The 72,089-nt window shown below is 35.5% G+C and overlaps 1 protein-coding gene, 2 non-coding genes and 1 pseudogene across 3 annotated transcripts; 2 read left to right on the top strand and 2 right to left on the bottom strand.

The window, feature by feature from the left end:
* The first annotated feature begins 27,382 nt into the window (after positions 1-27,382).
* On the top strand, positions 27,383-44,273 carry LOC141673400 (pelargonidin 3-O-(6-caffeoylglucoside) 5-O-(6-O-malonylglucoside) 4'''-malonyltransferase-like). The gene is made up of 5 exons (XM_074480145.1): positions 27,383-27,447; positions 28,144-28,373; positions 40,723-41,021; positions 41,202-41,391; positions 43,888-44,273. The coding sequence occupies exons 1-5, from the start codon at positions 27,383-27,385 to the stop codon at positions 44,271-44,273; spliced, it is 1,170 nt and encodes a 389-aa protein (XP_074336246.1).
* LOC141676159 (small nucleolar RNA R71) lies at positions 30,398-30,504 on the bottom strand. The gene has a single exon (XR_012556764.1). It is a non-coding gene; the product is annotated as a small nucleolar RNA R71 (small nucleolar RNA).
* LOC141676160 (small nucleolar RNA R71) lies at positions 35,798-35,904 on the bottom strand. The gene has a single exon (XR_012556765.1). It is a non-coding gene; the product is annotated as a small nucleolar RNA R71 (small nucleolar RNA).
* A 748-nt stretch (positions 44,274-45,021) lies between the features above and the next one.
* LOC141672975 (vinorine synthase-like) lies at positions 45,022-46,667 on the top strand (annotated as a pseudogene).
* Positions 46,668-72,089: the final 25,422 nt, after the last annotated feature.

Below are 72,089 nucleotides of genomic sequence, written 5' to 3' on the forward strand. Positions count from 1 at the left end.
TAGAACTCGGTTTAGGGAGGGACTCGGGTTTGAGCCCTTTCACTCCATTTATTTAATTTGAATATTTGTTATTGGTATTGAATGCATTTGTTGTTGTCAATCATAGCGAAAAGTATCATACGGTTGAGGTGGAGTGTTAAAAAGTATAATGTTAGATATATTTGATAATGTCATGACTAATATGATTTGTGTTTAGTTTTCAGATCTTACTTAACAGGATAAATCAATACTTAACTGGAAATCAGTACTTATACTGAAGTCAGAACTTAAGATATCAGAACTTAAGTTGTCAGAACTTAAGTTATCAGGAGATATTTATCAGGAGATAATATCAGGACTTAAGGAGACTTTCAGATAAGGAAGGCGGCTGATTGAAAGGAAGGAAGATAAAGACAAATGCAAGAAGAAGAGATATGCATGAAGAATAGAATACTTGGATGAAAAGATAACTAGTTGATATATTTTAGAAAGCAGAATTATATTCCATATCAATTAGAATTTATCTTGTAACTGTGTAGTATATAAACACAGACATAGGGTTTACACTATATGTGTTATTATAATCGAAGTTATTATTTATTGTAACCCTAGCAGCTCTCGTGATAAGTTGTTCATCACTGAGAGAGGACAATTCCATATTGTAACAGAGTTTATTGTGTTAAATAAAATCTGTTTTCTATGTTCTTATATTCGATTTGATTGTGACACATACTGTATTCAACCCCCTTCTACAGTGTGTGAGACCTAACAAGTGGTATCAAAGCAGATCTGTTAACACATAAACAGTTTAAGATCCAAAAACAATCATGTCTGAAGAAGAACAAACTCCAACCAAGCCCACCAAAACTGAAGAACCTCCAAAGACTCAAATCCATAATCGATATGAGACTATTAGAGTTCCCATACTGAAACCATCTGAATATCCCATATGGAAGGTGAGGATGTCTATGTTTCTGGAAGCTACAGATCCATAATACCTTGACAGAATCAATGAAGGACCATACAAGCCAACCAAACTCTCGGTTGTACTTGCAGGTGAACCAGCAAAGTTTGTACCAAAGGAGAAGAGTGATTACACTGCTGAAGATATCTCATTGATTGCTAAGGATGCTAAGGTAAGACACTTGCTGCATAGTGCCATTAATAATGTCATGTCAAACAGGGTAATTAACTGTAAGACTGCAAAAGAGATATGGGATGCATTAGAGACAAGATGCCAGGGAACTGATTCAATTAAGAAGAACAAGAAGACTATACTCACTTAAGAGTATGTGCACTTTGACTCAAAACCTGATGAGTCCTTGACTTGTTTATATGACAGATTTGTCAAACTCTTGAATGATTTGTCACTAGTTGACAAGGAATATGATCTTGAAGATTCAAAACTTAAATTCCTGTTAGCTCTTCCTGAAAGTTGAGATTTGAAGGCCACCACTATAAGAGACAACTATAATCTTGAAGAAACAACTCTTGATGAAATTTATGGGATGCTCAAGACTCATGAACTTGAGATGGAACAAAGAAGCAAGAGGAATGGAAGAAAGTCAAGGACAGTTGCTCTAAAGGCTGAGGAGGAATCCCGCAACGCAGCTGCCTCAAGAAAAGGCAAAGGAAAAGCTCTCATCACAAAGTCTGATACTAAGTCATCAAGTTCTGATAGTGATGATGACTCAGAAACTGAAAGCTTACCTGAAATAGATGCTGATGAAGAGATGATGAAGCTGTGTGCTCTTATGGTGAAAGGAATCAGAAGGATTGCATACAGGAAATTCAGAAAGGGAAAGAAATTTTCTAGGAAAGGTGCAAATTTTGATAAGAAGGGTTTCAGAAAATCTGAAGGCAAAGGAGGAAATTCTGACAGAGGAGATTACTCAAATGTCAAGTGCTACAACTGTGGTGAGAAAGGCCACATATCTCCTGATTGCAAGAAAGTGAAGTGTAACAAAGGCAAGGCTCTTGTCACAAAGAAGAAAAGCTGGACAGACACTTCAGATTCTGAAAGTGAGGTGAACTATGCCTTGATGGAAAATGCTGATAGCAGTTCTGATAATGCTGAGTTAAAAGTACCTCAAACTACTTATGCCTTTCATACTGATGATATTACTGAGTTGAGAAGGTATCTTAAAACCATTTCATTAGTTATAGAGATCAAACTTTAACATGTGAAAGATTAACTTCTGAAAATCTTGCTTATAAAAAGAGGAATGCTTATTTAGAAAAAGAGTTAGTCATGTTCCATCAAACTCAGAAAGATAGAGATGATGCCTTTTATGTTAGGGATGAAGTACTTAAAATAAATGAATCTCTAAAAACTGAGTTAGAAAAGGAAAGAGAGATTATCAGGACTTGGACTAACTCTGGCAGAACAACTCAAAATTTGTTAAGTAGTGGAAACTGAAAAGAAGGCTTAGGTTATGGAGATGATAAGAATGATAAGGGAACTGTATAAATTGAGCCTATAGTTGTTAAAAAAAGCCAAAGGTAAATCCTGTTAAGTTTGTAGCTGTAAAGTCTGATATTGTTAAATCAGAAGTTAAAGAGATATTAACTTCTGACAAACCAAAACAAGATAAGCCGACTGAAGTTAACATAGGCTTAATGACAAAGAAGCAGCTTAAGCATAAGCTGAAAGATGTTAAGAATGTAAACACGGTAAAGCTCCCTAGGAAAAATAGGAATGGAAAGGAAGGTGTGAATAAAAGTAATGATTATAAGCCTGTTCCTAATGCTCCTAGAAAGAAATGTTATAACTGTGTAAATTCTAACCATCTGGCTTCTATTTGCAGGAAAAATAAGAACATAAACTCCTTACCTTTAAAGTCATGACTTAAGAGTCAATCTGTTAGATATAGGCCATAAAATCCTTATTTTCATTGTGGTAGTTTATGGCATTCCATTTATACTTGTAAGGAATATCATAGTTTGTACTATGATTATTATCAAATAAAACCTTCTTTAAAGAAAGTTAGCATTATTCCTTCTAGTGTAAGTTCTGATGCAAAGTCTGATAGTATAAATGTTGATAAGAAAAATGTTAACATAAAATCTAATGCTAAATCCGCTGCAAATGTTAACAAACTTAATAAGGCCAAAGGATCCAAGCAAGTCTGGGTCCTTAAAACTAATCATTAGTGGTCTTTGTGATTGCAGGGCAACAGGAAAAACATCCTAGTTCTGGACAGTGGATGTTCAGGATATATGACTGGAAATAAAGCCCTACTATCAGACTTTATGGAGAAAGCTGGGCCAAGTATTTCTAATGGAGATGGCAACATGGGAAAAACTTTGGGATATGACAATATCAATCAAGGGAATGCCATCATTGAAAAAGTAGCTTTAGTCTCAGGACTTAAACACAATTTGCTGAGTGTTAGTCAAATCTGTGAAAGAGGTTATCATGTGGATTTTTTTGAAGAACACTGTGAAGTTGTAAGCAAATCTACAGGCAAAGTTGTTCTGAAAGGATACAGGCATGGTAATATTTATGAAGCCAAGCTTTCAACAAGTACTGATGATTCTGCAATCTGTCTGTTAAGTAGAGCATCAATTGAAGAAAGCTGGAATTGGAACAAGAAACTCTCTCATTTAAATTTCAACAATATAAATGAACTAGTCAAGAAAGATCTTGTGAGAAGTTTGCCAAAATCAGTATTTGCTCCTTATGGCCTTTGTGATTCCTGTCAAAAGGCAAAACAAAGAAAATCTTCATTCAAGAGCAAGACTGAATCTTCAATTCTTGAGCCTTATCACCTACTACATGTTGACCTATTTGGTCCAGTGAATGTCATATCTATTGCAAAGAAGAAATATGCTATGGTAATAGTGGATGGGTTCACCAGATACACATGGGTGTATTTCTTGCACACAAAAAGTGAAACTGCATCTATCTTGATTGATCGTGTCAAACAACTGGATAAAGTGGTTAAAGACTCTGTGAAAATCATAAGAAGTGATAATGGCACTGAGTTCAAGAATTTGATTATGGAAGAGTTCTGCAAAGACCAAGGAATCAAGCAGGAATTCTCTGCTCCTGGAACTCCACAGCAAAATGGAGTTTTTGAAAGAAAGATTAGAACTCTCATTGAAGCTGCACGAACTATGCTTGATGAGGCAAAGTTACCAACCTATTTTTGGGCTGAAGCTGTGCAGACTTCTTGTTTTACTCAAAATGCAAAACTCATTAACAAGCATGGAAAGACACCATATGAGATAGTGAAGAAAAAGAAGCCAAATATGAAGTATTTTCATGTATTTGGATGCAAGTGTTTTGTTCTTAAGATTCATCCTGAACAGCTATCCAAATTTGATCTAAAAGCTGATGAAGGAATTTTTGTTGGATATCCACTTTCCACAAAATCCTTCAGAGTCTACAATTTAAGAACAAGGGTTGTCATGGAATCTATCAATGTCTCTTTTGATGATAAGAAGATTACAGGACTTGAAGATTTTAATGATCATGATCCGCTGAGATTTGAGAATGAAGTTTTAAATTCTGATACTATAAATCCTGACAGTCTAAATCCTGATACTGCATACTCAGATGGATTAAACTCTGATGTTAATGAAACTATGGTGACTATGCCAAAGGAAGATGCACCTGTGCAGGGGGAGCATACTGAAGATACAACCACATCTCAAGAAACATCAGAACCTATAACTGGTTCTTCAAGTTCTGATTTATCAAGTTCTGATGGGCTAAGTTCTGATAATTCTGCGAACTCCAATTTTGAAGGATCCAACTCAGAGAGCATAATTCAGGGGGAGCATCAGAAAAGGTTGATGAAGACATCATGGATCATGGGGGAGCATCCAGTTCTAGAGAAAACCTTCCATCTGCAAAGAAGTGGACTAAAGCACATATACCTGACTTAACTATTGGAAATCCTGATGCAGGTGTCAGAACTAGAACACCTACATCAAATGAATGTCTCTATCATTCTTTTCTTTCTCAGACTGAACCAAAAAAAGTGGAAGAAGCTCTTCAAGATGCTGATTGGGTGCAAGCAATACAGGAAGAGTTAAATGAATTTGAAAGAAATAAAGTCTGGACCCTAGTACAGAGACCAAAGAACAGATCTGTTGTTGGTACAAAGTGGGTGTTCAGAAACAAAACTGATAGTGATGGCATAATTACAAGGAATAAAGCAAGGCTGGTTGCAAAAGAATATTCTCAACATGAGGGAATTGATTATGATGAAACATTTGCACCAGTTGCTAGATTGGAAGCTATAAGGATATTTTTGGCTTATGTTGCTCACAAAAGGTTTACAATCTTTCAAATGGATGTAAAAAGTATTTTTCTTAATGGAGAATTGGAAGAAGAAGTATATGTTGAACAACCTCCAGATTTTGTAGATTCAAAATTTCCTAATCATGTATATAGACTTGACAAAGCACTTTATGGCCTTAAGTAAGCTCCAAGAGCATGGTATGAGACATTAGCTCAGTTTCTTCTGGAAAGTAAATTTAACAGAGGGACTATTGACAAAACACTGTTTTATCTCAACCATGGAAAGGACTTACTTTTGGTGCAGATATATGTTGATGATATCATTTTTGGTTCTACAAATGACAGACTTTGTAAAAGGTTTGCCAAGCTAATGCAGTCAAGATATCAAATGAGTATGATGGGAGAACTTAGCTATTTTCTGGGCCTTCAAGTCAAGCAGAATGAAGAAGGAACTTTTATTTGTCAATCTAAGTACACCAGAAATTTGTTGAAAAAATTTAGAATGCAAGATTGTTCAAGTGCATTCACTCCTATGGCCACTGCAACAAAATTGGATAATAATACTGGTACATCAGTAGATATTACTGATTACAGAGGTATGATTGGCTCACTACTCTATCTAACTGCAAGTAGACCTGATATCATGTATGCTACCTGTCTTTGTGCAAGATTTCAAGCAGATCCAAGAGAACCTCACTTAACAGCTGTGGAAAGAATTTACAAGTACCTTAAGGGTACAGCTGATCTGGGATTATGGTATCCTTGAGAATCAGACTTTAAGCTAATAGGTTACTCAGATGCAGATTTTGTAGGTTGCAAAATTGACAGGAAAAGCACAAGTGGAAGCTGCCAATTTCTAGGAGGCGGATTAGTTTCTTGGTTTAGCAAGAAACAGAAGTCAATTTCCACATCAATTGCAGAAGCAGAGTACATTGCTGCAGGAAGCTGTTGTGCACAGATTCTTTGGATGAAGAATCAGTTACTGGATTATGGGTTAACATATTCTAAAATCCCTATTTACTGTGATAATCAAAGTGCTATTGCTATGACAGGTAATCCAGTTCAACACTCAATGACAAAGCACATCAACATTAGGTACCACTTCATAAGGGAACATGTGGATGAAGGTACAATAGAATTACATTTTGTTCCCACAGATCAACAACTAGCAGATTTCTTCACAAAACCACTATGTGAAGCTACTTTTACAAGATTGGTAAATGAACTTGGAATGGTTTCAGGTTCTTTCTCTAAATCTTCTTAGTTTATGTTCTGATACATCAGATTTTATGATCAGTATTTACAGATATTACTATCTTTGTGTATTCTTTACTTAAATTGAAAATTGCTTAAGTGCTGATTGTTGTCTGATGTGAATTTCTAAACTCTAATAGTGATATGAATGTTTCTGTGACTATTCAATCCAATGAGGATAACTGTGCTAGATGCCGACCTATTAGTCTTTAATATACTAAGGATCCCATGTTTGAAGTAATTGTTTATGTGGAAATCTTTTAACACAAGCAAATTCTGATATTGAGCTTAGTTGAAGTTTACTTTGTGTATCTTATTACTAAGTCAAAAACTAGAATAGTGCTTCTTATCTGTTAAGTTCTGATGTTAGTAAATCTGGTGAATGTACTAAGTGCTGATAAGCCTCACTTATCAAAAGAAAAAGAAAAAAAAAGTAATAAAAATTAGGTACTCCTTTGAGATCTAGAGTAAAAAATGTGGAAGGGAAGACCCAAATGCATTGATGGTATCAAGTAATATGCATTAGAAAAGCAAAATAAAGTTTTCTTAGTGACTTTTCACATTCTCTGATTACTGGAGAAATACTCTGATAATAGCATAAATTCTGATAAGCAGTTGTGACTCACTTACACTGAGAAGCCACTATAAAAAGGAATTTCAAAAGATGCATATAATGAGCACAAAACAGTTGAGGTGGACTCATGCATGAACTCATACTATAGTAGACTCCAGAATAATGACAGACTTTAAGCAAAGTTCTTAGTTGTGCCTTATTTCTAAGATGTACTGAAGTGAATCAGACTTTACTCTTTGTCTGATATTTAGCTTAATGCACACACATACACTCCATATGAATGATGAAAATTACTGTGGTGATAAATGTTATTTTGAATGAACAGTTTAAGTGTTAGTTGCATAAATTCTGAGGACAAGTTCTGATGAAAGTTCTGATGATTAAGTTCTGATGTACCCATATCAGTATTTGTGTAAAGAATTACAGAAATAAACATTCACTTTTCGAGTTAAGAAGCCATATTCCGATGACTTTTAAATTCTGATAATAATCAAGTTCTGATGCTGACGTGGCAGTATTTATTTACTTGGTTTATTTTTGGTCATTACCTCAACGGTCACATTTTTTTTGGAATATTGGTTTATGTGAGATAAAGCAGTAATAATCATTTGTTTAGTGGGAACCATTTTTTTTAAAACTGAATGTGCAAAGTCATAATTGCTTATTTACCGTGCCCATTAACTTTTGCCTTAACTGCTACATGTTTGACAGGTGTAAAGGTCTGTTCCACTCCTCATTAACTGCTGTAACGTGGGTTGTCTAAGTAAAAGAGATAAAATATTTTCAAATCTTTTATTCAGATTTTTATTCTATTTCACCCTCTCTCTTTTCTTATTTTCTCACATTTTTTGACGGTTCAATATACAGACATTTCAACAAACACCTTTCAGGCAAACAAGTTTCTCACTTATTTCTGATGGCGCCCAAGGATTTAATTGTTGATGGAGTCAAGTTTGTATCAAATAACTATGATGTAATCTTGAACAAGGCTGAAGCTCCATCAGATTTGCACTTTGTCCAAGATTTCTTAGCAAATAGTGAGATTGAGTATGCTTTGACCCAACCTCAAACCATTTCAAACCAACAAGTACTGACGTTTTGGCGGACTGGGATTTTTGATGATAGTGGTGCTACTGGTACTCCAAGCATCGTATTTGAAGTAAATGATGTTGAACATGTAGTTACTCCTGGGGCAGTTCGCAAAGCTCTCCACTTACCAGAAGGCTATACATTCTCAACAGTGGAGGACCCTGTTCTACAGCAGCTTACGACCAGTTTGGGTTATGAGAAAAGTTTGGGAAAGCTTGGACAACTGAAAAGAGCAAATATCAGGAAAGAATGGAGCTTTTTCTTTGATTGCATCATTAAGGCATTCGCCAATAAATGCTCCAACTTTGATGCTATTCCAATCATGAGTCAGCAAATCGGGTATGCTCTTATTCATCAAACTCACTTTGATTTTGCAAGTGTTGTGCTAGGTTTCATAGGGGATAGGATGACAGAGGATAGGAATGTAGTATACTTTGCTAGATTCTGTCAGCTTATATATACTTTTTGTTGTGCTGATGAACCCCAACCTACCACTAATTTAATTCCACCCTTTAAGCTTGGAAAAAGGGATTTTAATGATTTGTTAAATGCTGACATTAAGAAAAAAGTGGTTAGACCCTTACAAATACCTCAGTTAGTGAAATAGATACTGGTAAATGCTGATTCTCAAACTTACACATCTGTTTACCCTGATATTCAACCCACATTCCAGCCACCACAACAGCCATCATAACATACCACATCTACACAAACACCTCAAACTTCTCAACCTCAACCTACTCAACCTTCAATCAGGACATATTTCAAACCATCACAGTCATCTCAATCTCAACCTTCAGCACATCCGGTGAAGCCTTCATCTTCCAAACCCAAGAGGACTAAGACAGTACCTCAGACTCAATAGAAGAGAAGGAAACTTGTTCTGAGAGATGAGTCAGACAATGAGGAACAGGTTCCCATGTCTGGACCTGTTGTAGTAGAAGCTGAGAAGATCTCTTCTCATAAAGACACTGTAACTGGGAGTTCTAGGCCTCTCAAAAGGCTTGGAAAGCTAAATCCTGATGATAAAGCTCCTACAGTGTCTCCACCCTTGAAGAAAATGAAAAAGCAAAGAGCTCACAGGGACACAGTTGAGTCAGAATCAGAAGATGAGGAAGCAGCTAAGAAAGGGGGTCAGGAATCTCTGATCCCAACAAAACCAATTGTTATTGAATCACTTCCTTCAGCACAACCAGAAACTGCTCAAGACAGAGTGCCTACTCCTCCTGTGTCACCTATAATTGAACAAGTACATACTGATGACCCAGGTACAAGTGCTGAGATTGATATTCATAACTTGATTGTGCCTGAAGTTTTGTACTTAGAAGCTCCACCAACTCAAATCACTCCATGAACAACACCAATTCTAGATGCTGATTTTAATGAAGATATTCCTACTACACCAATTCTGAATCTGGATGATGAGAATCAGATTTTAGGTGGGCATCAAGGTTTGGCTGTTGATTGAACTTAGTTGGAGATCAACACTTAGAGGATGATATTGAAGCCTCAATAGCCTCTCATACTATTCTTTTATCAGAGGATGCTGATTCTATAAGTTCTGATGCTGCTAATGCTGGACTTACTGGTGAAGCTGCTGCCAATGTAGATGCTGATGCAGCTGGTCCATCAGGACATGCACCTCAACAAGCTCTAAACAAAGCTGAATTAATCAAGAAGTTTGTTAGAGAAGATGCACCAATACCTTGAAGTGAAACTCCTAGAGGAAGGGAGTGGACTAAGGAATGGAACAAAGTTGATTTTGTTCCTTCTTCAACCATACTTGCTGAGCACTTGACCAAAGCTGATGAGATGCTAGTCAATGATGATTTCAAGACACAGCTCAGAGTTACTGCACTAAGTACAAGGCACCTTCAAGGTCAACAATCTGTAACTCAGGCCAAGGTAGACAAGATTCAAGAATCCATAAATCAGCAAGATATGCTTGTCAAGCTAGACAAGAAAAGGTTTTTCAAACCTACCTTTGACAGAATTGAGTACATTGAGAAAACTCAGGAGAAGCAACAAGCTTAGATTGATGAAATTTTGAAGAATCAAGCTTCTCATCAAAATCAACTCAATGAGATCCAATCCTCAGTGGAATTGCTTGTCTCTCTTCTTTTACCTGCTGATGCCAAAAAGGGGGAGAAAGTAATTAAGTCAAATGCAAAACTGTTAAGACACTAAAGGGAAATGATGATGAAAAAGATGACCAGGGAAACTCTGGAATGGGTGGAGGTCATGGTCAAGGTAAAGGTTTTTCATCAACCAAAGCTGGAACTACAAGTCAAAGAACAAGTTCTGATACTGGGAGAAGAATAAGTTCTTATACTGGTAAAAGGATAAGTTCTGATGAACATCTGGAACTTGATGAGGAAATTTCAAGACAGTTATTTCTGAAAGAAAATCCAGGAATGGACTTTGAGAGTCTAAAGGAAGTAGAAGCTAGACTTAAGTTAGAAAAAGTCAACTCCAATAAAGCTTCTGTTGTTGAAAAGAAACTTCCTAAGGCTAAAGGCATTATGATAAAAGAAAGGACAAATCATGAGGCAACTAAAGCCAAATCACAAGTGGAGATAGATCCAAGGTCCAAGGGCAAAGAAAAAGTTGATGAACCTGTAAAGGTTTATGTGCCATTCATGGATGAAGAAATATCTGATGAAGATGCTAGTCTTACTCTAATAAAAAAGGAATATTTCTCAAACAACCTCTGACATGGCTCATGTTGTTTAGAGTCAAGATATAGTAAGTTCTGACATGACAGTGAAGCAAGCAACCTCTGACATAGCTCAAGTTGGCTTGATATCAGAAGATAAGGAAAAGGAAACCTCTGACATTGCTCATGTTAAACCTTCAAAGTTACTCCTACCAGGATTCACCAAATCTAAACAGACTCAATCTTTGAAGACTGCAACAAGTGGTTTTGAAGCTAGTGTTGTTACAGGAAAAGAAGCCAGAGATAAATCTGGATTAGGTAGTGTTGATGAAAGAAGAATACAGAACACAACCAATGATCCAACTTCTTTAAGTGAACCAGGTGTTGGAGCAATTCCTGAAAGATTGAATCAGCTTGAATCTGTACAGATGGTTTACCATACATTTTTGAAAGAACACATCTTGTTATATTTTATGACAGATGGAAGGGTATACCATATTAGGCAGAATGCTATACCACTAAAGTATTTTGAGGAACTGGAACATGTTCTATTCTTACTTCAAGTGAAGAACATATTAACAGATAGTGCTGTAAATTATTTGAAGACTCAAATTCAAAGACAGAAGAAGCTTTACTCTGTAAAGTCTGACAGCACATATTGTCCCAAGTACAGAGATCACAAAGGTGATATTGTCGAGATGAAGCCTAACTCTGCTAAGATTATAACTACTTTTCTGGGTTATATGGCTGTGGAATTCAATCTTGAGTCTGACAAGGCATATTTAATTAGACTAGATCAGGATATAAGGAAAGCTAGAATAAATGATCTCAGGGCTGCTATCTTTCAAATTGGTGAAGATACAGTTGAATTGAAGAATGCTAAAAGGAGGATGGTTAATGAACTTGAATATGCTGAGAGATGTTTGTTAAATAACTATCTCAGAACAACTCCTGATATCAAAGAGATCAGTAATTGAAGCCAAGTCAAAGATCTACAACTGCTTAAATTCTGATGTGTATACAGACTGAAGTTGTTATCAGACCTTGAGGATGGTAAATCTTTTGTACTTAATGTTTTTGACATCATCAAATATTTGTTAAACTTGTATATTATGCTAATTTACAAGTTGGGGGAGATTGTTAGATATATTGATAATGTCATGACTAATATGATTTGTGTTTAGTTTTCAGATCTTACTGAACAGGAGAAATCAATACTTAACTGGAAATCAGTACTTATACTGAAGTCATAACTTAAGATATCAGAACTTAAGTTGTCAGAACTTAAGTTATCAGGAGATATTTATTAGGAGATAATATCATGACTTAAGGAGACTTTCAGATAAGCAAGACGGCTGATTGAAAGGAAAGAAGATCAAGACAAACGCAAGAAGAGATATGCATGAATAAGGAATTCTATGAAGAATAGAATACTTGGAAGAAAAGATAACTAGTTGATATATTTTAGGAAGCAGAATTATATTTGATATCAATTAGAATTTATCTTGTAACTGTGTAGTATATAAACACAGACATAGGGTTTACACTATATGTGTTATTATAATCGAAGTTATTATTTATTTTAACCCTAGCAGCTCTCGTGATAAGTTGTTCATCACTGAGAGAGGACAGTTCCATATTGTAACAGAGTTTATTATGTTAAATAAAAACTATTTTATGTGTTCTTATATTTGATTTGATTGTGACACACATTGTATTCAACCCCCTTCTACAGTGTGTGAGACCTAACATATAAGATCATTTTCGAGCCTTACTCTACCACCTTAAAGTTTTCTTTTTCTTGAATTCTTTCTTTCTCCTCATCAACTTCCTCCATATCACCCTCTTTAATTTTCTTTTTCTTGGATTCTTTCTTTTCTTTCTCCTCATCAACTTCCTCCACATCACCCTCTTTAATTTTCTTCTTATTGGATTCTTTCTTTTCTTTCTTCTCATCAACTTCCTCCAAATCACCCTCTTTAATTTTCTTTTTGTTGGATTCTTTCTTTATTTTTCCATGATAAAGTATTTAGAGAGAAGAGAGAGAAGAAAGAAAAGTAAGATTTTATTATAATAAGATGTGTTCTCGATTACAATAAAAGAGGGGTTTATATACCTAACAACCAAACATATTAAGGAAAATATCCTAATAAGGAAACTATTATAATCATGAAACTATCCAATAATATAATATCATTATATATGTTAACATCCTCCCTCAAACTAACGATGTTAAATCGGGAGTTTGTCAACAAAGAGACGGAGCCACGTAACCAAATAAATCCAAAGCTGCAACATAAGATTCAAGAACATCTAAACAAATCCAAAAATAGAGGTACGAATCCAAACAAACCAAAAACTTTCAAACGAATCTAAAAAGGCAACAAGAAAAGAGAACACAGTAACAAAAGAGAAATTTCCGAAGACGCAACAACCCAAGTGAAAACAAAGCAATCAAATCACCAAAATAATAATTTTGCAACCATAAAAAACAATACCAAAACTGCATGCGAAACTGAATCCAAATTCAAAACAAAACTCCATAATTAACCCAATACAAACTCCAAATAACTGAATCCAAGTCAACAAACTGTATTCAATCCTCAACCAAATAAAAACTGTATCCCAATTCAAATTATATCCAAATCTAATCAAATTTCGCGGAGGGCCAGTATGCCTAAAGCACCATAGAAATAAAATTTATGTGCCTAGAGCACCAAATAAACTAAACCAATCCCCTTGACAGGCCAATATGCCTAGAGCACCAAATAAACTAAACTAATCCCTCAAAGGGCCAATATGCTTAGAGCACCAAATAAACTAAACAATCCCTCATAGGGCCAATGTGCCTAGAGTACAAATATACTAAACCAATGTTCCTAGAGCACCAAATAAGCTACACAAATCCCACGAAGGGCCAATGTGCCTAGAGCACCAGATAAAATAAAACAAAAAAACGGAGAAGTATACAGATGTGCCTAGGGCTGCCCCCATCATCAACATGAGAAAAAGAAAGGAAGATGAAAGAGAAAGAAAAAAATAATATTATCAAGGAGCCAATATCATCAATGCGAGACCGAGAGTGTGTATTAGAGTCCCAACCAAAACCATCAAAAAAATTGTACGAGAGTTCCAACCAAAACCAGCAGAAAAGTTGTATGAGAGTTCCAACCAAAACCAGCAGAAAAAACAAAGTTTAACCAAAATCAATTTTGTTTACCAATGAGAAATCCAACCAAATTGAAGAAAAAAACAATAATCATGATTAAAAAAATCATCCGAGAAAATGAAAAAAAAATAGTCGATTTGAATAAGAAGAATATGAGAAGAAATAATAATCACATCACATATTTTAAACCCAACATGTGAAACCCAACCCGATATAACTCATCATCAACCTATCCCGGATTGAACCATAGCTCTTGATACCATGTTAAGTAACTCTTCATACTAAAACCTTAAGGTTGTAGAGAAAGTTCCGGACATAATCTTATACTCTTTAACAATAATATTTTAATGATTGTTAATTGTCAAAGCTAACTTCTGGAAAATTGATAAACACTATACACATAATGGTGATTCCAATACATGTTGTAATAATTTTGGAATTTAGTACATGTATTTATAGTTGTGTAGTCATATGTTCATAGTTGATTTAAATTAGGGATGATGTAGTGCTTTGCACTATAAATAGACTTCAGACACAAGAAACATATTACTACTACAGCTTCACCATTTTCTTATAACATCAAATGTTATTGTGCTTGTCCTCTTGAATTATATATTAATTTAGAATATTATAGTTATGACACGTTATCAGCACGAGACTCTGCCAGAATTTATAAAAAAATACGGTCCATCTTACTGGACGAAGTAGGAGTATTTGCCCAAGCTAATAATCAAGAAAAAGAAGGTATAGTTAATTTTTCTAGACGAAGGAGCCAGAATCTCTCTGCGAGTTTAAATTCTAAAAAGAAGGTACAATCCGTGTACGATCTGTTTTACTCGACTAAAAAGGTATAATTATCTAACTTTATCAATTTTTAAGTTTATAAACATCATTATTATCATGCCCGTTATTTAACAATATATTATCGTATCACAATTTTTATATCATGTCATTTATCATTTTATGCAATGAATTTTACTATATGCTACAAGATTAGTTATTATCATTTTAATATGTCATTTTTAGTTATTTATTTTATATTCAGAATGGCGAATCTTGCAAAATTAGAATTTGTTGTATTAGATGTGTCTGGGGATAATTATCTATCTTGGGTGCTAACGGGCTAAAAAATATCATAGAATCAGATAAAACTCCAACTGTTGAACAAAATGCAAAAACTATCATTTTTCTTATGCACCACAAACACGAAAACTTGAAATCTGAATACCTAACTCCCAAAAACCCATTCTCCCTTTGGACCAATCTCAAAGATAAGTTTTATCACCAAAAACTTATTCACTTGCCACATGCCCATTACGACTGGATAAATACAAGGTTGCAAGATTTTAATTCTGTTTTTGAATATAGGTTGCAAGATAAAAACTTATTCACTTGCCACATGCCCACTAAAACTAATCTCGTGTGTTGATAATATTATCGATGCTGACATGATTGAAAAGACCCTCTCAACCTTTCAGCCCAACACAATGATAATGGCACAACATTATAGGGAGCGCAATTTTCAAAACTATAGCGAGCTGATTTCTCTCTTTCTTGTTATTGAAAAGAATAATGAGTTGTTACTGAAAAATTATGAGATACGTGCCTAGTTACCAGAAGTATATAACACGCCATTCTAAAAAAATGAGCGTGGGAAAGGGCATAGAGGAGGACGAGGGTACGGAACGTGGGCATGGAAATTTTCGAGGCTGATTTCGGAACCATTATTATAGATTTTATTGAAAATTTTGCAGATTGTATAAATTTTACAAGTAAAACATTGCAAAAAATATTATTCTACAAAACATACTTAGTTTGCAGAACATAAATGTTCATGTTGCAGAACATACATATTGTACTTGTAAATATATGAGATTTGCGTGATTTTATTGAAGTAATGATAATTGTGAAACATGTTTTGCAAGATAACACGTTTTAGAAGATATTTTATTTGCAGAACATGAATGGACTCCGAGGACTCCAATTAAAAGGTGAACTCCATAGAACTTTACTCTATATTATATATATATAGTTGCAAACATGAATGTGCATTGAATATGTAAATATACTTAAAAAAATGTTTGTATATACCTGAAGTGCAAAACCATAATTTCGTTGAAAATTTGTGTGGTGTTATAAATAAACTATAAATTATAGAGTAAGAAATGGAGAAGGAAAGAGAGAGATCTCAAAAGTATTATTACTTCTTCTGTGATTGTTCAAGTACAAATGAATAGACAAATCTTCTATTTGTAGTAGAGCTTTATCAACTATACTAATAAATTTAATAGGTAAGTTTTCTTAGTCAGGTTAACAAAATCTTGATGTTCGTGACAAGCTTCCAATATTAAATTAAGTCTTTCTTGATAAGTATCCCGAGTCTTCCTTAGTAAGTATCGCGAGTCTTCCTTAGTAAGATTTGACAATCATTATTATAACACTCCCCCTTGATTGTCAAATGTGAGAATCTCAAAGATTGACTGCCTCGTTAAAACCTTGTAAGGAAAAACCCAGTAGAATAAAAACCTTGATGAAGGAAAAAGAGTACAGTCTCCCCATGAATAAAATATCTCACATATTGACATCTTGATGTAATATGTTCTTTAATCTTCGCATTCCGATGTTATTTCTTAGCTTTTCAAATGTTGATATCTGTAGTGACTCACATGATCGAACTTGTTGTACCTCAATATCTCCATTTTTTTGTAATTCATTAGTGTAGAAGAATTTTGGTGAGATGTGTTTTGTTCGATCTCCCCTGATATATCCTTCCTTTAACTGTTTAATGCAAGCTGAATTATCTTCAAACAAAATAGTAGGGCCGTCTGTGACATTTGATAATCCACATGAATGCCGAATATGTTGTATTATAGATCGTAGCCAGACACATTCCCTACTTGCTTCATGGATTGCTAGTAATTCTGCGTGATTTGATGAAGTTGTAGCCATGGTTTGTTTTATAGATTTCCAAGAGATAGCAGTACCACAATATGTGAATAAGTAACCTGTCTGTGATCGTCTAACATGAGGATTTGACAAGTATCCAACATCTGCATATCCAACCAGCTATGATTTTGAATTATTTGGAAAGAATAAGCCAAGATCAATTGTCCCGCGAAGATATGTCAATATATGCTTGATTCCATCCCAATGTCTTTTAGTTGGATCTGAACTGAATCTTGCTAATAGATTCACAGCAAAAGGAATATCAGGTCGTGTGTTATTTGCGAGGTACATAAGAGCGCAAATTGCACTGAGATATGGAACTTCTGGTCCAAGTGGATCTTCATCTTCTTTTCTGGGACGAAATCGATCATTTTCAACTTCAAGTGACCGAACCACCATTGGCGTAGTCAGATGATGAGATTTTCCATGTAAAATCGATCAAGAACTTTTTTTATGTAGGTTGATTGATGAACAAATATTCCTGAAGATAAGTGTTCCACCTGTAAACATAAACAGAACTTTGTCTTTCCAAGATCTTTCATCTTAAACTCATTTTTCACATAGTTATCAGCATTAGTAATATCTTCAGAAGTACCTACAATATTCAAATCATCCACATACACAACAATAATAACGAAACCAGTTTGAGATCTTTTAATAGACACACATGGACATATTTTATCATTAACATACCCATCATTTAATAGGTATTCAATAAGCCTATTGTACCATATATGACCAGATTGTTTCAGTCCATATATTGATCGTTGTAATTTAACTGAGTATAAATGACGAGTCTTAGTCTCATCCAATTTTAATCCTTCAGGGATTTTCATATAGATATCACTATCAAGTGATCCATATAGGTAGGTTGTCACAATGTCCATCAGACGTGCTTCCAATTTTTTCATACAAGCCATACCCATAAGAAAACGAAAAGTAACTCCATCCATCACATGAGAGTAAGTTTCCTGGTAATCAAATCCAGGCCTTTGAGAGAATCCCTGTGGTACGAGTCGGGCTTTATATCTTACAATTTCATTTCTCTCATTTCGTTTTCGTACAAATACCCATCTGTTCTTAACGGGGACCACATCAGCTGGTGTTCAGATTGCAGGTCCAAATATTGCGCAAGGATTGCAATTCTTCCTGGATTGCAATTTTCCATTTTGGCCAATCATCTCTTTGTCGACATTCTTTCACATTTTGTGGTTCTGGATCGGATTTCATAATAATATCACATGTCACGGATAAAGCATATACATAATCAATTTCAATACTCCCACGACCTAATAATTTTCCGTTATGTACATAACTCAATGAGATCTCATAAATTTTAGGTACCTTTACTTTTACGAAAGCATGTGCCACTTCAGGGAAAATATCCTCTTCTAGAGGCAATACAACATCTGGTGGTTTTTTCACTGCCACTTCAGGGGTGTTAACCTCTTCAGGAGGGGATACCACTTATGGGGTATTATCTGGAACACTTGCCACTTTAGAGGCATGTCCAATCATTTTTCGTTTTTGTGGTACAACATCTTTTACATCAACTGGTCTACCACGCTTCTAGCGTGGTTTTGAATTACTAATCAATTCTTTGGGAAATGATTTATGAATAGGTATTTCAACCCTTGATGGGACATTAATTGCAGGTATATGTGATTTAACAAGATATCTAGAATCACTATAAGCATCTGACATTTGATTAGCAATATTTTGCATATGAGTAATTCTTTAAATTTCATATTCGCATTGATTAGTTCGTGGATCTAAAGCATTTAATCCTGATGTATTCCATGTCAAGTCAGGATTTATATTATGCAATAATTTTTCAAAATATTGACTCATCAAAATGACAATCAACATAGCGAGCAGTAAAAACATCCCCATGCAGTTAGCGGTTCAAGATATCTTTTAATCGACGGTGAATCAAAACCGACTTATATACCGATCCTCCTTTGCAGTCCCATCTTTGACCTTTGAGGTGGAGCAATGGGAACATATACAGCACAACCAAAAATCCTAAAATGAGAGATATCAGGAATTTGACCAAGTGCTAGTTGATGAGGAGATTGTTTATGATAGGAGGATGGCCTAATCCTTATTAGTTTCGCAGCATGTAATATAGCATGACCCCAAACAGATGTAGGTAAGTTGGCGCTAAGAAGTAAAGGACGAGCGATAAGTTGAAGTCTTTTAATCAAAGATTCTGTCAAACCATTTTGGGTATGTATGTACGATACTGGATGTTCGACTGAGATTCCTACCGTCATACAATAACCATTGAAAGTTGAGGATGTAAATTCAGTAGCATTATCTAAACGAATTGATTTAATAGGATAGTTAGGGAATTGGGATCGTAACTTTATTATTTGGGCAAGCGGTTTGGAAAAGGCTAAATTTCGAGTAGAAAGTAGACATACATGAGATCATCTGGTTGATGCATCAATTAAAACCATGAAATATCTAAACGGGCCTGAAGATGGATGAATGAGACCACAAATGTCACCTTGAATCCATTCTAAGAACTTGGGGGATTCAGTTTAAAGTTTAACAGGAGATGGTCGAACAATTAATTTTCCTAGAGAACAAGCTGAACAAGGAAGTTCATCTTGTGGTATGATCTTATAGTGTCTAAGTTGATGTCCTGTAGAATTTCCTATAATACGATGCATCATAGAAACTCTTGGATGACTAAGTCTATCATGCCACCGAATAAGGATTTTGGATCAACGGTTTTGGGAATAGTGACATTGTAAGACTCAATGACCTTTATTTGTATGGTATACAACCCAGAAGAGACTGATGGTAATTTCTCCAAGATTTTCTTATAGCCCGGGGTAGTTGAAGTGATTAGGAGATATTCTTTTCCACCCTCACTAGTAGTTTCCACGTAAAAATCATTCAGACGAATAACCTTAAAACTTACTTGCTAGAGTATAGGGCATTTGGTATATGAACCTGTGTCTCATTTGGTAGAGAAAAATTAGTCTTTCCAAAACCTTCGATTATATTAGACGTACCTGAAATTTTCCATACTTGTGAGTTAGTTTTAGTTAACTAAGAAAAATACTTCTGGTTTTGTAGAATTGTGTGAGTAGTTGCGCAGTCAGCAATATATATGTCTCCCATATTTGTGTTGTGTACATATATATATATGTGAAAAATGACTTTATTAAGATAAACAACGTACATAAAACTAGAACATAGAACAAGAACATAGAACAAGTACATGGAAGTAGATGTCGAAACAAGAAGATACAACACATGACATAAAAGAAGTGCATATGAAAACTAGTCATCTAGGCCATAGTAGATATTAACACCATTTTCTAGTTCATTTGTGGTCTTAATCATCGATTCATCATTATAGCTATCCAAGTTTATTTGCATCATTTGTCCATTCTACCTTTTAGATGACTCGTAAAGTTCTACAAGATGTTTGGGTGTACGACAAGTCCGAGTCCAATGCCCATGAGCCCCACATCTAAAGCAGATATCTCTAGTATCCCCTTCTGGTGGTTCCTTCCTTTTATTTGGTATCTCATTATGCCACTTCTGGTGGTCAGAGTTGTTGTTGTATCCATCACGCTACCACTTCAGGTGACCAGAGTTATACTGATTATGAAACCGACCCCGAAAATTTCTGTGTCCACGATTTCATCCGTAATCTCATCCTCCTCTATGCCATTTGCCACGTCCATTCTTCCGGAATGACGTGTTATGTACTTCAGGTAACTGGGCAGATCCTGTGGGACGTGTATGATGATTTTTCAATAACAACTCGTTGTTCTTTTCAGCTACAAGAAGGAGAGATATCAGCTCACTATATTTTTGAAAGTTGCGCTCCCGATATTGTTGCGCCAAAATCAGAGTGTTGGGCTAAAAGGTTGAGAGCGTCTCTTCAATCATGTCAGCATCAATAATATTCTCACCATACAAGGTCAGTTTTGAGCTTATTTTGAATAAGGCAAAATTATACTTAGCAACAGATTTGAAATCTTGTAACCTTATGTTAAGCCAGTCATACCGGACATGAATTAGATGAACAAGTTTTTGGTGATCAAATCTATCTTTCAGATTATTCCAAAAGGTTAGTGGGTTTTTGACGGTTAAATATTCAGATTTTAAATTTTCATGAATGTGATGCCTAAGAAAAATGATAGCCTTGGCATTTTGTTCAACGCTTGGAGTTTTTCCCGATTCCATGGTGTCTTTTAACCCGTTAGCACTAAGGTGTAATTCAACATCGACTACCGAAGATAGATAATTATCCCCAGATACACCCAAGGCAAAAAACTCTAATTTTGCAAGATTCGCCATTCTGAATAGATTTTAAACAAGATATAATATGTCACATAATATTTAAACAAGTAAGTTAAAATAATAACTTTATAAAAAAATTACGACGGCATAACCGGCCAGAAAACTTTTGATTATTACTTGACGATAGCGCTATCTTTATAGTAGTATTATTTGACGGCAAAGCCATCTTTATAGTTTTTAATTAGTAACATAAATAGATATGTAACAATAATTAAAATAAAATGAGTAAAATAAATCGTACCTCTTTTATGAAATGGTTTTAGTTGATAGAGACTCGTGAGTTAGAATAAGTCATACCTCTTTCGAGAATCAAACTTCAGTTGGCAGAGACTCGTGCTGATAATGTGTTATAAATAAACTATAAACTATAGAGTAAGAAATGGAGAAGGAAAGAGAGAGATCTCAAAAATATTATTACTTCTTCTGTGATTATTCAAGTACAAATGAATAGGCAAAACTTCTATTTATAGTAGAGTTTTATCAACTGTACTAAGAAAACTTAATAGGTAAGTTTTCTTAGTCAGCTTAACAAAATCTTGATTTTCGTGACTAGTTTCCTATATTAAATTAATTCTTTCTTGATAAGTATCGTGAGTCTTTCTTAGAAAGTATTGCGAGTCTTTTTTGGTAATATTTGAAAATCATTATTATAACATGTGGGGATTTGAATAAGGGAAAGAAAGAAATGAATTTTAGCATTGTTGGGCCAACCGAGTTGTGGCCTTCCAATTTTAATGGGCTGATGTTTGTGAATATAATCTAGATTTTTCAAAATTTATCAAGGGATAATTACATTTTGCACCCATGGTGTACCAGAAAGTTTGGAAAAAGGATTTTACACCTATAATATAATGTTATAATGAAATTTCATAGGTCATGCATGTGTAATGAGATACGAGGGATACAACGGGAGAGATAATGAAGTGATGACGAAGTGGAAGTGGCCGAAAAAGAAGCATTACCTCAAAAATCATGTTGCTGGTTTTTATGATTAAAAAAGTTAATATTTATTTTTGAAGATAAATATGCATAATTTATACTCTTTCTTTTTTTGCATTGTCAGTTACTGGTTTACACAGTTCCTCCTAAATTTTGGCCATAAATTTAAATAATACTAAAATATTTTAACGGTTCATCTTTTCGGTTTTAATTCTGTTAAGACTGTTTCCATTTTTATCCATCGATTATTGTTATAAATATAATACAATCCGATAGAAGGTATTGTATCAACAAAGTTCATCAATACTTGCTCAAAGTTCAGGAAAAATGAAAGTTGAAATCCTATCGAGAGAGCTCAAAAAACCATATACTCCTACTCCACCCAGCTTTCGAAACTACAGTATTTCGTTAATGGATGAATTAGCCCCAAACATGAAAGTTCCCACCATTTTCTATTACTCTCCTGATAGGAATAAAAGAGTGTAATAAACTCCTTTTGGATACACCAGACTTTAATAGCAATGCTCAAAGGTTACCGGAGACAACAATTAATCAACAACAAGTTAAGCTATATGCAACTACACTTTATACTTCCTCTTTATGTGTAAAATAGGATGATGCACCGATCAATAAACAGACAAAAAATTGCAGAAATATTGATCAAAATAACAGCAGCAAAGAAGTAAAAAAACAGATTTTTGACGTGGAAAACCCTCCAAGGTGAAGGGAAAAACCACGAGGCGACAGTAAACCACCCACACTAAAACGCTTCCACTATAAATAATGGGATACACAAGTTTCTCTCTAGTTAATACTAGAGGTACATACAAACATTAATCTTCACAGAGATGTGGATTTCACTCATAATACATCAAACCAAGTTTGGATATTCTCACCGATTTGTAGCAGAGAATTCACAGATACAACCTTGTTGCTGCTGCTACTTCCACCTCTGGGATTGTCTTGAATTACTTCACGCTGCTCCACAAAATGTTTTGTCTCCCCCCTTTTATTTCCTTTTTCTTTTTCTCTCTCTCTGACATTCTACTGTATTTTTTTTCATTTATTTAGTTGGGCTTAATAAAATCATAGCCCACATAAGTGGACCAGGCCCAACAAATCTCCCCCTCCATTTTATGTGGGATATGCCTCGCTCATGCCTGCAATTTTTCTACACATAGCAAGCTTTTCTCTTGCGAGCGTCTTCGTCATCATGTCTGACCCATTATTGTTTGTATGAATCTTCTGAATATGCAACAACTTTATTTCTAACACGTCTCGAATCCTATGGTATCTGACATCAATATGTTTAGTGCCACAGTGAAATGAAGAGTTCATACTGAGATGTATGGAACTTTGGTCGTCACAATAGACGATAAAATTCTTTTGCTTCTGACCAATATCCTTTAAAAATTTCTTCATCCACAAGACCTCCTTGCAAGCTTCTGTAATGGCAATGTACTCGGCTTCCGCTGTAGATAATGCAACACACCTTTGCAATCTGGATTGCCATGACACTGCTCCCCCTGCATAAGTAATTAGGTAACCTGAGGTAGACTTTCTGGAATCAAAGTCACTGGCCATATCCGCATCAGTAAAACCATCAAGCACACATTCACCATTTCCATAGCAGAGACATAATTTTGAGGTACCTTTGAGATACCTAAATATCCACTTCATAGCAGCCCAATATTCTCTTCCAGGATTCAAAAGAAATCTGCTAACAACTCCGACTGAATGAGCTAAATCAGGCCTGGTACAAACCATGGCATACATGAGGCTGCCTTTCGCGGAGCCATACATAATTTTCTTCATCTCTTGTTTTTCTTTTTCGCTTGAAGGGTAATGTTCATTACTCAACTTAAAATGACTTGCAAGCGGAGATAAAACTGGTTTAACATTAATCATGTTAAACCGCTCTAAAACTTTATTAATATATCTCTCCTGAGATAGCCAAAGTTTTTTGTTCTTCCTGTCACGTATGATCTGTATACCAATATTTGTTTTGCTGGCCCTAAATCCTTCATAGAAAATGTATTACCGAGATCTTTCTTTAATTTCTCAATCTTACTCGCATCATGGCCAACGATTAACATATCATCCACATATAAGAGGAGAATAATGGAATCATCTTCTGAAAATCTTTTCACAAATACACAATGATCAGAGCTTGTCTTATAATATCCATGAGTTTTCATAAATGAATCAAACTTTTTGTACCACTGTTGAGGGGCTTGTTTAAGACCGTACAAGCTCTTTTTCAACCTGCAAACAAAATCTTCTTTTCCTGGAACTTTAAATCCTGCGGGTTGCTCCATATATATCTCCTCTTCTAAGTTTCCATAGTGAAAGGCGGTCTTCACGTCAACTTGTTCAACTTCAAGGTTCAGTTTTGCTGCTAAACCCAACACAACTCTAATGGATGACATCTTTACAACAGGTAAGAAAATTTCTTCAAAATCAACTCCTTTTTCTAACTGAATCCTTTCACAACAAGTCTCGCTTTGTATCTTATTTTTCCACTATTTTCATCGGTCTTCAACCTATATACCCATTTATTTTTTAATGCTCTCTTATCCTTAGGTAGCTTGACTAAATCTTAAGTATGATTTTGCTGCAAGGATCTCATTTCTTCTTCCATAGCTTTCGACCATTTTTCCTTTTTCTCATGTGAAATAGCCTCATAGTAAGTTTCTGGTTCTCCCCCGTCAGTTAATTACACATACTCTGTTGGAGTGTATCGTGTAGAGGGATGTCTTGTTCTTGTAGATCTCCTCAATGGAATCTCTGTTTCTGTCCACTGCATTTCTGGATCTTCATTTTTAGCTTGCTCGTCATCCTCATTTATCTGATCAAATTCAAACCTGCCACCATCATCTTGATGGTCTTCTTGACCATTTTCCATGTGATCATTATCTTCCGTATGATTGTTATGGACTGTAGGAGGAGGAGGAGGAATTGGTGTCAAATCAACATATGATCTAACAGAGGATCTTGATTTATCAATTTTCTCAACTTCATGAAAATGATTTTCAAGAAATACGACAACCCTGCTTTTGATAATTTTCTTGTCCATTGGATCCCACAATCTATATCCGAACTCTTCATGGCCATATCCCAAGAAAATACATAATTTTGCCTTGTCATCAAGTTTCGATCTTTCATCTATCGGAATATGATCATATGCCTTGCACCCAAAAACTCTCAACTGATTATATGAGATATGTTTTCCTGTCCATACTCTTTCAGGTACATCACCGTTAAGCGGAACCGAAGGAGAAAGATTGATTAATCAACAGCAGTTCTTACAGCCTCCCCCCAAAAAGACTTTGGTAGTTTAGCATATGAAAGCATACATCGGACTCGCTCTTCAATGGTTCTATTCATTCTCTCCACTACCCCGTTCTGCTGGGGGGTTTTTACTACTGTTTTCTTAAGCCTGATGCCATGTCTTTGACAATATTTTTCAAATGGACCCCTGTACTCACCTCCGTTATCTGATCTGACACACTTCAATTTTCTTCCTGTTTCTCGTTCAACAACATAAGAATGAAATTTTGTAAATACATCAAGTACCTGATCTTTAGATTTTAAATTGAACACCCAAACTTTCCGCGAATGATCTTCAATAAATGTTACAAAGTAAAGAGCACCACCAAGAGATTTACTTTGCATACTACAAACATCAGTATGTATCAAATCAATCACACCTGGCTTTCTAAATGAGGAATGAGTATTGAATGCAACTCTATATGTTTTTCCAATTATGCAATGATCACAAGTTTTAAGGGAAGTCATACTTTGCAGTTGAGGTAAATATTTCTTTCTGACCAGTGTTTGGAGTCCCTTTTCGCTGATATGATCGAGCCTTGCATGCCAAAGATCAAGATTTGCATCCTTCTGAATTGTATTTATATCAGACTTGCAAAGTGTAGCTTGTGTCGAATAAAGAGTGCTCATTTTCTTTCCCTCAGCAACAATTATCGAACCTTTAGTAAGCTTCCATTTACCTTCACCATAATAACTTTGAAAACCTTCATCATCAAGTTTTCCTGTAGAGATCAAATTAAGTCAAATATCTGGAACATGTCTGACGTCTTTGAGCACTAGCTTGTTTCCCATGTTAGTTTCTATGTGAATATCGCCAATACCGATAATCTTGGATGCACCTTTATTTCCCATTCGCACTATTCCAAAATCACCACTAGTGTAGCTTGTAAAAAAATTCAGCATGAGATGTTACATGGTATGAGGCACCAGAATCGATCACCCAATCTGTATCCTGACAAGCAATATTGACATATGTGCTATTAAGGATAATCTGTACATTACCATCATTAGAAATTTTGTTTGCCTCATTCTCGTTCTTCTTGCATTTCTATTCTCTTTTTAAAATTATGCATTCTTTAATAATATGTTCGGGTTTATTGCAATGGTAGCAAGTAATATTTTTTCTTGATCTAGATTTAGATCTTCCCCTGGAATGATCTCTTATGCTGGGATTGTGCCAATTTCTTTGTTGACTCCTTCCAGGTCTTTCCTCTTTCTACGTTAGAAGTGCCCCTGAAAAATATTCACCTGCTTCTTTTCTTCTTGCCTCTTCATTTAACAAGCTATCTTTAACCAAATCCATGGTTAGTTTTCCATCTGGTGCAGAGTTGCTGATTGTCACCACTAGTGTTTCCCAACTGTCAGGAAATGAGCTAAGAAGTAAAGAGGCTTGAACCTCATCATCAAGCTTTAATTCCAAGGTGACCAATTTGTTGGAAATGCTCTGAAACTGATTTGTGTGCTCTACCATGCTGCTTCCATCTTTATACTTCATATTAACAAGCCTTTTAATTAGTGTAGTTTTGTTTCTTGTCGTTTTCTTCTCAAAGGTACTCTCCATTTTTTTCCATAAAATATGAGCTTCAGTTTCATCACAAACATTTTCGAATACACTAGATTCAACCCATCTTCTTATAAATCCAACAGTTTTCTGTGCATAACTTTCCAGTCTTCACTTGAAATATCATCAGGTTTTTGATCACCTAATGTAACTAGCTTATATAAATTTTGCGATAAAGCAAGTCTTCCATCATACGCTTCCATATGGAGTAATTTGTTGAGTTTAATCTAATCATTCTATCTGACCCATCCATTTTTGACACACAAGAAACTTATTTCTAGAAACCTGGCTCTGACGCCACTATGATGGGAATAAAAGAGTGTAATAAACTCTTTTTGGATACACCAGACTTTAACAGCAATGTTCAAAGGTTACCGGAGACAACAATTAATCAACAACAAGCTAAGCTATATGCAACTACACTTTATACTTCCTCTTTATGTGTAAAATAAGATGATGCACTGATCAATAAATAGACAAAAAATTACAGCAATATGGATCAAAATAACAGCAGCAAAGAAGTAAAAAACAAACCAGATTTTTGACGTGGAAAACCCTCCAAGGTGAAGGGAAAAACCACGAGGTGACAGTAAACCACCCACACTAAAACGCTTCCACTATAAATAATGGGATACACAAGTTTCTTTCTAGTTAATACTAGAGGTACATACAAACATTAATCTTCACAGAGATGTGGATTTCACTAATAATACATCAAACCAAGTTTGGATATTCTCACCGATTTGTAGAAGAGAATTCACAGATAAAACCTTGTTGCTGCTGGTATTTCCACCTCTGGGATTATCTTGAATCACTTCACGCTGCTCCACAAAATGTTTTGTCTCTCCCATTTTATTTTCTTTTTCTTTTTCTCTCTCTCTGACATTCTACTGTATTTGTTTTTCATTTATTTAGTTGGGCTTAATAAAATCATAGCCCACATAAGTGGACCAGGCCCAACATCTCCCTCTGATCAGGATACTACTAATGATATTTCATTACGGTACAAGCATTTGAAAAATTCGCTATTCAAGGTATTGACTAGTTTTTATCATTTTGCTGGAAGATATCGTGTAGACAGTCACTCAGTTGATTGTGGTGATCAAGGTACTGAATATGTCAAAGCCAATGTTGATATTCGTCTCGATGTTCTTGTCAGCCAACGGATGAATGTGAAGGCTGAGCTGTTCAATGATTTAGTTCCGTGCCCCATAGGTGTAATTGATGGATGTGATGATCCTTTACTTGCAATACAAGTAAGTGCCTTCAGTTGTGGTGCAGTTGCTATTACAGTCTGTATTTCACACAGAATTGCTGACATGTCACCGACAATGTCATTTGTCAATGATAAGTGGATTTTATATCCACTTGGAATGCTTTATTAGAAGCTTAAATTGGTGTTTTGGACTCAAGTTGTTGGTATTTTGATGTGTTTTAGTGTTATTGTATTTTCAGGTATCAGTTAAATGAAGAAAGGAGCTTTTAAAGGAAATATAATGAAAAGTGATCAGATTTGGAATCCAAGGCCATTGTCAAGTTGTAGAGAATCTCGTTAGCTTCGCGTGGCAGTTGAATCGCCTAATTCTGACGAGTAGAACTCAAGTTATGGCCAAAATAAGATTTTATCAGAATTTTTCCAGACAGGCTGCAGGCGCCCGCCTGGGATGTGGGGCGGCCGCTTGGGAGCTGAGGCGCCCGCTTGGAGAGCTGAGGCGGCCGCCTGAGATGCGGCTGGTCGCTGATTTCACTGAAAAAGCCTTTTTTTAGTGGAATTTGATGATTTTAAGGGTCCAGGTCCACTAGGGGCGTATATATACTAAAAAAAAGGGTTTTCATCATCCTGGAAGATTGGGATACCAAGGAGAAGACCTAGAAGCACAAAATAACTCTGAAAAAGAAGATCTTGTTTTCAACTTGTGATTCTTTGAATTAGTTGTAACTTTGGATGCTCGTTTTCGTTCTTGTTGAACCTACATCTCGTTTATTCGTAATTTAATTATTATTCAGTTTATTAAGACCTTGTTTTATACCATGCTTTCATTGGAACCCATGGTGACGATGAGTTCAATTATGGGCTAATCGTTATCATGAGATTCTAGCGGATTTACTTATAAATTTCAATATTTAATTGTTTTGAAATCTTGTTGTGTAGTGATTCTATGATATCCTAGTATTGGTTGTGCTTATTCGTCTAATGTGCGTAGCTAACATATAAGATAGCGTGTTAATCTTTTCTGAAGCGACAGTGAATTTAGAGATTTAGAACTTCCCATGCTAGCATAGGTTCATGTATTTGTTATGCATGATTCGTAGGTAATTTTAACCATCTTACTTGCCCTATGTAATCACGATAGATAACTTGCGCATTAAACCATTATGTTTTCAATTCTTATAGACATATAAGGATGCTTGGTAGTAGGATATTCGTACAACGAAAGTTGGCATTTACTAGTTTCGTGTTATCTGATTAGTGTCATCACCATCACATGCTAAGGTTAAGAATAAAAAGGCTATTGAATGAAGTAGTAAAGAAGTTAGAATCCCATGTTTGTCATATATAAGTAATTTAACCTCAATTCTCTTAGTTAAGGTTATTTAGTATAATCTCTTAGTTTAATCAAAACCCAATTTATTATTTGTCTTAGCATTGAGCGATAACCATACATTGTTGCATATGTGCATTAATTGAACTTAACCTAAACCAGTCTCTGTGGGAACGAATCTGATTTATATCTTATACTACTTGCGAACGCGTATACTTGCGTGAATATTAGCACATGTTTTCGCCCTAACAAGTTTTTGGCGCCACTGCCGGGGACTCGATGTTAATTTTTAGTTTATGTGCTTGTCATCAGTGGTCGTTAAAGTTCACTGACTCGGATTCTTTTACTTTCACGGTTTATTTGTTTGTGTTTCAGGTACTCATTATAATGGGAGATCCAGCAGCACGAACGAGAGCCTTGATGGAGTTCTATCAACCCAAGATCAATGATATTCAATCTAGCATTGTCAGGCCAGCTATCGCAGCTAATACCTTTGAGATCAAGCCTGGCATAATTCAGTGGGTGCAGAATTTAATCCAGTTTGGGGGTTCTTCAACAGAAGATCCCAATATGCACATTAGGGATTTCATTGAGATCTGGGACACCTTTAAGTTCAACGGTGTTTCTGAGGATGCGGTGAAGCTGAGACTGTTTCCATTCTCTCTGAGGGAAAAGGCTAAGAGCTGGTTACACTCTCTACCAGCTGGTTCAATTACTACTTGGGAGGATCTTGATCAGAAATTTCTTACTAAATTCTTCCCTATGGAGAAGACAGCTGCAATGAGGAATGCTCTTACTCAATTTGCGCAGCAAACGGGAGAATCTTTGTGTGAAGCTTGGGGGCGCTACAAGGAGATGCTTAGGAAGTGTCCTCATCATGGAATGCCTCATTGGATGATCAACACTTATTTTTACAATGGGTTGGGAGCACAGTCCAGACCCATGCTTGATGCAGCAGCAGGCGGAGCATTATAGGCAAAGAGCTATGAGGAAGCTTATGATCTAATTGAACTGATGGCTGCTAATGAATATCAGTATCCAACCCAGAGATGTCCACAGGGAAAGGTAGTAGGAGTTCTTGAGGTGGATACAGTTATGGCTATCACTGCTCTACTAAAGGACTTGTCTATGAAGATCGATTTTCTGGCTAACTATGGTGTTAAGCATATAATTAGTGTTTGTGAGCTGTCTGCAGGTCCGCATGTGACGGAGCAATGCGCTATATCTAGTGACTCAGCTCAGTTTGTGAGCAACTTTCAGAGATCGCAGCAACCAGTTCCAAAAACTTATCATCCTGACAACTGGAATCATCCTAACTTAAGCTGGAGCAACAATCAGAATGCGATGCAACAGCCGCTCCAGCAGTTAGGAAATAAGCTATTCAACCCTCCTGGTTTTCAGCAACAAATTACACCAAAATAATAAACTCATGGTGCATATCTATCTTCGAATGCAAAATCTGAATTGGAGGAGTTGTGGCTTATGTGCAAAAACCAGGCTCTTATATGCCAAAGCCAGGCTGTTTCTATCAAGACTCTGGAGAACCAAATAGGAAAAATTGCTAATGCCTTATTGAATCGACCACCAGGAATGCTTCCTAGTGATACAGAAACAAATCCAGGCAAGAGGGAAGTTGAAGAACAGGTGAACGCCATCACCTTAAGGTCTGGAAAGGTCGCAAGCCCCCAAATTCAGCAAGACGAAGAGCCTGAAAAATCTCAAGTTTCAAAAAATGCAGTTGTGACTAAAGAAGAAGTGCAGAAGGAAGCAGAGGTGGAACCAAGGAAGACTACTGTGGAACACACTCCTCCTGAGGTTAATACATGGGAGAAACAGATCTATCCTCCACCTCCTTTTCCTAAGAGGCTGCAGAAGAAAAATCTGGATAAGAAGTTTGAGAAGTTTTTGGAGGTGTTCAAGAAATTTCATATCAACATACCTTTCGTTGAAGCTCTTGAACAGATGCCTAGCTATGCGAGGTTTATAAAAGGTATTCTCTTTCAGAAAGTGAAGCTCGATGACTTAGAGACCGTTGCTCTAACGGAGAAATGCAGTGTTGTGCTGCAACAGAAGTTGCCTCCGAAGCTTAAAGATCCTGGAAGCTTCACTATGCCTTGCACTATCAGAAACTTGTCGTTCGACAAGTGTTTATGTGATTTAGGAGCTAGCATCAATCTGATGCCCTTGTCTATCTACAAGAAGCTTGGTATGCCTGATCTAAAACAAACATACATGTCATTGCAACTAGCTGACCGTTCCATCGCTTATCCACAAGGTATAGTGGATGATGTCTTGGTCAAGGTGGATAAACTCATCTTTCCTGCTGACTTTGTAATTCTTGATTTTGAGGAAGATAAGAAGATTCCCATTATCTTGGGGAGACCATTCTTGGCTACAGGTCAAACTATAATCGATGTGCAAAAATGAGAGCTTTCGATGGAGGTTTACGATCAAAAGGTCACTTCTAATGTGTTCAAGGAAATAAAGTTACCCACAGCTAAAGAGGAGTGCTTTAAAGTAGAGCAATTGCAGGTTTTGAATGCACCTCCGTGGAAGAGGAAGTTGGATATGCCATTCGATTCTCTTGGGTTAGCAGAGCTGAAAATTTCTCAGGAGCGTTTTAAACCATTTATTCAAGAAGCTCCCACACTTGAGCTCAACCGAATGCCAGATCACTTGAGTTATTCATTCTTAGTTGCACCCCATGATAAGGGGTTGGGATATATTTTTGATGATGTAGAGAGTGGCTGGACAGATCTTTCAGTGCCTACAGATGGTTCTTCTCATGCGCTACAGACAGTTGATAGGTTTGGTCTTGGTGATGAGCAGTACATGCGAGTGACTAGGCGTATGGAGGCCATGCATGACATTCACCATTGTTTTGCTGCAGATTTGACACAGGCTTTGGGAACTATTTTCCGAGACACTGGTGGCGAGGTTGATTGGCCATCTGATCCTCCACCCGAGGAGGGTGATCTTTTCGACGACTAGGTATGCCTGAAATCCTTATTATTACCTTCAATGAGGACATTGAAAATTTTAAGTTTGGGGGTGATAATGTAAGGATTAGTAGTGTGTGTGTCTATATAGATTCATATAGATTCATATTGCATGTTTAGTTGTAGTTCATTCATATTTTTGCATGATTATTCATTTAGGACATATTTGTTTATTTTATGTGATTTCATATAGTTGCATTTGCATGCATATTTAGCATGATCCCTTAAGATGAACTATGATATTTGATAAGTTGATGTTGATTTGAGTGTGGTGATGACGAATAGAGGGATATTTAAGTCCTAATGAATTGATTTGCATGCCAGAAACAAATAACTTCACAAAGTCTTATAGGGTTGCTTTTGATCTAGATCATGATCATACTTGTTTGTTGTTGAGATTTAATCACTTGGTTATATTTAGAATATGTGATATTCTTGTAATGACGTAAAAACACTGATTTTTTTTATCTGGAGAAAAACTTGGATTTCATTGCTAGTTGTTGTAAGGCTAGGCGTCAAATGTCTAGTAGCTGGCTCATATTTAGGGTTGAATGAGATGGAGCGAAACGCACTCATTCAGAAATTATTAAAAGAGAAAAAAAAGAAAAAAAGAGTATGTGTTTATGCATAATTGATCAAGCGTGAGCTCTTTAATACTCGAGGTATTAAGTTTTAGGGGACTTTGTGCCTAGTTACCTAAGGCTTTTTATAGTATGAGATCCGTTAACCTAACGCTCGCTACATGGGTATTATTGCATAAGTCTTTTGGGACCTCATTCATTGCACGGTCAAATAAGCATCTTTGTTATGTGTTCAATAATAGTGTGAATCCTTGTATAACTCTAGTAGAAAGGAGGTGTTGTGAGTCATAATGCGTTAATTGTCTATTCTGTTTATAAACTTTTGATTGTTTCGATGATACATAAGTTATGGTTATTGATCTAGTATCGAGAGATATCTATTAAGCAGTCCACACACGCACATTTCTGGTTTGTGAGTTGGTTTGTGAGATTTATTCGAGCTCTGTTTTAAGTCATTGCATTCTTAGAGGCATTGTCTTATTCATTTGGTTATGGTTATTCTGAGGGGATCGATTGCATTATTATTTAGTTGCATTCACATAGTTGCATTCATGCATTAGGTTTGTTTTGTAGTTTTGAGTATGTTTATGCTTGAGGACAAACATCGATTCAAGTTTGGGGGTGTGATAAGTGGATTTTATATCCACTTGGAACGCTTTATTACAAGCTTAAATTGGTGTTTTGGACTCAAGTTGTTGGTATTTTGATGTATTTTTGTGTTATTGCATTTCAGGTATCAGTTAAATGAAGAAAGAAGCTTTTAAAGTAAATATGATGAAAAGTGATCAGATTTGGAATCCAAGGCCATTGTCAAGTTGTAGAGAATCTCGTTAGCTTCGCGTTGGCTGTTGAATCGCCTAATTCTGACGAGTATAACTCAAGTTGTGGCCAAAACAAGATTCATCAGAATTTTTCCAGACAGGCTGCAGGCGCCCGCCTGGGATGTGGAGCGGCCGCTTGGGAGCTGAGGCGCCCGCTTGGAGAGCTGAGGCGGCCGCCTGAGGCGCACCTGGTCGCTGATTTCGCTGAAAAAGCCTTTTTTGAGTGGAATTTGACGATTTTAAGGGTCTAGGTCCACTGGGGGCGTATAAATACTTAAAAAAAGGTTTTCATCATCCGGGAAGATTGGGATACCAAGGAGAAGACCTAGAAACACAAAACAACTCCGAAAAAAAAGATCTTATTTTCAACTTGTGATTTTTTGAATTAGTTGTAACTTTGGATGCTCATTTTCGTTCTTGTTGAACCTAGATCTCGTTTATTCGTACTTTAATTATTATTCAGTTTATGAAGACCTTGTTTTATACCATGCTTTCATTGGAACCAATGGTGACGATGAGTTCAATTATAGGCTAATCATTATCATGGGATTCTAGCGGATTTACTTATGAATTTCAATAGTTAATTGTTTTGATATCTTGGTGTGTGGTGATTGTATGATATCCTAGTATTGGTTGTGCTTATTCGTCTAATGTGCGTAGCTAACATATAAGATAGCGTGTTAATCTTTTCTGAAGCGACAGTGAATTTAGAGATTTAGAACTTCCCATGCTAGCATAGGTTCATGTATTTGTTATGCATGATTCGTAGGTAATTTTAACCATCTTACTTGCCCTATGTAATCACGATAGATAACTTGCGCATTAAACCATTATGTTTTCAATTCTTATAGACATATAAGGATGCTTGGTAGTAGGATATTCGTACAACGAAAGTTGGCATTTACTAGTTTCGTGTTATCTGATTAGTGTCATCACCATCACATGCTAAGGTTAAGAATAAAAAGGCTATTGAATGAAGTAGTAAAGAAGTTAGAATCCCATGTTTGTCATATATAAGTAATTTAACCTCAATTCTCTTAGTTAAGGTTATTTAGTATAATCTCTTAGTTTAATCAAAACCCAATTTATTATTTGTCTTAGCATTGAGCGATAACCATACATTGTTGCATATGTGCATTAATTGAACTTAACCTAAACCAGTCTCTGTGGGAACGAATCTGATTTATATCTTATACTACTTGCGAACGCGTATACTTGCGTGAATATTAGCACATGTTTTCGCCCTAACAAGTTTTTGGCGCCACTGCCGGGGACTCGATGTTAATTTTTAGTTTATGTGCTTGTCATCAGTGGTCGTTAAAGTTCACTGACTCGGATTCTTTTACTTTCACGGTTTATTTGTTTGTGTTTCAGGTACTCATTATAATGGGAGATCCAGCAGCACGAACGAGAGCCTTGATGGAGTTCTATCAACCCAAGATCAATGATATTCAATCTAGCATTGTCAGGCCAGCTATCGCAGCTAATACCTTTGAGATCAAGCCTGGCATAATTCAGTGGGTGCAGAATTTAATCCAGTTTGGGGGTTCTTCAACAGAAGATCCCAATATGCACATTAGGGATTTCATTGAGATCTGGGACACCTTTAAGTTCAACGGTGTTTCTGAGGATGCGGTGAAGCTGAGACTGTTTCCATTCTCTCTGAGGGAAAAGGCTAAGAGCTGGTTACACTCTCTACCAGCTGGTTCAATTACTACTTGGGAGGATCTTGATCAGAAATTTCTTACTAAATTCTTCCCTATGGAGAAGACAGCTGCAATGAGGAATGCTCTTACTCAATTTGCGCAGCAAACGGGAGAATCTTTGTGTGAAGCTTGGGGGCGCTACAAGGAGATGCTTAGGAAGTGTCCTCATCATGGAATGCCTCATTGGATGATCAACACTTATTTTTACAATGGGTTGGGAGCACAGTCCAGACCCATGCTTGATGCAGCAGCAGGCGGAGCATTATAGGCAAAGAGCTATGAGGAAGCTTATGATCTAATTGAACTGATGGCTGCTAATGAATATCAGTATCCAACCCAGAGATGTCCACAGGGAAAGGTAGTAGGAGTTCTTGAGGTGGATACAGTTATGGCTATCACTGCTCTACTAAAGGAATTGTCTATGAAGATCGATTTTCTGGCTAACTATGGTGTTAAGCATATAATTAGTGTTTGTGAGCTGTCTGCAGGTCCGCATGTGACGGAGCAATGCGCTATATCTAGTGACTCAGCTCAGTTTGTGAGCAACTTTCAGAGATCGCAGCAACCAGTTCCAAAAACTTATCATCCTGACAACTGGAATCATCCTAACTTCAGCTGGAGCAACAATCAGAATGCGATGCAACAGCCGCTCCAGCAGTTAGGAAATAAGCTATTCAACCCTCCTGGTTTTCAGCAACAAATTACACCAAAACAATAAACTCATGGTGCATATCTATCTTCGAATGCAAAATCTGAATTGGAGGAGTTGTGGCTTATGTGCAAAAACCAGGCTCTTATATGCCAAAGCCAGGCTGTTTCTATCAAGACTCTGGAGAACCAAATAGGAAAAATTGCTAATGCCTTATTGAATCGACCACCAGGAATGCTTCCTAGTGATACAGAAACAAATCCAGGCAAGAGGGAAGTTGAAGAACAGGTGAACGCCATCACCTTAAGGTCTGGAAAGGTCGCAAGCCCCCAAATTCAGCAAGACGAAGAGCCTGAAAAATCTCAAGTTTCAAAAAATGCAGTTGTGGCTAAAGAAGAAGTGCAGAAGGAAGCAGAGGTGGAACCAAGGAAGACTACTGTGGAACACACTCCTCCTGAGGTTAATACATGGGAGAAACAGATCTATCCTCCACCTCCTTTTCCTAAGAGGCTGCAGAAGAAAAATCTGGATAAGAAGTTTGAGAAGTTTTTGGAGGTGTTCAAGAAATTTCATATCAACATACCTTTCGTTGAAGCTCTTGAACAGATGCCTAGCTATGCGAGGTTTATGAAAGGTATTCTCTTTCAGAAAGTGAAGCTCGATGACTTAGAGACCGTTGCTCTAACGGAGAAATGCAGTGTTGTGCTGCAACAGAAGTTGCCTCCGAAGCTTAAAGATCCTGGAAGCTTCACTATGCCTTGCACTATCAGAAACTTGTCGTTCGACAAGTGTTTATGTGATTTAGGAGCTAGCATCAATCTGATGCCCTTGTCTATCTACAAGAAGCTTGGTATGCCTGATCTAAAACAAACATACATGTCATTGCAACTAGCTGACCGTTCCATCGCTTATCCACAAGGTATAGTGGAGGATGTCTTGGTCAAGGTGGATAAACTCATCTTTCCTGCTGACTTTGTAATTCTTGATTTTGAGGAAGATAAGAAGATTCCCATTATCTTGGGGAGACCATTCTTGGCTACAGGTCAAACTATAATCGATGTGCAAAAATGAGAGCTTTCGATGGAGGTTTACGATCAAAAGGTCACTTCTAATGTGTTCAAGGAAATAAAGTTACCCACAGCTAAAGAGGAGTGCTTTAAAGTAGAGCAATTGCAGGTTTTGAATGCACCTCCGTGGAAGACGAAGTTGGATATGCCATTCGATTCTCTTGGGTTAGCAGAGCTGAAAATTTCTCAGGAGCGTTTTAAACCATTTATTCAAGAAGCTCCCACACTTGAGCTCAACCGAATGCCAGATCACTTGAGTTATTCATTCTTAGTTGCACCCCATGATAAGGGGTTGGGATATATTTTTGATGATGTAGAGAATGGCTGGACAGATCTTTCAGTGCCTACAGATGGTTCTTCTCATGCGCTACAGACAGTTGATAGGTTTGGTCTTGGTGATGAGCAGTACATGCGAGTGACTAGGCGTATGGAGGCCATGCATGACATTCACCATTGTTTTGCTGCAGATTTGACACAGGCTTTGGGAACTATTTTCTGAGACACTGGTGGCGAGGTTGATTGGCCATCTGATCCTCCACCCGAGGAGGGTGATCTTTTCGACGACTAGGTATGCCTGAAATCCTTATTATTACCTTCAATGAGGACATTGAAAATTTTAAGTTTGGGGGTGATAATGTAAGGATTAGTAGTGTGTGTGTCTATATAGATTCATATAGATTCATATTGCATGTTTAGTTGTAGTTCATTCATATTTTTGCATGATTATTCATTTAGGACATATTTGTTTATTTTATGTGATTTCATATAGTTGCATTTGCATGCATATTTAGCATGATCCCTTAAGATGAACTATGATATTTGATAAGTTGATGTTGATTTGAGTGTGGTGATGACGAATAGAGGGATATTTAAGTCCTAATGAATTGATTTGCATGCCAGAAACAAATAACTTCACAAAGTCTTATAGGGTTGCTTTTGATCTAGATCATGATCATACTTGTTTGTTGTTGAGATTTAATCACTTGGTTATATTTAGAATTTGTGATATTCTTGTAATGACGTAAAAACACTGATTTTTTTTATCTGGAGAAAAACTTGGATTTCATTGCTAGTTGTTGTAAGGCTAGGCGTCAAATGTTTAGTAGCTGGCTCATATTTAGGGTTGAATGAGATGGAGCGAAACGCACTCATTCAGAAATTATTAAAAGAGAAAAAAAAGAAAAAAAGAGTATGTGTTTATGCATAATTGATCAAGCGTGAGCTCTTTAATACTCGAGGTATTAAGTTTTAGGGGACTTTGTGCCTAGTTACCTAAGGCTTTTTATAGTATGAGATCCGTTAACCTAACGCTCGCTACATGGGTATTATTGCATAAGTCTTTTGGGACCTCATTCATTGCACGGTCAAATAAGCATCTTTGTTATGTGTTCAATAATAGTGTGAATCCTTGTATAACTCTAGTAGAAAGGAGGTGTTGTGAGTCATAATGCGTTAATTGTCTATTCTGTTTATAAACTTTTGATTGTTTCGATGATACATAAGTTATGGTTATTGATCTAGTATCGAGAGATATCTATTAAGCAGTCCACACACGCACATTTCTGGTTTGTGAGTTGGTTTGTGAGATTTATTCGAGCTCTATTTTAAGTCATTGCATTCTTAGAGGCATTGTCTTATTCATTTGGTTATGGTTATTCTGAGGGGATCGATTGCATTATTATTTAGTTGCATTCACATAGTTGCATTCATGCATTAGGTTTGTTTTGTAGTTTTGAGTATGTTTATGCTTGAGGACAAACATCGATTCAAGTTTGGGGGTGTGATAAGTGGATTTTATATCCACTTGGAACGCTTTATTACAAGCTTAAATTGGTGTTTTGGACTCAAGTTGTTGGTATTTTGATGTATTTTTGTGTTATTGCATTTCAGGTATCAGTTAAATGAAGAAAGAAGCTTTTAAAGTAAATATGATGAAAAGTGATCAGATTTGGAATCCAAGGCCATTGTCAAGTTGTAGAGAATCTCGTTAGCTTCGCGTTGGCTGTTGAATCGCCTAATTCTGACGAGTATAACTCAAGTTGTGGCCAAAACAAGATTCATCAGAATTTTTCCAGACAGGCTGCAGGCGCCCGCCTGGGATGTGGAGCGGCCGCTTGGGAGCTGAGGCGCCCGCTTGGAGAGCTGAGGCGGCCGCCTGAGGCGCCCGCTTGGAGAGCTGAGGCGGCCGCCTGAGGCGCACCTGGTCGCTGATTTCGCTAAAAAAGCCTTTTTTGAGTGGAATTTGACGATTTTAAGGGTCTAGGTCCACTGGGGGCGTATAAATACTTAAAAAAAGGTTTTCATCATCCGGGAAGATTGGGATACCAAGGAGAAGACCTAGAAACACAAAACAACTCCGAAAAAAAAGATCTTATTTTCAACTTGTGATTTTTTGAATTAGTTGTAACTTTGGATGCTCATTTTCGTTCTTGTTGAACCTAGATCTCGTTTATTCGTACTTTAATTATTATTCAGTTTATGAAGACCTTGTTTTATACCATGCTTTCATTGGAACCAATGGTGACGATGAGTTCAATTATAGGCTAATCATTATCATGGGATTCTAGCGGATTTACTTATGAATTTCAATAGTTAATTATTTTGATATCTTGGTGTGTGGTGATTGTATGATATCCTAGTATTGGTTGTGCTTATTTGTCTAATGTGCGTAGCTAACATATAAGATAGCGTGTTAATCTTTTCTGAAGCGACAGTGAATTTAGAGATTTAGAACTTCCCATGCTAGCATAGGTTCATGTATTTGTTATGCATGATTCGTAGGTAATTTTAACCATCTTACTTGCCCTATGTAATCACGATAAATAACTTGCACATTAAACCGTTATGTTTTCAATTCTTATAGACATATAAGGACTAAGCATAATTGGTGTCTATTCAACTTCTATCTCTTTTGTGGACGCTTGGTAGTAGGGTATTCGTATAACGAAAGTTGGCGTTTACTAGTTTCGTGTTATCTGATTAGTGTCATCACCATCACATGCTAAGTTTAAGAATGAAAAGGCTATTGAATGAAGTAGTAATGAAGTTAGAATCCCGTATTTGTCTTAGTTAAGGTTATTTAGTATAATCTCTTAGTTCAATCAAAATCCAATTTGTTATTTGTCTTAGCATTGAGCGATAACCATACATTATTGCATAGGTTCATAAATTGAACTTAACCTAAACCAGTCTCTGTGGGAACGAATCTGATTTATATCTTATACTACTTGCGAACGCATATACTTACGTGAATATTAGCGCGTTTTTTCGCCCTAACAGTCAACGCGTGGGCAATTGCTGCAAAGCAGGAACTCGGGTATGTTGATGAAAATTTCATGCCAATCGCCCCTAACTTCGACTCTGTTTTTCTATTTCCGGTGAAAATGTTGCCTTGTCTCCCTACTGGACTTGCAAGGGATAAGGAAAATATTGAAGTGCACAAGATTGTCACAAAGATGTTTCACTTTGAAAAAAGTAAGATTTCAAGTATTCGAGAAAGGGTCAGATTGGATGATTCAAGCTTGTTACCTTCAAGGGTACAGTCTATATTCGGATTAATAGAGAAGGCTATCATCGATGTACATGTTGCCAACCCTGATAACCCAAACTCCTATACAATTATTGAAGCAGTTAATATAAGAAAAAGAACAGTTCCGCCTCTTCCCGACCATCAATTTGGAAATCTCTATATATTATCATGTGTTCAATCAGTGGTAGGGCTCTGAAGTTTGGTTAATTGTCTTTCCGAATCTGTCAAGGGAGTTGTGGATGCCTGTCGAACGGTTTTGTCACCAGGGAAGGAAAGGGAAACAATGATAAGTCATGGGGTATATAAGCTGATTAGTAGTTTTTCAGATCCTAATATGTTTTTTGCTGCTTCGTTTACTAGCTGGTCTAAGTTTCCATTTTACGAAGCAGATTTTGGGTGGGGAAAACCTGTTTGGTTCAGTATTCACAACATCCCAATGAAAAATAATGTAGTCCTGATTGATGACAAATCCGGGGAAGGAATTAAAGCATGGGTATGTTTGGAAGAAAATGACATAAAAAAATTCATACAGCATACTGACATGGCAGATGTTATATGCGCATTATAATTAAGGTGTTGTACCATCTACAGTATTTACTCATTCAAAGAAGAAGCTGGTAAGTTCAATATATAACTATCCACTCAGTTTCTTCATTAGTATGTTGAAGATGACATGATAATTTATGTTGGTTACTAGCAGGTGTAGAGAATTCATCATGTAATCTTGCTAGTTGTTTATTTGTGCCTTGTTCTTGTTCTTCCCAACTTTTTATTGATGACAATTAGAATGATATGAGATTGAGTATTGATAGATACTTGTGATGCCTAGCAGAGTAAGCAAGGCATAGAAAAAAAAGCCAGTGATCAATAAATAGAACTGAAGTGTAGAAAAAAAACAAGTGATCGATGAAGAGAAGCAAGACATAGAAAAAGAAGGAAAGTGATGGAAAAGTAAAACTGTTAGATGGGTACGAGTAAAGTTGGAAATTATTGGTGATAAGGCAAGTACTTCTGAACCTTTCTTCTAGATATTTTGCAAATTTTTCTAACTTTCTCATAACATGTTGCTATTTTTCAAAATAACTCTTGTTTTATATTGCAAGCGCTTTAAACTATTCAACCTTGAACCCTGATTCTTATTGATCTTGAGCCATAAGCCTTATTCTTCATAAACCATTGATTGTTGAATTCTCAAATACGAGCCAGACACATACGATATTACTCAACAAATACATATCTACCACATACTGATTTCTGATATTGAATGTCTTGACATACCAACCCTTATTCTTTATTTAACAGAAGACCAATCCTTGGAACCCTTGTAGGAGTGAGCATTTTCCGGTTCGGAATCGAGAACCGAACCGATCAAAAATTTACGGTTCCGGTTCGGTTCTTAACTAATTCGGGCCCAGTTCGGTTCTTGTTTTTCTAGAAATTTCGGTTCTTATTTTTCTAGAAATTTCGGTTCTTGGTTCGGTTCGGTTCGTAACATACTAGAACCGTATGAACCGAACCGAACCATATATAAATGAATAAATACATATATATATATATATATATGTATATATATATTACGTATTATGTTTTCTTATTTATAATACTTTAATAAAATTTAAGAAAAATATGATTTTTATTATATTACTCGTTTCTTTAAATATTTATGGAGTTTTGAATATTTTTATAAATATTTTTCTTCTTAAATATTAGAAAGTACTGGAATTCAAATGATCCGCCACTAATAAAAATCTTCTTTTACTAAGTTACCCTTAATAAATAATCAAAACTAGTCAAAATTTAAAAAGTAAGAATATAAAATAATATGAAAAATAAATAAATATAAAATAAAAAATAAATTCGGTTCTTTCGGTTAAGAACCGAACCGAACCGAAATTTACGGTTCGGTTCCGGGTCGATTCTTACATACAAACGGGTCCAGTTCGGTTCTTAAAATATTCCTATTTCGGTTCTCGGTTCTTTCGGTTCCGGTTCGGTCCGGTTCTGACCCGTTGCTCACCCCTAAATCCTTAAACCCCTGGTCTTCTAGTTTCTTACTCTTTCCTTTATTGAAAGCCAATCTTTTTGAATTCCTTGTTATACCTTCATGGTATTGTGAATCACCCTATGCTTCAAGATAAATGTTGTTTATGATTCAGCTTATTGAATTACAATGGTTATCATATTGAATTGTTTTAGAAAATTGGATGCTTTTATAAATGTTGACCAAATTCGTGGTCGGACCAGATTTGTGGTCATAATAGGCCAATGCGTACCTTGGATCTGGTATATAGAGCAAAGCTGGGAGCCTTGCTCGGGGTTAGTGTGTGACTGATCAGCAGCCTAACCTTGGTTTTTAAAATGAAAAGTGAATATCCAATTCTAATCATTGCTTATTCAGAAACTTGATTCTTCTGAATCATTTCAATTGATTATTGTTTAACCTCAGTTATTGATATTATGACTTGCTGAGCTAGTTAACTCACTCATGCAAACCTTTTTATGTTTTTAACAGTTGAAAAAGGAAATTGTTGGTAACGAGGATTTCCAGTCCAGTGTGCAAGCTAGGATTCCAGGTTAAGTTGGATCGCGCGAGCTAGCAGGAGCTTTATATTGTAGATGAGTTATGCAAGATTGTAAGAACGATATTATTATTAGTTGTAAGTTGAACTAATTAGGATTTGGTACGATGTAATAAAAGATAATGTTGTGGCTTGTTTTCATACTTGAACCTGTTGTGATCCATGATTGTGAAAAGAAAGGTCAATGCATATAATATTTTATATACAGGTTTATATATGGTGTGTGTGTGTGTGTTGTGAGCCCCAAACTTCTGACCCGGGTTTGGAGGGCGTTACAACCTGGGTGGGTTAAAATTAATGTGGACGCTTATTGTGTTCCCCGTGCTGGGTATGTAGGGCTTGGATGTGTAATTCGAGACGAGGTTGGAGCTTTTGTCAAGGCGAGAAGCAATGTTCTGAGGGTGAATATGCAGGCTAGAGAAGCGGAAGCATTGAGTTTGAAAGAAACTTTATCATGGACTAAAACATTCCGATCTTCTAAATGTATTTTTGAGTCGGATTCTAAGATGATTGTGGACGCAGTGAATGGAAATCGAGGCGCATCAATGTTTGACACAATTGCGGAGGATTGTAGTGAGTTAATTAAACACTTTGATGGAGTGTTAGTTATTTTTGTACATCGATCTGTGAATAAGATAGCTCATCTAGTAGCACAGGCTTTTTATTCTATGTCAGGTCTGCAGGAGTGGCAATATAACTCTATGTTAGGTCTGCAGGAGTGACATGATAACGCTCCTTATTTTATTGCTTGTAATCTTGATTTTGATGAGATGGTTTAATGAATGTAAGTACTTTTTATTAAAAAGAAAAGAAAAGAAAAGAAAATAAACAATATGATCACATGTGCAGTGTCCATTCCAAATCCTAATTTGAAACACTTCGTAAATAGAGAATAATGGCAAAATCGTAATCTTTTTACATGCACTTTGTATTTAGCCAACAAAATTGATAAGTGAATATGAATTTGTGTGTATATAGTGTGTTACATGTATAATAATACAAACAAAATTACCTTCTCCGATAACTAATCAGATAAATAGATTTTAATTGGATATACCGGACTTAATCGGGACTATTAAGGCTTTGGATCGGAGGCCGCCTGAATCTGAGAAGCTGGATAGGAAGTCACTCCACCGGAAGCCATCCGAATCGACTTTCTACTCCATCTGTTGTATTCAAGCGGGTTAACTTAATATCAAAAGAAATCTCATCGGAAGCCTGGAGAATACATAGGAAATTATATGATAGGTTGAGAATTACTCTTGTCTATACATCTAGTCCCGTTATAAAACTTCAGAATCAGAACATGAATTGGAATTTAAAGATTCGATATTTGCCCAACATTCTTGGAAAACAATCGAATCGCGTGTAGCTGTACAGAAAGAATTTAAATTTTCTATATATAAAAATTAAATATTGACATTAATTCTGAAACGCGTTAAATGATACAATCTGAAAGAAGGTGCTGTATCAACAAAGTGCATCAATAATTGTACAAAGTTCAGGCAAGATGAAAGTTGAAATCCTATCCAGAGAGCTCATAAAACCATATACTCCTACTCCACCCAGCTTTCGAAACTACAATATTTCGTTAATGGATGAATTAGCCCCAAACATGAACGTTCCCACCATTTTCTATTACTCTGCCTCTGATCAGGATACTAATCACGATGTTACATTGAGGTACAAGCACCTGAAGAATTCGCTATCCAAGGTCTTGACTAGTTTTTATCCTTTTGCTGGAAGATATCGTGTAGACAGTCACTCAGTTGATTGTGGTGATCAAGGAGCTGAATATGTTGAAGCCAAAGTTGATATTCGTCTCGATGATCTTGTCAGCCAACGGATGAATGTGAAGGCTGAGCTGCTCAATGGTTTAGTTCCGTGCCCCATAGGTGCAATTGATGGATGTGACGATCCTTTACTTGCAATACAAGTAAGTGCCTTCAGTTGTGGTGGAGTTGCTATTACAGTCTGTAGTTCACACAGAATTGCTGACATGTCATCCACAATGTCATTTGTCAACGCGTGGGCTATTTCTGCAAAGCAGGAACTCGGGTACGTTGATGAAAATTTCATGCCAATCCCCCTAACTTCGACTCTGTTTCACTGTTTCCGGGGAAAATGTTGCCTTGTCTCCCTACTGGACTTGCAAGGGATAAGGAAAATATTGAAGTGCATAAGATTGTCACAAAGATGTTTCACTTTGACAAAAGTAAGATTTCAAGTATTCGAGAAAGGGCCAGATTGGATGATTCAAGCTTGTTACCTTCAAGGGTACAATCTATATCCGGATTAATAGGTAAGGCCATCATCGATGTACATGTTGCCAACCCTGATAACCCGAACTCCTATACAATTATTGAAGCAGTTAATATAAGAAAAAGAACAGTTCCGCCTCTTCCCAACCATCAATTTGGAAATCTCTATATATTATCCTGTGTTCAATCAGTTGTAGGACCTGAAAGAGTAGTAGGGCTCGGAAGTTTGGTTAATTGTCTTTCCGAATCTGTCAAGGGAGTTGTGGATGCCTGTCGAACGGTTTTGTCACACGGGAAGGAAAGGGAAACGATGATAAGTCATGGGGTCTATAAGCTGATGAATAGTTTTTCAGATCCTAATATGTTTTTTGCTGCTTCGTTTACTAGCTGGTCTAAATTTCCATTTTACGAAGCTGATTTTGGGTGGGGAAAACCTGTTTGGTTCAGTATTCCCAACATTCCCATGAAAAATAATGTAGTCCTGATTGATGACAAATCCGGGGAAGGAATTGAAGCATGGGTGTGTTTGGAAGAAAATTACATGAAAAATTTCAAACAGCATACAGACATAGCAGATGTTATATGTGCATTATAACTGAGGTGTTCTACCATCTGCAATATCCACTCATTCAAAGAAAGAAGCTGGTAACTTCAATAGATATCTATCCACTCAGTTCCTTCATTAGTATGTTGAAGATGACATGATAATTTATGTTAGTTGCTAGCAGGTGTAGAGGATTCGTCCTGTAATCTTGCTAGTTGTTTATTTTCTCTGTTTCCTGTTACTGTCAAACATGAGTGCTGTGCTCCCATTCTTCTCTTTCGAAAGATGCATTCATGACATGCTAATCACATAATCCACAACCCTTTTTAGACATTTCATTTTTACAAGGTTTAAGGTACTAGCAGTTGATCTCAGTCCTAGAAGCAAGAAAAGTCACAAATCCACTGCAAATGACAGTAGCTTGTAAAGCTATGCCTTGTTTTTCTTGTGCTCGAGATATCATATCTCATCTTTTCTGAGGTTTCGTTATAGATAGATTATCCGCGTCATTTAGTGTAGTTGTCCTTGGCTACATTTGCCAGATCAAGGCTTTCACGGCAGATCAAGGCTATATATTCATTATCTGAGTTGTGACGAAATCGAACTCAACACTCGGCATCACGGCAGAGAATCTTATATATTAACAGAGCATAGCTATCAACACAAAAGAGTCTCTCAAATCAATATACAGAGTATGCTTTGCCCGCATTGTTTATTTTATAACTTCTACAGGCTTTACTTGGACCTGGAATCTGGGATGAACAACTCATAATAAAAGCCACTCGAAAAGAGATTAAATTATCAAAAGTGAATCCATTCGGGTTACAATCCTTAAAATCCCTCTGAAAAACACAGTCTTAATCGATGACAAATCCGCTGAAGGAATTGAATCTCATTATTCATTCTTCGGTTTAAAAAATCCGGTTAAGTAATATGTTTTATTTACCCTTCAAAATTTATACAGATATACTCTCACTCACTCATTTAGGGTCCAGAGGTACAAATCACATTCATTTGAGTTAATGGATACACGAATCATTACTTTAAGAGCCGAAATATCATTTTGTCATTATAATAGAACTGGTTGCACTGAGATAAAATAAAGAGGATCTAGTTTTCAGTTATAAAAATAAAATGTTTGGTTGCGAAGGTTCCAAGTAGCATGTCAATGACTCAAAGTCATTAAGGGACTACTAATATATACTAGTATATACTAGATAGATGGAATACACGGGTCTTAAATTATTACAGAACACATATATAGAATTGTTATGCAAGTCAAGAACAAAGACAAGTTATAAAAAAACGTCCCCACAGGCCAGTGATGAACTATATAACACTACCGATGGTAGTTTACATCCAAAAAGTCTGAATACAAGGCCTAGCTGCTTTTTATAATGATCAAGAAGCTGATTTGTGGAACCCAAAGTTGATGTTCATCTCCATCAGCCAACAAAAGATTTGAAAAATTAGGTGCCAAATGATTCAATTATGTGCCTACTGAATTACCCTGCAGGAAAAGAGGGAAAAGATTTGGTTCATAATTTTCTTTATAATGTTGTCAAGGTTTTAAAAAAGCGGAAAAGAAATAAAATTTATTAAAATATTTAATATAATTATTATATTATTAATATTTCTCACTTATTTTCTCCCTCCTGAAAATAAAATTTTAAAGATAAATTGATCAATATTTAATATCTTTTTCTATTTTTTTTCTTTTCATCAAAATATCTGAAACACATTAAAAAACACATATCTTTTTTTTTTTTAAATTTAACCTTGGGAACCCATGTTAATAATTTAATTATGTGCCTATTAATTAATTAGTCATAGTTCATATAATTACCGATCAATTGCTTGCATTACAAATAAGTGCATTTGTTGGCACAAGATTTGGCACACTATGATTTCATTTCAGGTTTGTTATCAAATGGGTATGAATGGATTTTGAGTATGATATTTTACCATCTAATATTAATAAATTCAACAAACTCTAATATACATAGATATTATAATTAAATTAAATTATTTATGTATAATAGTAAAATGCGCTTGATCAATAATTTCTAATTAAATATTTGTTAATTTATGTGAAATCTCCAAATTACTTACGAACATTTTTTATTTTTTTTATATATTCGGAAAATAATAGAAAAAGAGTATCCTTTGATTAAAACTACCCTTTGTGGATTTTTATATTTTATTTATGAAAAGGTGAGATTTAACTTACAATCCTTAACTGATATTATTTTTCACATTTTTATCATGAATGATCATATAAATTATAAAATACAGTGTTACGTATTTTTAGAGTGAAATACATGTACAATTTATATTATTATAATATAATAAAAATAACATTAAAAATTAAATAATCATCTGAATTTAGGCTTTACTATCCTCACCTTATTAAAATTAATATATAAGTCAAATGCTCCCATCATCCATAAATAAATATTCATTTTGAATTTAGACACTGAAATTAACAGCTATTATATAATTAAAAATAATAAAAATATATTTAATCTAATTTAATATGTAATTTTTAGATTTTAAAAATAATCAATAACTTTTATTACTAAGTAAAAAATTGATCGATTTAATTTAAAAAAAAAACAAAATGGATCGGATGGAAAGAATACTAAACATGCACATCTTAGACCGAATTGAACACATAACCACCTAATCCTGATCCCAGATTTGTAACTCGCTCGGACTAATTGTATTAACTCCAATTCACTTTAAGTGGTGTATTTGTATTAACTCCAAAAATAAATTTAGATTTTTGAAAAAAAATTCCAAATTTTTATTAAAATACATGGACATATATGTTTAATTTCTGGTCACATATTATAAAATTCTTCTAAAACATCTACTTTCGCTTAGTTAAAAGTCCGAATTATCTTGCCATCTGGCATGGTCGTATAGTTGTTAAGTTTTGTTAATCGTTTCCAATCTCGATTCAGTGTTAATGTTGTGGTCTTATACTGTCATTTACAATGTTGAGAAAGAGTCTAGAACAGACAATGGAGGAAAGTTTTTCCAGAATCAGAATAGAAGATGAGGAGGAGGGAGGTATCATGTACGAGGAACCGAACGAGATATCATATGAGATAGACGTAAGGTGGTGCTTAGTTGGACGTTTCTTGACCGAATCATCAATAGATTTCCAGGCGATGCAACATCAAATGACATCACTTTGGAGACCGGGAAGAAATATGTATGTGAAGGAAATTTAGTCAAACTGATATATTTTTCAGTTCTATCATGAAGTAGACATTAAACGTGTCATCGAAGGGAGTCCATGGACGTTCGGGCGTTTTCAGTTGTTATTTGAAAGACTTAAGGCAGGAGACAATCCGAGGACAATGGTGATAAATAAGATAGATATGTGGGTTCAGTTGCACGGTATGGATCTAGGTTTTATGTCACATAAAGTGGTTAGAGATGTGGGAAACTATATTGGGACATATGTGGAATCTGATGCCAACAACTTTGTAGGTATTTGGAGAGATTACTTTCAAGATAGAGTATCTATACCCATTGATAAACCACTAAAACGGCGTATGAAGTTAAGAAGATCAGATTCGCAGTGGTGCTGGGCAAACTTTAAATATGAAGGTGTTCCCACCTTTTGTTTCATTTGTGGACTAATCGGTCATAATGAGAAGTTTTGTGAACGTATTTTTGACACACACTACTAAAAATACTGCATACGACATCGGTGATTAGACATCTGCACATAAAGCACCCGCTGTTAAAATATTTTTTAACATCGGTTTCCAAATAAGCGATGTTTAAAATATTTTTGACATCGGTTTCTTATACTAGCCATTGTCTATGTTCCCAAAAAAACTTCCAAATACAAGTTTTAAACTTTAACATCGGTTATTTTTACGAGCCGTTGTGTATGACCAATTTAAAAAAAAAATCAAATTTGACTTATCATTTTCCCTGTTTTAATACATATATTTCCCCACTTTACCAAAAATCTTTCCCCCTTTTACCAAAAAACTTTCCCCCGCTACCTCATTTTTTATTTCCCCCTTTCCTACATTATCTCTCTCAAATTTCTCCATTCTCTCAAGCCCGACTGTAATTAACCTCGATTCTCTCTCTCTCTCTCTCTCTCTCTCTCTCTCTCTCTCTCTCTCTCTCTATCTCTCCATCTCTCTCAACACTGAAACTCTACCTCAAACCTCAGACTCAATATCCTCTCTATTTCGTCTCTCTCTCACCTCTCTATCAACCCATCTCAAACCCTAATTATATCATCCTCACAAATTGGTACTCACTAATTCAGAAATTCAAACCATGTACCGTAATTAAGCACATGCCCAATTTGAAATGGGTTCGATTCATGCTTAATAATCTTAAAAAAAACTTCCTTGGTTTGATTTATACGAAATCGATTGGTGGAAGGTCAGATTCTGGCCTTGGTGAAAGTGATTGATAATGGTTTGATGAAAGGGTTGGAGTTTTTCATAACAAATTGAGCTTGAAATTGGGAATATTTGATTTAATAGCTTGAAATCAAGCCTTGTAAGCAACTAGTTTGATTTGAATAGGTATGTAAATTTCAAATTATTTTAAAATTTTAGGTTGTGATTTTAATTAGGTTTTTGTTCATAGATCAGAAGCTTTAAAGCTTGAGTTATGTAATACATATTGCGAAAATATGGACACCTCCTAACTATAGGCAGTCATATTTTTTACTTTAGTATTGCTCGTATTCGAAGACTAAATGAGATTGTCATATTTTTGAAAATACTGAGTGAGGCATGAAATGATTAATAGTGTAATCACAATAATGAATATTTCTTTCCTCCTCTTGGTTTTTCTCCTGACTCCTGTCGTCGCCTTGGAATCCGGTTATCATAATCCTGTCAACCAGACTTTCAGGCTTCCAGACACGACAAGGAAGCTCCAGAGAGCAAGGGCTTATTTAAGGAAGATTAGCAAACCAGCTTATTTATTGTTGAAGGAGAATTACTTGTTCCATGTAGTGATACTTATTCTAAACATAATCAAGTATTTTATATGTATTAGAGAAAAATTGTTGTTGCTGATGATTTATTTTGGGAATGGAGTTGTGACAGTTGATTGAGTTGGAAGTGTTTGGAGCAGAGAAGTGTCTGAAGGTGAATCCTGATTCGCCACAAAAGCAAGTCAGGTTTTTAACACTGAACAGTAAGTTATGATGTCTACACAATAGGTATTATAATGCCTCAGTAACTGTGATTAACTGATTATTTTCACCTCTTCTCAATGTTTTAGACTATATGTGCAACATGATATATTCAATTTGATGAATCTATGCCACTGAAATAATATGAATTTTTTTACTTTTCAACAAGATATATTCAACACAATAGATCCATGTCATCGAAATAAGATGAAAATTGTCAATTTTTTGACTTCTGAGTTGTACTAGCCAATGATTTGGGTGGGCAACACACTGTCTTCAATTTGAAGGAATAGAATTTTCAGTTTTATGATATTATCAAACTTTTAGAACTCGAGATAAGTAACTGGTCCTATGTCCTGCAATTTTTTCTTTATGCAGAAAACATAGGAAAGGAGAAAGTGAGTTTGTTTCTTCCCCTGGTTAATGTCTCTAGGATTCCATGATACTTATAATGCTTATTACAAGTGGAATATACTTGTCGTAATTTATCTGCTGAGTTAAGTTTGTGTAAACATTGTTGACCCTGACTCTTATGAAGGTGGAAAAAAACTATTAACTCCGCAAACACGTCTAAGAACTAGATTTTTCTCTATACTTGAATCCACTATGTTGTCTCCTTCAACAATAAATGAGGCCTGCATTTCTGTTGGGGTTGCTAAATATGGAAGGCCGATTAGAGTCCTGATGGAGATGTTGTAGAGTGTGTTCTATTTCACCTTCAACCAGCAAGTGAATACAAGTGAATCATGTCCTGAAGGAACTATTCCAATCAGAAAAACTACAGAGCAATGATCATGAGGTTGATTCTTTACTCAATTTTAAAATCCGATAACCATTTATATTTAGACTGGGCAATTAAACAGCTAATTTTGCCATGGACTTTCTAAAGCCTCTCATGGAACATAACCTTTCCTTCTTAATGAATTATATATACCTACACTGTTTTTTTGATACAAAAAACTGTATTGTGATACAGAAGTTATCAATTTATAGACAAATGCGTCTATATGGTGTTTTCTTAACTGATCACAAACTATCAGAATGTCGATATTGTTAAACGAAGGGCTAAGCAATCGAAAAGTTCACAGAAATACAATTAAGCATGGCAAAAATCTAACAAGAAGCTGCATGCCATCTTATCAAATTGTGCTTCTAACTGAACTATGATCCTCTGACTATAGCATGCAGTAGCATTTGCCACTGGAGATCGATATTATGGAGCTAAAGCCAACATTAATGTATGGGCGCCACGAGTAATTGATCAATACGAATTCAGTCTATCACAAGTATGGGTCATTTCTGGTTCCTTTAGAAATGATCTTAATACCATTGAAGAAAATGTGAGGATCGTTACAACATCTTGTATTTGACTTAACTTTGTAAGAACTCTGGCACACGTGTTAAGAACAGATAAAAGTATATACACTGTGTTTGTAGCATCTTTATAAAGATATTAAAGATGACATTACTTGTTTTCTCTTATAGATGTATTACTAATAAATTTTGACATATGGAACAATTAGGAAACCATAAAAACCCTTTATTTCGTCACTTTTTATTGATTATAGGTGAATTTAGGGAGGTGGACTTCAAAAACCTTCAAATATAGGTGATCTATTCTCAGAAGGGTCTCTGAATCCATATGTAGTTGATCCTTATGCATTTGATTAGAGGTAATTATAATTCTTCTTAATCTATCTTTTATGAAAATTAATAAAACAAATCTGCTATGACCGCCACTCTTACTGTCACACGTTGGATTAGAAGCCAACAGATCTATACACATAACTATAAGATGATTACTAGTCCAATATTAAACCTGCTTCAATAGTTTAATTCCAGTCACTTTCATTCTTGGATCATCAGCTTGGTCTGCTTGGCTTTTATACTGTCACTATGGTACAATTCCTAAGATGGAGCGCGCGCACACACACACACATACTCACTGTTATAACATTTTAAGGGAAGAAGTCAAGCAGGTCGCCTACAACTGACAGTTTTGGCTGATACTTTGGCAATTGCGCAACATCATGATGCAGTTAGTGGTACTTGCAAGCATTAAAGATGTTTATAATATTGGATGTAGTAACTAGGGAATTTGGGTTTTATTATTTTTGGTTGAGATGTTTATTTTAGACTTGAATATATGTACGAATTGAGTTTGTTGTAGTGAATGTTAAGAAATTTGCTATCAATTTATCTTTATGTTTCTGTTGGATGTTTTTAGATGTTTTTTGTTGGGATGTTAGCATTGTTTGGTTTTTTTTGGTTGTAGATGCAATTGGTTCCCTGTGGCTGTAAATAGTACCAGGATGGCATATAATTTACAGAACATTAACATCATAACACTACTAGAAAAAATAGAATAGACAAAATATACATTTAAAAAAACACAAAATCAAAAATCAAAGCTATCAAAACTATCAAAACTATCAAAACTCTCTATGACGGAAGAACATCTCTCTCTCTCTCTCCATCACTATTTCTTCCCCTTTCCACCCATCTTTCTGAACTCTCAACGTAGAACCCTAAATTCAAAACCTAACTTTTAAAATTGAAACCAAGAACTCACAATTAAGATCCCTAATTTGAATTATATCTTTCAATTACATGAACCCTAACTCTTGTTTTCAATAAATCGTTCGATTTGTGTAAACTAGGTGCAGATGAAGTTCCAATCGGTCTATCTATGTTGTTATTTATCCTTATTCCGCTCGAATTAGTAAATGGTTTTTAAATTTCATTTTTTAGCTTTTTAACAGATTTGTTGTTATTTTCAGTTATATATATAACTGATTGTGTCTCTTTTTCTTTTATTTTTTTTTACACTTTTGTTTTAGTTTTTTTGTTGTATTTTTATTTTTTATTGGATGTGAATTACAAAGAACTAGTAGTGCTCATGGTGATTACTGTGAAGAAAGCCCGTTTCCTGTTATCTGGGGCGCGTTATCTTCAATTACGGTTGTCGGAGGACATGGTACTCCTCTTTTCTCCTTGTTTTTTAGCTCTGTCCATAACATTATCGTTATATTCAAGATGAATCCGTGAGCTATGATAATTCAGGTTTATACACCCGAACCTCGCTGCCGAATACTTGTATTCTTACATTATATATATATAGAGTAAATGCACGAGATAAACACAATTTATTGTGGAAAGTTTGAGGTAATTTCTTGGAGTTAATATATTATATGCCATTTGACTCTGTTTTCATTCTTAGTTCTGTAGTGAAGAAATTAGAATCACCAAATACAATGTTTTCCTTTGTGTGGTGGATCTTTGGGTTTTATTGGTCTCCCTTGGTGGGCAAGCTTTAGTTGAGCAATCCCGTCAGCTCTATTGGTTCTAAGTCGGTGGTTAAAACTTGAATTCGGTAAGCTTCAAACCCTAATTTTAGAATTGGGGGTTTAAATTTGAAATCCAAATTTTATATTTTTAATTAGTTTAGTGATTGCTTTAATTATGCATGTTAGATTGAGCATCTTACTCTAAATTGGGTTATTTTTTTAATTATTTTATTGTTGTCTCAATCGCTCTTTGAATTTGAATGGAGAGTTGTTTATGAATATATGAAAGAGAAAAATGATGTTATTGCATTAGTGTGAATTGAGTTTACGTGTTTTCTTTGATGTTTTATTTAGTAGCTGAGATTGAGGGAGTTTAGTAACTTTAATTTGGACTATTTAATATTTTTGCTTATTAGCTCCCGTGTTGAATTCTCGAACTTCAATTTGTACAAAGCTGTGTAAAAGCCTTCATTTATAGTACTTATACAATGTTATAGTAGATAGTTTCTTTACTGCATGTTTAATACTTTTCTAGGAATAATGATGTGAACTCATTTTTTTTCTGCAGTATGGAGCACTATCTGCAAAAGACATATTACAAGACTACGTCACTGATTTCAAACAGCTGCAAAGCAATTGCACTTCTTGCAGGGCAGACATCTGAAGTTTTTGCAGTATGTTTACATCGGTTTATCTTGAAAACCGTTGTTACTGGTATTAGTAACATCAGTTTAATGGGTAAATGAAAATATTTTACTTATCTCACATATGTTTAAATTGATAAAAATATCATATTATGATAATATATTAAGATTAGATATGCATTAGAAACTTAACATATTTAAAAACTGATGTTATTTGTCTTCTTTAGCATCAGTTTAAAACCGATATTAAATGGGGGTCTTTAACATCACCCACGAAGATATCGGATTTTTTTGTTCATAGATATCGGTTTTTAGCCGATGTTTATTCTACTTTTCCAAGTAGTGTAATGATTAATGTAAATCGATGTAAAAAATATACAAAAGACATCAGGTAAAATAATATTAAACAAAAAAGAAATAAAAAATGATGTGAAATAGTCATTTGACATCAGTTCCGAAAAGAAACTTAATGTATTTTAAGTCAAATAATATCGGTTAGAGAAATTGGCTGATGTTAAACAAAAAGATTTAACATCGGTTTCCTGAAGAACACCCGTGTCTTATCCATCATTTCACATCGGGGGCTAATATAACCGATGTCTGATCAAACATTTCACATCGGACAACTACTCTAACCGATGTCTGATCTAGCATTTCACATCGGTTTATTCAAAAGAATTTTAATAAATGGTTTTTAGAGCTTGTAGATTTCATGTTTTAATGGATAAATACCTCATAATATACTCATATTCACCTAAAAAACTGTAATATAAGCTGACATTTGTTGCAAAGACATCAAGTTTAATCTTAAAACCGACGTATAGCACTGTAATAGACATCGGCTGTTAACCGATGTCAAAGGCTGATGATATTTAACATCACACACGAAGACATCGGTTCAGATTTTTTTTAACATTGGTTCTGAACCGATGTCTGATCCCATATTTCTAGTAATGACACCTCCAGAAAATATAGAGAAACCATATGGTAGTTGGATGAGGGAGAAGTTTAGATAACGCAACCATACGATTGGATCCAAATGGCTTCGACAGAATGGCTCTTTTTCGGTGGAAATTTCGACGACAGCTAGTCACGGTGGATGAGATAATTCTGGTACCAGGATTGACACTGGAGGGGAACATTATCCCACGAAATCAGGGGAAATTGTTGGGAGTCAGAATCAGGGAGGAAAATTAGCGATTAGCAAAACTGAAGGTGACAAATTGGTTATGATTGTTAGAAATGCTAATAATCAGGAAATAGTTATTTCAAACACTAAAGAGCAGGAAAAGGAGTATAAGGATTTAGAAAGTGTTGAGATTATTATTGCAGACCCAAAGAGGCATATAATAGAAGAGAATAAAGATAATGGGCCACAAGCTATTATCAGCCCAGAAGATGAAGTCATGTTGGATAACCAGACTGTTAGTAACGAGAACCAAAAAAACTTGAATTTGGCGGGCTTTGTGACAGAGACCCGCCTAGGATTATGAGTTCTCTGAGCTGGAACTGCCAAGGGTTAGGCCTCCCTTGGAATGTTTGGTTCCTGGTAGACTTGGTACGCCAAGAAAGGCATGTATTAGTTTTCCTGTGTGAAACGTTGAGTAGGAAAAACAAGCTGGAGTTCGTTCGGTGTAAATTATGTTTTGAAGGGTTATTTGTTGTTGAACCACAAGGAAGGAGTGGGGTACTAGCAATGCTGTGGAAGGAGCAGAATCAAGCGAAAGTTTTGAGCTTTTCTCAAAACCACATTGATGTGGAAACAAATGTTGAAGGACTGGGGGAGTGGCGCTTAACAGGGTTTTATGGTGAGCCAAATAGAAACCAAAGAAAGAGGACGTGGGATTTGCTGCGTAATTTGTCTAGGGATTCAAACCTACCATGGTGTGTGATAGGTAATTTCAATAATGTAATAGTGCAACATGATAAGAGAGGTGGAGAGCCACATACCCAACAACTCTAGTAGAAGGTTTTAAGGAAGCTCTTTCAGATGCTAGGCTAATAGATATGGATATTGTAGGGCACCAATTTACGTGGGAGAGAGGAAGGGGAAAACCTGAATGGATGGAAGTGAGGCTTAATCGTGATGTGACTACTGAGGAATGGTTAAATGAATTTCCAATGGCAAAGTTGTATAATCTCGAGGGGTCTACGTCCGAACATAGTCCGATTATTCTCATTCCTAAGAAATTTGAAACGAGGTAGGTAAGAGCAAAGTTTAGGTTTGAAAACGCGTGGTTGTTGGATCCTATGTGTTATCAGTTAGTAGAAGAATGCTGGTATGAGGGTGACAGTGAAGATTTCCAGCAGAGACTTAAACGTTGTGCTGAGAAGCTAGGTATGTGGGTTAAGGATATTACGGGCAATTTTGGCCAAAATATTAGAAAAAATAAAGCAGAGTTGAAACAACTTCGAGGGGGCAGGGATGAGCAGTCCATACAAAATTATGCAGAGGTCAAGAAATGTATATATACAGTACTGGAGCAGAGAGAGATCTTCTGGAGATAACACTCTAAGCAGTTGTGGCTTCAAGCTGGTCACAAAAACAGAAGGTTCTTCCATAACTTAGCAACTGCTAGAAGGAGGGCATATCATATTCATAAGTTAAAAGATTCTGAAGGGGAGTGGAAAGGCTGGAAAAATGGGCTGCAGGATGTCATCACAGAGTATTATCAGAATTTGTTTGCTGTTGGGAAATCAGAAAGGGAGCCAGCTGTGGACTGTATTCCCCGTACTATCACTGCTGAGAAAAATGAAAGTTTACTACGGGCAATATCTGATGAGGAAGTGAAACATGCATTATTCCAAATGCACCCGGATAAATCACCGGGGCCAAATGGAATGACGCCCGCATTTTATCAAAACCATTGGCAAATTCTGGGGAAAGATTTGGTTGCAATGGTGAGATTTTTTTTCTGGAAGGGCTTCTCCCTCAGGGCTTAAATGATAGCAATATTATTTTGTTACCAAAGAAGAAAAGTCAACAGAGATGGGGGAGTTAAGACCAATTTCACTTTGTAATGTGTTGGTGAAGGTCATAACAAAGGTCATAGCTAATCGAATGAAGAATTTTTTAAATGATCTAATAGCGGAGAATCAAAGTGCGTTTGTCCCTGGACGTTTAATCTCAGATAATATTATGATTTCATACGAGGTGATACACTACTTGAAAAGAAAACGGAGAGGCAGGGATGGTTATATGGTAGTTAAGCTAGATATTAGTAAGGATTACGATCGAATATAGTGGAATTATTTAGAGGCCTTATTGAATAAAATGGTGTTTGATTTATGGTGGATTTACTTGATTATGTTGTGTGTTAAATCAGTTTCTTACAAGGTGACGCATGGCTGTAGAGAAATGGGTCCTATAATTCCAAGCAGAGGAATCCATCAAGGGGACTCCTTGTCACCCTACTTATTCATTCTTTGCGCGGAAGGATTATCTGCATTAATCTGTAAATACTCAAGGGAGAAATGGTTGAATGGGGTGAAAATATGCAGGCGTGCTCTGATCATAACTCACATGCTGTTTGCGGATGACTGTTATATTTACTGTAAAGTGAGTGAAGAAGAAGCTGGTAAGTTGTTAGAGCTGCTAAATGTATATGAAAAAGCAACGGGTCAGAAGGTGAATGCCCAGAAATTATCAGTATTTTTTAGTTCAAACATCATCAGTTATAATCATGATCTGATTTGTAGAACACTAGCTATGTTAGAAGCGGATGGGAATACTAAATACTTGGGCTTACCTAGTATCTTAGGTAGGAACAAATCTGCTCCTCTTGGTTACTTGAAAGATAAGGTACTAAAGAGAGTACAAAGCTGGGATGGGACGTGGATTTCTAAAGGCGGGAAAGAGATTTTGATAAGGAATGTTGCTCAAACACTACCTAGCTTTGCAATGAGTGTTTTTCTACTACCGTTGGAAATCACTAGGGAAATTGAGAGGATATTAGCAAAATATTGGTGGAGGACAGATTCAAAGTTGAATCGAGTATTAATTGGATGAATTGGGACATAATGAGCAAGCATAAGATTCATGGTGGATTAAGTTTTTGAAATTTCCGTGATTTTAATCTAGCTATGTTGGGTAAACAAGGGTGGAGACTTTGCATAAATATTAAAAGCTTGGTCAGTAAAGTCTTCAAAGCTAGATATTTTGTTGAAAGGAATTTTTTAAACGCCAAGTTGGGCAACAACCCTAGCTATGTATGGAGAAGTGTGCTGGAGTCTCAAAATTTGATTAAACAGGGAGCTAAATGGATGATAGCAACAGGAGAAAAGATTGATATTTGTGATCAGTCATGGCTTCAGAATGATAGTGATCCTTTTGTCTCTACAATGTCTCAGGTACTTCAACAAAATAAAGTGTCATCATTAATCTGTAGTGAGGGCAGAGGATGGTATGTATATATCATTAAAGATCTTTTTAATGAAAGAGATCAGGCATTCATATTTTCAAGGAAGCTTCCAGATAATGTGATGAAGGACAGGTTATATTGGAGCAAAGAAAATTCAAGAATATTTACAGTAAAGAGTGCATATAGAATGCTTCAAGATCAAAAAGGTTTGTGGAGTTCTAGGGATAGTTTAGAGGTCTGGAGGAATCTATGGAGTGTTAAGGCTCCTGCTAAGGTGCTGAATTTAATTTGGAGAGCAGCCTCGGGGTGTTTACCAACTCTAATTATGTTAAAAAAAAACAGTCCCGGTTTTAAGCATATGCCCTGTCTGCAATATGGAGGAAGAAACCATTCTACACGCATTGGTGACATGTACTGTGGTAACTCAAATTTGGAATATGATTATTCCAGATGTGCAACAACAGGTAGGAGGTGATTTTTTTGATTGGTTGCAGGGTACGTTAAAGTCTATCAGTAAAGATCGTAGAGCTTTAGTTGCACCAGTTGGATGGACAATTTGGAGGTCAATAAATGACAAGGTGTGGAACAATAGAAGGAGTTCTATTAATGGCGTCTTGTATTCAGCGAAATAATACATTACTCAATGGAGAGAAACCCAAAGTCGATCGTTTGTGGCTCTATCTCAAGCATGTCATGTAAGATGGAGCTGTATCTTGGGTTAAGCCACAAGAGTCTATAGTTAAGGTAAACGTTGATGCAACGTTGTTTTCTGAGCATGCTTCTTTTGGTGCTGGTTTAATAGCTAGAGATCACACAGGTGAGTTACTTCAAGCAAGAACTGTTCCAACGGAGGGAAATGTCACGCCTGTGCTTGAAGAAGTTATGGCCATAAAGGAGGCACTAAGTTGGATCGAAGGGAAACAGTGGCCAGATGTGTTGGTAGAAACGGATTATTTGGGGCAGTTCAAGCGATTCGGAGTAAAATTCAGATGTTCTCGCAGTTTGGAGTTATAATTGAAGAGCGCAGGAACATGTTAGTTAAGTTAAACAATGTTAAATTGTTATTTGTTAGACGATCTGCTAAAATTCAGATGTTCTCGCAGTTTGGAGTTATAATTGAAGAGCGCAGGAACATGTTAGTTAAGTTAAACAACGTTAAATTGTTATTTGTTAGACGATCTGCTAATATGGCGGCTCATTGCGTAGTCAAGATGTCATATTCTTTTTCAGGTCGAGTAATTGATAGGGGGAATGTCACTATTGATTTGAAGAATGTTTTGTTGAGTGATTCTTGAGTTAATAAAATACCTTTTTGTCAAAAAAAAAATCTGGTCACATATTTGTGCTCGCGGTTTCATAATATTTTTAAGAAAAATTTCTATATATTACAATATTTGAGAAAATTTTTGAGAAAAAATTTAAAAAACTAGTATTTATATAACTGCCATTCAATTTTATAATCTCCGAAACATCATATAAATCATATTTTAACGTGGATAGTGCTAAAAGACCCACATTTAACCGATTAATCCTCTATATGGTTTTAACCGATTAATTCTCTATATAGATTCCGATTGATCGAACTTTAAAATTTAATTAATTTCTATAATATTTTTTTATCGAAATATGTATATTTATTTATCAAAATTAAAATACTAAATTCATTTAAATATGAATAATTATAAAATTTATTTACCCCAATAAAATATATTTTCTATGTAATAACTAACCAATTAGTTTTCCACCAAATCAAATTATATTTTTTTATTTTAAATTCATTTTAATTCTAATTAGTATATAAATCAATTACATTTGTCAATTAAAACACGTTTTTTATTTTTTTTCAACTAAAATACCAACTTTTTCAAAACTATCATGGGAAATTATGCTTAATGAAATAAAATATTAAAATTACTAATAACTCATATTTTAATCCTAATTAGTATATAAATTAATTATCTTTTTCAAATAAAACAAGATAACTTTTTTTATTTTTCCCAATTAAGTTACATCCTTTTATAGAAATATCATCGACAGTTCTATACAATAAAATAAATAAAATATTATAATTACTAATATTTACAAATTAACATTTTCGTCTTAAAAATATCACCTTTACCATATTTTAAATAAAAATTTAACTACTTTTGTGAAATAACATCAGTAATTTTATTTTGTTTTCGTTTAAATTAAATAAAAAGAATAATGTAATATTTAAAAAAAAAATTGTGTATAGCAGGTATATAATCTAGTATTTCTAAAAACCAAATTATTAATATACTAAGTCATTTAGCATGTATAATTTTAATGCTAAGTCATATAGTATTTGAATAAGTACTTGAATTAATGTAATGGCCAAACTAATTAAGCAATTATTGATGTAAGTTAAAGTTAAAATTGTTAATCTTCTAGGTTTCTGATGATGTTTTCTCTTCAGCAACATAATGATAAATCAATTATATTATCTGAGTCAAGCAATGCAGTTTGTTCAGACATTTCATGAGGCTATATCGCAAGTTTAGGTTTGTTAGGTTGTTTGTCTAAATCATGTTTTGACTGGATAAATATCTTTTTATCTTATCTCAAACAAACCCTATCTTATAAACTAAGTTTGAATCATTCAAGACTTATCTTCACCTGGTTTATCTATTTCAAACAAACTAACAGATTAGCTTTCAAGATTTATTCAAATATTTTCCAACAAACTTGTATTTTAAATCTTATCTATCTTATCCTTTTGTTTGAAAATAAAATCTGTTAGAACTGGTCTATAAATATAACTCACGATTTCAGATTTTCCTCTAATGCTTTCATGCCAACCTTTTATCATCTGAAACATCTTCTTGTTCATTATATCTGAGATACAAATCCAGTCGAACAAGATATAGTCTGAGTTGTAATATTTTTTTGTTATTTATTGCGTGTATTCATATCAACTTTGTATCGGGTTGTGGAAAGCTTGATTTTAAAGTATAGCAAGGTAGCTAGAAGGCTAAGGAATAGCAGTGGGCTAGGTAGCAAGGTATCTTGGGAAAGGGTTTCTTTCAAGTGCTATTTTTGTAATCAAGAAAAGACTATAAGTTCTTTATTAAAGTTGATATAATACATTCTCTATGCTAGTTGGCATAGGGACTTGGATGTAGGCCATAGACTAGGTGTAGGGTCCGAACCAAGTGAAAACTTCTGGTGTTTTTACTTATTCAGTTTTCAGCATATTGCATTGTCTTTTCTGTTATATTCATTCTGCAGTTAATAGAGACTATCTCATACCCTGTCTCATTTGTAAATGAATTGTCCCATTTACATAAGAGACTTTCTCATTTGCTTATACAATTATTATATAATACTATCTATCGAGCCCTTTGAGTTTCAATTGGTATTAGAGCGGGTGCATTTAATTCTCTTTTTAGTGTTTATTTTGCTAGCGATCCATGGCTCAACCAGATAAGTATTCAAATAACTACCCACCACTGCTCCAAGGTGCTGAAAACTAGAATAAATGGAAATTCCTTGGATGTTTCTGAGAATGGTTTCACAATCCCTATAAAAGATGGCAAGCCCAAATCCCTCAAAGATCTCTCTCCTGAAGAAGTGAATACAGTGAATTCTAATGCTAAAGCTATGAACTCGCTTCTTAATGGCATGGTAGCTACTGAGTTACGAAAACTATCAGCGTGTACTATTGCTAAACAGATCTGGGATACGATCAAAGTCATCCACGAAGGCACTTCTAAGGTACGTGAAGTCAAATTAAGTATGCTAATGAGTGATTATGAAGGTTTCAGTTTGGAAAGAGATGAATGCGTACGGGATGCTCAAGGAAGATTCCTGACACTTATGAACTCTATCTCACTTTTGGAAAGGATCATTCCTCAATCTGCGATCAACAAGAAAATCCTCAGGGCAATGCTAAATAAGTTTTCTCCAAAGGTTACAATTATGTAGGATTCAACACTTCTTGCAACTATGGATACTTTAACACTCTTTAGTGAATAAGAGTTCGAAAATCAGCTACGAAGATATGATGAAGAAGATGAAACTCCTCGTAAAAAGACTCCTGCACTCAATGCCGAAGCTGATGAGTCTCCTGATGATTCTGATGAAGAGATTGCTCTTCTGACCAAGAAGTTTCATAAATTTCTTGCCAAACGGAATGCCTCTAAATGACCTATGAAGTCACATTTTCTAAAGAAGGACTTCAAATCTAATCCTAGCAAGGAGAATAAAACAAATCAAAGCAAGGACACATGTTTTGAATGTGGAAAGAAAGGGCACTTCAAAAAGGATTCTTACAAGCTAAAGAACAAAAAGAAGGTATTAATCACTTGGAGTGATGATGAATCTGATGTTGAGATCGATTCAGACGATGAAGTTGTTGAACTCTGCTTTGCAGGACTCGAGGACAGCTCCAGCGATAATGATGAGGTACATAATATAAAATATAATTCAAATATATCTTCATCTATGTTGAACTTGAAGGTCCAGGTTAAAAAGCTAAGAGAAAAGAATGCTTATTTAAAACAAGCATTAAGTGAAGTTCTTAGTGAAATGGATGATCCCATGAAGAATGAAACTTTGGCAGCAGAAAATAAATCTTTGCTTGAAAATGTTTCAAAACTTACTGAGGAAAATCAATATCTCAAAAATGAGATTGAGATGAAAGATGTCTGTCTTGAAGCTTTGAAGAAAGAGTCAATTTCTGTTGATCCCGAAACTGTCAAAAGAGACAGTGTTCCTGACCCCTTGGTTCCGGAACTAAAGCAAAAAGTAGCACAACTTGAAAAGGATTTAGCAAAATGCTTTCATGGTGAAGGAACTCTGAATGCTCTTTTTGGTGAACAAAAATATTCTCTTGATAAAGGAGGTTTAGGATGTGAATCAATCAAGAAACGTGCATTTCAAGGTGGTTACAAGCGAGCTCGTATGAAGTATAAGATGCCTTATGAAAAATGTCGAGATTGTGGCAAATCTGGCCACACTACATCTGAATCTAGATTATGTGGTATCAAGGGCCACTCTTCTAACTCATCTTATAGATCGTCTTCTAGATATAAATATGCTAATACATCTAATAATATTGTTCAGATGTGGATTAAGAAATCAGATAGACATTTATATAAGATTTGTGATACTAATCAACCAGGACCCAAGATTAAGTGGGTACAATGAGATAAATCAATTTTTTGCAGGTTTGCTTGAAGGTCCATGTTCCTCGAAAAAATGGATCATCGACAGTGGTTGTTCACATCATATGACCAGTGATAAATCCAAGTTTCTATCTCTAGTTGCCAAGGAAGGCGGTTTAGTTACTCTTGGAGATTCTAACACCGTCCGAATCATTGGAAAAAGGCACCATTGATAATGACAAGTTTGCTATATCTAATGTTCGATTAGTAGATGGCTTGAAATATAATCTTATTAGTGTAAGTCAACTTACTGATGCTGGTCATAAAGTTAAGTTTGATAAAGATGTATGCAATATTGGTACTCAATCTAATGAGTTTGCTTTAGTTGCCAAAAGAAAAGAGAATATTTTCGTGTTAGATTTTGATGAACATCAGGAGGAAATCTGTTTTGCTACTGTTCAAGATCAGCAGAATCTTTGGCATCGACGTCTAGGTGATTTTCACATGGATCTTCTTCGGAAGATATCTTCTCATAATCTGGTACGAGGTCTGCCCAAGCTGAAATTCAAGAAGGTTGAACCTTGCTTGGCATGTTAGCTAGGAAAACAGGTAAAGACATTTTTTATTGCTAAGAATCATGTGTCAAAAACTGATCCTTTGCAGCTTCTTCACCTAGATCTTTTTGGTCATGAAAGGTATGTAAGTCTTGGAGGTAAAAATTATGCATTTGTTATAGTTGATGATTACTCACGTTTTACATGGGTATCATTCTTACGTACTAAGGATGAAGCTTTTGCTGAGTTTAAGGATCTTATTACTAACCTTGAGACTAAGTATTCATATAAGCTCAAGACTATCCGTAGTGACCATGGAGGTGAATTCGAGAAGGATTTTATAAACTTCTGCAAATCAAGATGAATTACTCATAAATTCTCCGTTCCTCGTACTCCTCAACAGAACGGAGTAGTGGAACGTAAAAACATGACTTTACAGGAAACTACTAGAACTCTACTGCATGAGAGTAAGCTTCCAAGAAAATTTTGGGCTGAAGCGGTACACACTTCCTGTTATGTTTTAAATAGAGTACTTATTTGTCCTATTTTGCTTAAAACTCCTTATGAATTACTTAAGAAAAAGACTCTTAACATTAGTTATTTTTGAGTATTTGGTTCCAAGTGTTGTATTTTAGATACTCAAAATAACCTAGGCAAGTTCGATGCAAAATCTACCGAAGGAATTTTCTAGGGATATTCTACAACAAGCCAGGCTTATTGTGTCTATAATTCTGTCGAGAACAAAGTAGAAGAATCCATCAATATTGCTTCAATGAATCTTCAAGGAATATATCTCAAATTGATGAAGACACTGCAGATCCATCGTCTCATTCTGAAATGAGACAGTCTCTTTCTCAAAAGAGTCAGTCTCATTCTAACAAATCAAGCAGTCAAGACTCTCCAGGTCCATTTCAGTCTTTTGATAATTCTTCAGGATCTACTCAAGCTTCAGATGATCTTTCTGGCTCTCCAAAGACTCCTGATAGTGTTTCAAATATGATATCTGTGACTCCTCTGGATAATTCTTCTACAGCTGAAATGAGATCGTCTCATTCAAATGAGAAAACTCCAATTCAATTCCAGGAAGACAATTCTAAGGAAGAAGAAATGAGCAATATTCGTCTTCCAAAGTCTTCCAGAACAGTCATCCACCAGATAATCTTCTTACTGATTTAGATCAAGGAATCTCTACGCGAAGCAGACTTCATAATTTATGTGCTTGTCGTGCTTTTGTTGCTGAGTTCGAACCTAAGAATGCTCAATAAGTTGTTGCAGATGAACATTGGTCAGTTGCAATGCAGGAAGAACTTAATCAGTTCGAGCGTTGTGATGTCTGGGAACTTGTCCCACCTCCTCATGATGCCAAGATCATTGGTACTCATTGGGTTTTCAAAAATAAGAAGGATGAAGACGGTAAAATTATTCGAAACAAAGCTCGTTTGGTTGCTCAGGGTACAACCAACAGGAAGGAATCGATTATGACGAGACGTATGCTCCAGTAGCTCGTTTAGAAGCTATTCGAATCTTAATGGCTTTTGCAGCTCACAAGAAGTTCAAGCTCTACCAAATGGATGTCAAGAGCGCTTTTCTAAATGGCTATCTTAAGGAAGAAGTATACGCAAAGCAGCCTCCAGGTTTTATTCATGAAAAATATCCTAACTATGTTTACAGGCTCAAGAAATCTGTTTATGGATTCAGACAGTCCCCTCGTTGTTGGTATGAACGTCTCAGTCAGTTTCTTGTAAACAATGGCTTTACTCATGGTACACTCGATCCTACTCTTTTTATTTTTCATAAACGTGATCATTTTATCTTAGTTAAAGTTTATTTAGATGACATTGTGTTTGGATCTACTAACGAATCTTTGTTTAAGTGGTTTTGTGACTGCATGCATAAGGAATTTGACATGAGTTTGATGGGTGAATTGCAGTACTTTCTAGGTTTACAAATTAATCAGTCTAATAATATTTATTCACCAAGGCAAGTACATTAAGGATCTACTCAAAAGGTATGCACTTGAACATGTCTCACCTAAATCAACTCCAATAAGTACTTCAGTTAAGCTTACAAAGGATGAACAAGGTACACCTATAGATGTCACTAAATTTTGAGGTATGATTGGTTCATTGTTATATTTAACTGCCTCACGACCTGACATTATGTATAGTATATGCTTGTGTGCTCATTTTCAATCTCAACCTAAAGAATCTCATTTAAATGCCGTTAAACGTATTTTTAAATATCTTAAGGGTACGAGTGACTTGGAAATAGTTTATCCAAGCTCCTCTTCCTTTGACTTAATCGGTTTTTCAGATGCTGACTATGCAGGGTCATAGGTTGATAGAAAAAGCACAAGTGGTGCTTGTGAATTTTTAGGAGATTGTTTTGTTGTATGGCATAGTAAAAAGCAAACTTCTGTAGCTCTTTCTATAGCTGAAGGAGAGTATATTGCAGCTGGAAGTTGCTGTGCTCAAAATTTATGGATGCAACAAACATTGCAGAATTTTGGTATTTCTTACTCAGATATTCCTATTTATTGTGATAATACCTCTGCAATTAATATCTCTAAAAATCCTATCATGCATTCTCGTACTAAGCATATTGATGTTCGTCACCATTTTCTACGAGATAATGTTTCTAAAGGTAATATTGAGCTTATTTACATATCTACTGAGAAACAACGTGCATATATCTTCACTAAGCCATTAGCTGAAGATCGTTTTTGTATAATGCGTCATGAATTAGGTATGTGTTCTTTGTAACTTGTTATGTGAATTTATGTGTGATATTTGTGTTTTTAATTTGATTTCATGTTTTAGTTTTTATTCGGAATATTTTAAGTTTAACATATTAATATTTACTAGGTATATTTATATATACGTGTTAATTGTGTATGTGTTAAGTTTTATAATTATAATTAATTATGATTACGTGTTTTACCGTGTACATGCAAAGAGATTTGGTAAATCTCTTGATCTGTCTTATCACTTCTTTTCATTGATTATCGTGCATGACTCCTGAGTTCTATACATCTATTAACTCTTCACTTCGTTTCATCTTCTACCCCAGAAAAAAAAAATTCGCGGTTGAACTTCCTTTTCTTATTCCTATATATTATCTCTCTCTAACCCCGTCATTTTCTTTACCGCCTTCATTTTTTTTAAAACAAATCTTATACCTTTTCTCTTAATCCTCTACATTCTTGTTAGTCCCTAACAATGCAACAAGAATTACAGAAGGGGGGTTGAATGGAATTCTTGAAACTTTTTCTGAATTATAAAATGTTCTAACTTAAGATATATATATATGACAGTGTTTTGATTTGCAGAGTGCGGAATAACAAGTTAAATATGAATCAAAACACAAAGTAATAAAAACGCAAGTCTTTAAAACTTTCAGGTGGATTTGAATGTATCCACCAGATATATACATATATATATATATCAAGAGAACTCTGTGAAGCTTGAATAGCTCACAACTGCTTACAAAATGAGAACAACTAAACTTACAGAGTAATGCTAAGAATACAACTTACAAATTTCTCTGAGAAAATACTTGCTTAGTCTTCCTATTTTTCTAATTGCTACTCTTGGTTTTTATATCACCAAGATTACACAGTAATAAGACAAGATAATGAAATAAAACCTATCAAGTCTAATACTATGCTACTTTATTACTCTATTCCACCATCTTTGAATATCTTCATAATAGCATGGAAATGGTAATGATTCTTTGTTCTCAAAAACCCAGTTGAATAGGCTTCCACATTCCTTTTGTATACACTCGATGCATGTGACTGTGTTGTCACTGTCAACGAATGTTTGAATTGATTATCCGTCGGGTACATGATCATCCGTCGGGTTGCCTTGTTGATCATCTGTCGGGTTGCCTTGTTGATCATCTGTCGGGTTGCCTTGTTGATCATCCGTCGGGTAACTTGTTTGATCATCTGTCGGGTAGCTAATTGGCACTTGACTTCATTTCATTTATGCAGAATTACAAGTCATCATCTATGAACAATTAATCAACCTATTCTGCATATCTAATTAAAGTCAACATAACTTATATGCTACTATAGAATCTAAACAAAGGTGTTTTCAGAAATGTGCTTCATGACTTATTATTACACAAGCTACTCACTCGATGGATAACAAATCATCATCCGTCGGGACTATATTGAGTCATCCGTCGGGACTATATTCCTCATCCGTCAAGTGCTACATTTTTCACTCAGTTAAATCTACTAAGGTGTTTTATTAATAAAATCATCAAGTTCACAACATATCCACAACAATCTCCCCCAATTTATGTCTACTAGAATTGTAGCCATAAATTAAGAGAAACTTGATGATAATAAAACACCCTAAAAATACAAATTTAAATGGAAGTAGATAAAACTATAAAGTGCTTCAATTAACAAAGTGTACAAAGATTTGCTCACAGTCATTTTCAAGGTGCTCCTCTAGCCTGAGCAGATTAATCTATTTCCTTGAAGATCTGGATCTCTTTCCAAGCTTTCCGTTGTTTTCTTCTATCTGATTTTGAAGCTGTCTGTGGAATTCCAGTTCATCAAATTCTGAGAGATTTAATATTTCTTGCATTTCCAAAAGAGTCTCATTGCTAGAGATGTTCAATTGGTCTTCTAATCTGAAGAATCTTCTAACTCCTTTATCATCCATGAATTCCATCAACCAGTAGGGCCTTAGATGCACTTTACTTCCTGTGTAAGGAATAGTTAGAGTCTTTGGGAGTGCATCTTTGGCTCTAATACTCCTCAGTTCTTCAATCTTCTTTAGAACAAGTCTTCTAGCTGTCACATTGAATCCAAAGTTCTTGAAGGATTAATAAACCTTTATCAGCACAAATTGGATTTTTTGAAGGATCATGTGAAGTGGCCACTGTATCTCTTTTCCTCCCTTGTACTTGAATACTAACCTTTCAGGTAGATTCCTGTAAGCATCAATCCCTCTTACTTCTTCCAGTTCATCTAGATAGAGGTTTAAATCTGAGAATTCCTTGATGTTACAGATGTACATGATGTCTCCCTTGTTGACTTTGGTTTGAGCTTTGGTTAGGGACTTGGATCTGAGAGTTGAGGGCTTCACTTTCTTGACTGATCTGGTCTGTGTCTTCTTTGGCTTCATGAATTGAGGTAGATTGAGTTTAGGTATTGGTAGACTATCCCAGTCTATTGGCTCATCCTTTGGAATGATAGGTTCACCATGAAAGTTCTTGGATGGATCTATCTTGAATTCTCCATGTGCCACAGAGGGCATGTATGTTTGAGTTATTGCAGATGTAGACTCTTTGGGAAAGTACCCTTCCATCTCCTCATCACTGAAGTCCAATTTTCTCTTGATTCTTTTCTTGTACCTTGGCTTCTTTGTCTGTGGAGGTGCATTTTACATTTCTTGATCTTGAGATTCAACAATTTCAGATGGTTGTGCAGAAACTTGTTGTGTAGGTTTCACAGCTTGTAGCTTGACCAAGATAACAGCTTGCTCCTTCTTTTGTTTGACCTTTTTAGCATCTAGAGCAGCTTGCTTCTTTTCTTTCTTCAATCTTGCCTTTTCTTCTCTCTTTGCTTCAACAAATTGAGGGTGTCCAGCCACCAGACAAATTTCTTTACCATTCCTGAAAACTTTAGCAAATTTTCTTTTCAATGTTGAATCAGCTGGATCCTTATAGAATGATATGGACCTGGCCAACAGCTTCTTTTCATTAGGCTTTGGTGTCTCATACACTGTGTCTAAGGGGTTCTGTAGTGAAGATTTTGGATAGTTCACCCTTGGCTTCAAAATTAGCTTAGCCTTTGGAGATTTGATGCATGATGGTTGTCCTTTTTCCAGATTCTTCATGCTTATTTCATTCACAGATATTTGCCTGACTTGAGAGTGATGAATGGCTGATTTTTCTGGCTTCTTTACTAACCCAAATCTCTTTTGTATATCCTCATCAATTTTCTCCCAGTTGATTGGACTCAACTGCTTCTTTTCAGCTGCTCCCAATGTGGCTGCTACTTTATTTATTAGATCAATACTGTTTATTATTGGTGGCTTGGTGAAAGCAATTGTAGGAACAATTACTTTAATGACTTGAATGTTAAGATGTTTCTCCCCCTCACTTGATCCTTTCTCCCCCTTTTTGTTATCATCAAGTTGTGTGGGAGGGAGTTGAGCTGCAACCAACTGTTGGAGTAATACAGTCTGAACTTCTTGATTGTTTAGTATCTTGGCCATTGACTTCTCTACAGCAGATAGTCTTGAGTCCATGACCTCAACTTTCCTGTTTAGATCAGTCTACTTCCTTAGTTTGTGAGCAATTTCAGTCATGGGGGTTGTAGGGAGTCTAGCATCCATCCTTTCTATAACATCCTGCTTGACTTCAGAAATATCCAGCTTGATGGCATCCACACTTTGACTGTGTTGGAGGGCTTGAATCTTATGCAGCTGGAGTGCTTTAAGATGTACTTTGAGTAGTTGCTTTGTTCTAGCATTGGAAGATGCCTGAATGGCTGCTTGGGTGTCATGAATCAGCTTGAAAAGTATTGATTGGAGATTTGAGTAGGAGCAT

This window comes from Apium graveolens, chromosome 7 (assembly GCF_009905375.1).
Source record: "Apium graveolens cultivar Ventura chromosome 7, ASM990537v1, whole genome shotgun sequence".
Classification (NCBI taxonomy): Eukaryota; Viridiplantae; Streptophyta; class Magnoliopsida; order Apiales; family Apiaceae; genus Apium; species Apium graveolens.

What these genes read in the sequence shown, in the direction of transcription:
- LOC141673400 (XM_074480145.1), top strand. Translation starts at nt 27,383, where the DNA reads ATGGGAATAAAAGAGTGTAATAAACTCTTTTTGGATACACCAGACTTT. An exon ending in TTTAACAGCAATGTTCAAAG is followed by an intron (nt 27,448 to 28,143) that starts GTTACCGGAGAC and finishes TTTTGCTGGAAG; the next exon opens with ATATCGTGTAGACAGTCACT. An exon ending in GGGAAAACCTGTTTGGTTCA is followed by an intron (nt 41,392 to 43,887) that starts GTATTCACAACA and finishes CTGGGTATGTAG; the next exon opens with GGCTTGGATGTGTAATTCGA.